The 65,062-nt window shown below is 47.8% G+C and overlaps 1 protein-coding gene across 1 annotated transcript; it reads right to left on the minus strand.

Annotated features, from left to right (window-relative positions):
- Positions 1-1,478: 1,478 nt before the first annotated feature.
- Positions 1,479-59,714, minus strand: PPP1R16B (protein phosphatase 1 regulatory subunit 16B). Its single transcript, XM_030463300.1, has 11 exons — positions 59,633-59,714; positions 41,344-41,746; positions 12,889-12,959; positions 10,797-10,942; positions 8,530-8,633; positions 7,759-7,883; positions 5,707-5,832; positions 5,248-5,323; positions 4,050-4,179; positions 3,171-3,339; positions 1,479-2,549 (listed from the first exon to the last, which is right to left on the minus strand). Exons 2-11 carry the CDS (start codon positions 41,588-41,590, stop codon positions 2,028-2,030), a joined length of 1,716 nt encoding a protein of 571 aa, XP_030319160.1. The 5' UTR covers positions 41,591-41,746; positions 59,633-59,714; the 3' UTR covers positions 1,479-2,027.
- Positions 59,715-65,062: the final 5,348 nt, after the last annotated feature.

Consider the following 65,062-nt stretch of genomic DNA (forward strand, 5'->3'; position numbering starts at 1 on the left):
AAAATCAGATCAATTGCTATAGTTTTCTAATTTGTTCCTAAAACTGGTGATGGAAACGAATTGTTTCTTCAGAGGTCAAGAGAGTAAATCTTCAGCCTGGTAGTAACCTCACAGGTCCAAAAGTGTTCCCTGCACAGCATGGTTGTGGTGGTGACACAGCCACCTCTGACACCCCAAGGAGGTGAGAATGAGAAGCCCAGTGCCCTGTACTATAATATATCCAGCCCCAGTCATGGGCTAGATTTGATGGGGAGCAGAGGGTAGCACTTAACAGTCAGTGGCAGCCTAAGTCAGTTTTTTATATCCTAGAAAAGAAGGCTGTGAGGATTCCCACAGGGGTACTTGCCAAGTGTCATGTTGTCTAACAGCCACCAGCTGAAAGGAAGATGGGTGGAAGCCGCACTTGCAGTTTTGTGGCTGAAGCCCAACTACATGAGCTGGATTTTATCCACTGGTGGTTCACAGAGACCCAACAGGTTTATGTTGTCAGTGCTTGGAATTTCAACTGCTCAAGAAGACACATGTTCATGCAGGCAAATAGTTACAGGTGCAGTAGCTCCTATATGCAGAGAAAGGGCTGAGGGTTTAGAGTTACTCCTGTAGCTATAACTTTTTAACACAGCTGTGTACAGTTCCTCAGAGCTGTCTCCCACTTTCACTTCCTCCAGGTACACAAAGCTTTAACTTGAAGAGCCAGTGCCAACCCCCCAGGTTCCACCATTTCTCAGGTAGCCTCTCATCCCTGCTCTGCTACAGAGAGACTTTGCTATTTACTGCACAGCCACAGAAGCATTTAAGTCTTCTAACAGCTCCTATGATGACTGACAGCTGATGATTTTAGCATGGGAGCTGAAAAAAAAGAGACACCCCTCCTCCCCCAAAATCTCTTGCCCTGCTGCAATGTTCAAGTAGCAAAGCCATGATTTAACAGTTATTTGTCAGCCAAAAACTCCAGGTTAATGCACGTGTCATAACATCTAGGGAGATTAAGAAACACTTGGATGATGTTTCTAGATTAGTGTTGGCAAGCCTTCCCTTCTCATCCCTCCTGAGTCCTGTGGTTCTGGAAATCCAGAAAAATCGGAATGCAAAGCACACTGCCCGTAGTATCTGTGTTTAGTGTACAGAGTAAACGAACAGAATCAATAGGAAAGTGAGATCAGCAAAAGTCTCTTCAGTTTTAACAAATTAAGACTCTAAACAGTACAAATAAGGTTTTTAAATTACTTATCCCAATATAGACCTTTGTCAGTATTTTATTGCAGGAAAAATTCTATTGCCAGGGCCCCTTATTGCAACATCAGTTTTAAAGCCTACTGAGTGAAGCCTGTTCCAGGAAAAGTTCTGCTTCGAACCTGATGGCAGTCTGTAGTGATGAGTTTACATGAGCAGAACAGGACCCAGCCAGTGCAGTTTTTGAGGATGAGCTGTCACTGCAAGGAGATACCACCTTGCAAACCTCCTAAATCAAGTGCTGCACCTATGCTTGCTTGTTGCTCAGACCCTCTAAGTGCTGGATCCAGCCGAATGGAGGACAGCTCTGCTCACTCTTGCAAATCTCAAGAGGGGGTTGAACTCCTCTCCAGGATATATGCATCACCCACAAGTGAAAATTCAGGTGTGAACTGTCACCTTCCAGAAGCTTGGTGACTTACACCAAGAGGCTCAGATGCAAAGATTTTAATTCAGATCCTTTCTCCGTTGCAAGGCATCTCATGACTTCCCAAAGATGGGGAAGCAGTGCACCATACCTTCTTCCCCAGGGAGCAAGACTAGGGTGACTCTTTTTACATCACACTGATGTGCATCCCTTCCTCTCCCAAGAGCCTTGCTCCACCTGCATTACTCGTTCAGCTGCAATGGAAGTAATTGGCAGGGTAAAGGACAATTCAAGATGAACAAGGCTGCTGCAGTCAAGGATGTCCATGACCAGATTCTCCCTTTGGAATGCAACCAACCTGGCCCCTGCGATGGATCCAACCAGCCCACCCATGTCTTGTTCCCTCTGAGGTGAGAAAGAGATGAGACTAGGAAATTCTGCAGCACCCATGCACCTTCTCTTCCATTTCCTCCATGGGAGCTTTGAATTTCAAGAGGGGTGGATCACCACTGGACACTGTGTAATACACTGAGGTCCCATTGGAGCTGTAAGGAGAAGTCCTGGATGCTATAAGGTGTGACTTGGCCTCACCCTCGTTCTCAGCAGCTCCTCCCACGCTGCTGCCAAAGTGGGTGCTGAGGAAGGGGTGGTTGAGGAGTTTGGCTGCAGCTCGCTGCCGCTTCAGTTCGGAGAGTGTTTGGTGGTTGTGCTCCTTGTAGGTACCCCAGAACTGCTGGGGGTCAGGGAGCCCGGGGTTGTTGTAGGGCAGCATGTGGCCTGGATTACTGTCGGGCTCAGGGTGCATGCTCCAAATGTCCCCGTTGGAAAAGGTGTATGGGTAAGTGCTGGCAGATGCCGTGAGTCCATTCTGGAGGGGGATTTCCGAGTCACACTGGGTGCTCTTGTTTGCTAAGTCTGGAAGGAGGGAAGAGTTCTCCAGCACTGAATTCTGTAACAAGAAGAGATGAAAAAAGAGCATCTTCCCCTGTCCCCCATTACATGGTTCATCCCTGTGACAACTTCCTAAGCTTGCTCAGCCCTTCTGGCAGACAGGTGCTGCAGCACAAGCACTGAACTCACCCACTAAAAGGACCCTATGATGCTGTAAGCCCCAGCCAGGAACATGGAATGGCTCACTTAAAACAAATAAATAAATGAATGAATAAATAAATAAAATAAATACAAAGATAGATAAGCATATTAATATAACATGACAGCAACTGAATTAAAAAAAAGTAACAGCAAACCAAGATTACAATACTTTTGTGTGTACTTTTTACCAGCTTGACAGCTGTAAAGAGAAATGCATCTGCTATTTTTTTTCTGAACTTCCTGGCTCACTAGGGCCTTATCTCAGAACTACTTATGCATCTGTAAATTCAAAACTGTCTTTCCACTTGAGTGAGAAATCCCAATTATGCCAAATGCAAATTAAGTCTTTTGCTTGCATCCGCTGGATGAAGCTTATGAATTTTTCAACCACTTTTCATCCCAGAGCACCTATTGCTATCAAACCTGTGCTACACCAGCCCTCCTTGGTGACTCCCAGAATACAGGAAAGGGTCCTTACGGGGTCTGTATTCTCCTGGTCAGACCGAGTCTCCCCAATTTCTCCAATGAGAGCTGAGTTTCTTCCTTCTTCTGCAGCCCCCAGCTGCTGCCAGACCATGGCTTCTTTCTCACACTCTTTCCTGTAGAGGTTTGTCCTGTCCGAGAGGCTGGCCCTCCTCACCACCTTCCTGTGGGACAAGGAGAAGGGGCATTGAAGCTGTGAGCAGGACACAACATTTCCTCTTACCCTGCAGTTCTTCCCACCTCCTCCTCACACCTGACAGCCTCTCCCACTCGAATGGAAAGTGAACTGAGCTTCCTGGCACCCACGCATAGCAAAGGCACTCGTGTGGGTATTAAAGGTGGGAGGAATTTGAAAGAGTTTTTAAGTGGTACTGCAAATCTGCATTACATCTCCTACAGCTCATCTAAGGAACCTACGCTGCAACCAGTGGGGGAAATGTGGAGGGACAGAGCCCACGGGCTGTTGAGGAAGCTTTGTGGTCTGCAGGACTGCTTTGGTGTCTGCTAAATATCTTCTAAAGACCTGTGCAAATGGCCATCAGACATATTGCTGAGAAGCTCAAGTTAATCCATTTGAAACACTGATTCTCAGACACCATCATCAGTGTTTAACAGGGCAAATTCTCACCACTTGGTCCTCTGTTCTGAGCAGTTCTTAAACCACAACAGTGCAAAGCCACTTGATCCCTAAGAAACAGCACCTCTTGCTAGTGAATGAACCACTCCTGCATCAGAAACTCAGCTTTTCCCTGTCAGAGTTCATTCAGAAAGGACAGAAGGGTTGTTTTCCACATGCCAACCTCAGGGTGCTCTGCAACCACATCTGGGTGACCAAGCTATTGCCCTGATGACCTTCAGAGAACCAGGAACTTACCCCCTGCTGCCAGTGCTGGAGGTCCTTCGACTCAGGGAGGATTTATGCCTCATCTGAGACTTCATGATCACATCGTGTTTGTGTTTCAGCTCCAGAAGTAACACCTTGAACTCCTCCTCTTCACACAGATCTGTGGCACACACAAACCAACACGTTAACCAGATGGTTCCCTGTGGTACCATCAACACCAGGTTACTAACTGTGCCTCCCCTGTGTATACAACTACAAACACTAGGAGGAAGAGAAAATTCAAGCAGAGAAATTTAAGCAGAATATATGCTTTGGAGTATTAATCTCTAAACAAATGAGGGGAGGCAGAATGATCTGGACACCTGAAGAGGGGCAGAAGACAAGCTGCTGACTCCTACAGGGGCTCAACTTTGTGACAATCCAGCTATTCAGCTAGATTCTGTCTCACCTCTGCAGAATGTTGTGCCTTCACCCATGAAAAGGGGAGAGATAAACTGACCCCTGTTTTATCTATGCTTCTGACCCCTGTTGTCTGTTTCAAGATGGGAAGAAAAGAAATTTCTGTAACTATCAGACTGCAGCTCCCCTGAATACAGCATTTTCACTTCAGCCTTCAAAATGAAAAAGAATCTAGACAAAAGCAAAGCAGATCAGGGTAGAAGACAAGAACTTTTCAACCTTCAAAGCAACGATGCACAGATTTTTCAATTAAGACTCAGAAAACCTTTTGCCAAAAGCAAATGTGGCACAAGGTTAAAATACACACAGTCAGTTGCTAGGACTCTGGCATTTTTACTTCTAGGCTGTTCCAGGACTCATGTTTGCTTTTTCTTTCCTCTCTATCCCCTCATAGCTCACCACACTTCATGGCATCAAAGCCCAGTGAGACACCCAAAAGTTAGGGCTGCACTCAACAGCCACTCAGGTCCAAGGCTACGGTGGAAGAGCCCAGAGGTACAGAGGTAAAATATGAGTGGAAACACAAAGAAGAAAGACTTGGTCCTTGAGAAATTTTTTCTCCCTTGTTTTTATGAGCAGGAAGAAGTGTTTTCAGAAGTAACAAAGCAGGCACTTTAGTCACAGTTAAATTTACTGTAACCTTGATTATAAAGACACCTGGAAAATGAAGTTAATGCTTCTGAAAGCTCCATGTGAAGACTCCAGAATACTTAGGGAGAAAAGCTTTCCTTGGGGATTTTTTTTTTTTTTTTAAGCTTAGTAAACTCACCTATTGGCATCTCATCCAAAGATGTCCTGGCACTCAAACTAGCCCCATGGGACACAAGCAACTCAGCCATCTGCATCTAAATAAAATCAAAGAAAGCCAAGCTGATAGAGGTATTTTAAGCAATTGGTTTCCTCCTCAAAGCTAGGCAATTGGTTTCCTCCTCAAAGCTCAAAAGCTGGAATAAGATAAGAAGCAATGGCATGCCTGCTCAATGCATTTCAGATTATTCTGGTACACACACAACGTTCAACATTGTTCCAGCCACTCAACTTCACGGACATACTCTCCCCAAATTTCTCAGCAACAGGTTCTTTTTTTGGAGCCCCAAGGACCTCATCTGACACTGTCCATGGAGTCCAGCCCTAGTACAGATTCCTTCTATTTGCACAGGACTGAATAATTTGCCCAGGCAGAAAGAAATGTCACTCTGATCCATGACATCCAGAACAAAATCATTACCTGTCCCCAGAAAGCTGCAGCATGAAGAGGTTCCCAGCCGTCCCAGTCCTTAACATCCAGGCTTGCCCCCTGGTCAAGAAGGACTTCAGCTGCATGCAGATAACCATTGGCTGCAGCTATATGCAGCTAGGAGACAAGGAACAGAGCATGAACCACCTGCAAAGACCCTGAATGTGTTTTTTACACCAAGTTTTAGTGGAATTTCTTGGATAATGTCTGAATCTAGACCTGGACAGGCAGCACAATTCACCTCCGACAGATCCATTTCCATCAGGTCACAAGCAGCTTGTTCCTCTTACTAAAACTCATTACATTGCATGTAATTCTGTTTGGAGAGGAAACTGCTCTTAAAATAGGTTAAAAAGGGTTAGGGTTAGAAGAAACAGTCTTTTCAAGTTTTAAATCAAGGATTCTTAAGCGGTTCCTGATCTGCAGGGAAACAGCACCCTCAGAATGTAAGCCTGCAGCAGAGAATATTATCCACTGTGAACAGTGTTCCTCATGCCAGAAGAATGCATGGTTGTGATTTTTTTCCATCAAATTTTCAGCTTGCATTATTCAGGACTCTCTTTATGCAAGTGCACTTCTCCTCAGACTATAATTGTTTTCATCATTTGAGAAGCAGAAGTATTTAAACTGTTGGCTCCTTCTGGTTAAAACTATCTGATTTTTCAGAGATTGGCTTCCAACTGCAACTATCCCTTCAGAGCCATCAATAATAATCTCCTTTACAACCCCATGACACTATCTGTGTCTCTGAAGATGTTCATAACTGGGGTCTGCTGTTGCACCTCTGAGCCAAACATTGACCTAAGCACTGCTCAGAAGGCACGAACTCCTCTTGGAACTCCTCCTACTGCAACTGTGCTGAAGAGCAGAATTAAAGCTTCTTGTCAACAATTTCCATGTGGAATCCGTCACATGAAGCTAAACATTCCTCTGGAAATAAGTTCTGATGCTTTCTGGCAATTCAATTAATTTCTACATAAATTTTATGGCACGGGGTCATAACCTAGAGAGGGCACATGAATTAACAAGGAATCACTGGAGGTGACTTAAAATTGAAAGCCAAGAGGTCTGCTTAAATTTTTGAATATAAACCTTGTTAAAGGGGAAAGCACATAAAATAAAAATGAGCTGCAATAAATGCTTCAGTCATCCAAGTTTATCTTGCATGGAGAATGTCCTCCCTTTATGCTTCTGGTATATGCTACAGGTGACAATTTAGGATAGGAAACCTGAATGCACTGCTGTGGTCTGCCCATCAAACAAATGACACAAAATGTCCCATACACCAATTGCGCCTGGACCCAAGCATCAAGTGGTCGAAGTTGTATGGAAGGCTCAACACATATGACAGCACTACTGAACTTTTAGAACTGCTTTAAGTGAGGGCTTGAAACACACATTTGTGTGTGAAACAAAAGAAGGGAGCAGGATGAGGACTGTTCCACCTTCTTGGTTCCTGTCCAGTCAAATCAGCTGCCAGCTTGCATTTCTCCTGGTGCTCTCCTCTGCCCAGGGGCAAATGCCACCCTCCATAACTAAACACAGCTCTCCATGAACTCCGTAGGAGCCAGACACTATGCAAAGCAGAAAGAAGAGGAGGCAGAAAGTCTCCAGAATGTCCAGCACCAGATCCTGCTCCCACGAAATGCAGAGGACTGTCACGTCTCCTCTGTGGGAGTCAGGTCAGACAACAAAACTTGAAAAAAGCAAGACATGACTTTTAGGTCTTTCAATCTCACTTCCCCAGAGGTCAGCACAAGCTCTCATTGCAGGATTTCTTGAATCTTTGGTAGCAGCCAAGGACCAAGGAGCTCAGCAGGATATCTGACAGAGCTCTACCACCTGACACCAAGTTATGTCAGCATGGATGGAGTACCTCTTCCATCTTGACAATAAACTAAATCAGGAGAAAAGATCAAAATAGCTTCCTCGCTCCTCTCAGGGACTTGTAGGTGTTGATTTTGTGTAACTCCTGCCACCAGGCAGGTTTCATACCCTGCAGCTGAAGGAAGGCAGAAGTGAAGCTGCAGCAGTTTCACTCACCAGTGTAGCACCCTGGGCATCAGTCCTGTTCAGGTCCTGTCCAGTGGCAAGTATGTCATGAATGTCACAGATCATGACCTGCTCTGGAGCAGCCCGCATCTCATTGATCCTCTCCTGTGTAATTCCTGTTAAAATTCCAGTTACAGAGAGAAGAGTTGGAAATGGTCTTTGTCTCCACTGGTTGAATGAAATTAGATTTAGTAATTCCTGGTTGATATGACCTCACAGCCTCCTGAGAGGCCATGCAGCTGAAGGGACTGACAGATGACTTTCACCCTCATCATTCATAGAATCATAGAATCATAGAATCATAGAATTGGCTGGGTTGGAAGGGACCTCAGAGATCATCGAGTCCAACCCTTGAACCACCGTTGCGGTTGCTAGACCATGGCACTGAGTGCCACATCCAGTCTTTTTTTAAATATCTCCAGGGATGGAGAATCCACCACTTCAGTGGGCAGCCCATTCCAATGACGGATCACTCTTTCCGTAAAGAAATTCTTTCTAATATCTAACCTAAACTTCCCCTGGCACAACTTAAGTCCATGCCCTCTTGTCTTGTTGAAAGTCGTTTGGTAAAAGAGCCCAACCCCTGATTCCAATCATTATTTAGGAATCAGAGAAACTTGACAGACTCAGATTCTGAGAAATTGTGCCAGGCATAATTTGCCTCTGCCTTTCTCCAGAGGCAAATGAAGAGCTGAGAAACGAGGCAGTTTTCAGTACTACATTGACCCATTTTTGTATTTTACCTGAACTTAGACTCCTTACCTTGATAGGCCATGCAAGTCTCAATGACATCCAGAGTTGGTTCATCTTCACAGAGGTCATAGGGCATGTTGCCATCTGCATTTACTGCCAGCAAGTCTGCCCCACTGCAAGGGGAAAGCAGAGTTACACCAGAAAGGACCATGGGCAGGGCAAATGCTGGGATAGATGTTTAGCAAAATCTAACTGGTGTTTAATTGTTGCCCAAATGTCACCGAGAGTTGTGTGAGATCAGAAAGCTTTGGAGCAAAGCCACGGTCAGGGGAGATAAATTCCAGAAGTGGAGGAAAAGCAGCTTCCTACACCTCCTTCAAGGGCTGAGGGGCACGTGAGCCACTGAGCTCCTGTTCTCTCCTGGTCCTGGCACTGGCCAGACTGGCAGCTTCTCAATGACAAAAGTAATTTAGTTGCTGAATTTCTGGGTATTAATGCCAAGCAGCTACCAGGTACTTGTTATTTGGGCATGGCAGTCCTTCAGTGAAAAGTTTCAAGGACCAGAAAAATAATGGAAGATACAGGCTGAATGGTGGAGGGAGCCTTCCATCTCGCCCAGGGCACATTGCCAAAAAATAGTAATTAAAAAATATCTTGTCAACTGTGGACTTTTTCTTCCTGATTGTCAAAAAGTACTTCTCCAAGTCAGCTCTGTATCAACTCCAGCAGGTCACTATTTGGAAGCAAAATTGCCAGCTGCATTGGTCACTGTCTCCATATCCCCACAAAACAGAAAATTTACAGCACCTCCTGTACCATGCCATTTTTTTCCATCTATTAAATAGTCCTCAGCTGAACTGTCATCTACTTTGGAGTTAGCAACCTTGGAAGAAGAGCAGACAGCATCCACTTGCAGTAAGATTCCTGGCCCTCTATTTACTTTTCACCCCTCTGCCTGTGCAGAGCAAACTACACTGAGATTCACATTTGCAAAGTAGCAGCATCAGTTTAATCAGCAAACAAAAAAGCAACTGGACATCTTTTTTGGCTAATTCCTCTGAGGGGCTTCATGGGCTCCACTACCCATAACATTGCCTTCAGTGGCAGTGTTTAACCAGTCATTTGATATGTGAGATCTCCTGTAAAGGACAACTTTGACTAGCAAACAAATAAAATCAATCCCATTCCTCAGAAGCCCAGGGGAAAACTGTTTCCAAGCATGGGATGATGACATTAGGCTACTAGAATCCAGATTTGTTGGCAACTACTCAGTACAGGGCAGCTTTCAACAAGTAGGGCCTCAGAACCTCCTGTTCCTCACCTTGTCACCCATCCTCATGCCACTCCCTTATATTCAACTAAGAATCATTCCACATTTGTTTGCTCTATTTTCTCCAGACCCAAGTGTAAACATCCTGCATAGGATAATTGTATCCTGTACTCCACTTCCTCCAGAGAAGGAAGGAGACAAAGAAGGGATTTTCAGTGCTAATCTCTCAGATGACCACAGCACAGGGAGAAGTCTCCCTGCCCAAGGGAGAGGCAGGAGGCACTGCTGTGTGTGGCACCACATCCACACTTCCCAAGCACCTTCTGCCCTCTACACCATTGCTCCAGGGAATGCAGGAGAGGCTCCACACTCTGTCTGCTCCCGATGCCCATTAAATGCTGCACATGGAACAGCTCAAAACACACCTGCCTTCCTCCTCCTTGCAGGTGAGTCTAGGAAAGACTTGATCTTTATGACTTTGGCAAAGTCAAGTGGAAGGTCCAGCACAAGCACCCTGTGTCACCCCACTGGAGCACAGACACACTGCAAGAAGCCAACTGGTCACTAATTGAGAGCCAGTAAGAAAGGTCACAAAGTTGACCCAAGTATTTGGGTCAACAAATACTATACAAGCTATACAAACATCCTGCTGTCCTCCTACATTTCCTGCTGTGGCTGGAAGACCTGAAGTGATGTTTAAAAGCTTGGGGGTGGATTCCTGCTGGTTCCTCCCATTTCTACCCATTGAGTGAGTGTGGTTCAACCTGCACAAAACCAGACAGGTCCACACCAGAGAATAGGCAAAATGTGGCAAATTTTAGCCTGGTCTCCAGGAAGCTTCAAGAGACCAAGTCAAGTCACCTAGGATTTTAATGTGCCTCCTTAGCCTTTCTCCTCCACTCCCTTTTGCCCCCACACAGGAGGGAATCCCATGTATAGCCTGAAAGCAGGGAATAATCACCACTGCTGCAGTTTCCCAAGGTACTAAGTAGTCTTGGTTTCCATCCACAGAAGCTATGGATTGAATCAGAGCTGCAGAAAGGGACAGCCACCAAGAGCCACCTACTGTTGGATGAGGATCTTCACCAGGTTGATGTGCCCACACGTAGCTGCTGCATGCAAGGGAGTCCACAGCTCGTTGTCCTTTGCATTGACATTGGCCCCATGGCTGAGGAGGAGCTTGACTATCTCTTCATAGTTGTCTATGCAGCACTGGTGAGGGAGGGATGGAAACAGATTAGTTTTTTTTTAAAAGTTTGGGAAGATAAAGGCTCATACCTGCTCAACTGCATCTGGATGTAGAGACCTGCTTTATCCTGCAGTTTTTGGCAATGAGCATCTCCAACAGAATTAAACATTAAGCTGAACACAAGCAGGTCAGAAAGGCACCATGCAGGATGACATTGGAAGGACTGAAGGTCACTGGTGTTTTACAGGGCCTTCTGGTTTGGGGGCAGAAGCAGTAAGAGAACAATAGCAAATATGCAACACAGCTTCTGTTCCACTGGGTCTTCCATATTCAAAAGCAAACACAACAGAAATTCACCCTAACCAGTATAACCACATACCAAGGGATGAGCTGACAAGCTGACATTCCCTTTTCTTAAAGAAAATCCCACACACTGGCATGTGATGAGTAAAAGGGTAAAAGCTCAGGCTACCTACCACAGTTATCTGAGGAGATGCAAACTGCATTCCCAGAATTATGAGGTGCTTCAGAGGGCACCTTTCATTTCCTGAAAAAACTCAGCATCCTCCATGCCAGGGGCAGCCTCAGCCACCTTCCTCTGAGGGAGGTGGAATTTGCTCTTTGATCCACCTTGTGCTCGCTTCTTGACATGTATGATATAGGCACTAAAATAAAAATTCTTTTTCAGGAAGCCTGTTAGTGGTCTTACACATTACTGCAGACCCACACAGGAGACTCTGCTCAGCTCTGCAGTATGGGCTTGGAATGGGGCTGAATTACACCCCACAACCACATTTTAGCAGCTGAGTGATAAGGACTTCATATGCATTTCTATTTCTGTTTACTGTTTGTTCTGGAAGTGAGGTTAAAGCCATGCTTGTCACCCAGCCAAGTTATCACAGCAGGGTAACTGCAGCCTTCACTGCCAGCAGGCAACACTCAGGAGCTTCTTTCTGTTCAGAGATTCAATTCATTTCAGTGGATGCAAAGTTCCCACCTCAGCTCCCAAATGCACCTTTACAATAACTGACCCTGCGGTGGGCAAGGTGGGATTCTCCCTCCACCTCTCAGGTAAAACTATGAGGCTGACAACATTTCCATTTGTGCAGAATGACATCTCTTGGGAGGTGGTGGTGGGGACCTTTTATTCTCCTGGAAGCCAGTTTGCCTTTTTAAGCAAACATCTTAAAAAACCCAACAGCTTTGAAGAGACCTGCTAGAGGCTTGCAGAAGAATGCAAAATCCCAGCTCAATGGGAGCATTGACAGCAGGGACTGATGGCAAGAAGACCACAAGTCCCCATTCCGCCCTCGGAGCCGTGTGACAACCACACCACTGTTGTTTGGGGCGGGGGAGGCAGCAGCTGCTGGGCACAGACCCATGGGGCCACACACTGCCTCTCCTGATGCTTTCACGCTTAAAATCAGGACTCGTGAGGAGGGGTGGGGATGGAGGCCTCAGGAAGAATAGAAAAACCCTTATGGAATCAGTGCAGAGGCTCCGAGGAGGGACACAGATGTACACATCACTATGGCAAGGCTGCTGCCACCTCATACAGACTTTTGGAGGTTTCTGGGCCTCCAGAGAGCAATGTCTGCTCTCCAAGCATCCTGTGCATCATTTATCTAGTTCAAAACTCATGGGTTGGCAAAGTCTCTAAAATTAACTTTATCTTCTTTAAGGCCCACAAAGATTAAAGGATGGGAGAAATGTTCACATCTGAAACCCAGCCCCAGCTCCTGAGCTCTAAATGAAGTCTGGGGTACAGTAAGAGAAGGGGTTTAGATTTTCATTTGTTCTTCAGGAAATGGAATCATCAGGACAACATGGTGAAGTTTCATTGCTTTAACCAAGCAAACAAATGCTCTCTCAGGAGCTCTCTCTCCATTTACCCCAACTCTGTCCAGAGGGCAGCAGGAAGATAGGACCATGCAGAACAGGGAGCTGTGACCTCCTCCTAACCCCTCACCTGATGCAGTGCAGTTAATCCATCTTCATTGCAGAGGTCTGGGCTGACGTTGCTCTTCAGCAAGTAGCACACTGCAAGGGAAGGAGGTAGGAGGGAAGGAGTCAGATCAGGAATCCCAACACACTTCTTGCTCTCAGCTAGCCCTGGCCAGTTCAAGCCAAAGGCAACCCACACCATCAGTGTCCCAGCACAGGCAGAGCTGCAGGAAACCTCAGAGCCAGCTGAGGCTGTACTCCAGTACCAGCACCAACCCACAGCCATGGCAGGGCTGGTGAGAAACAGACCTTCTTGGGTTTATCCAGCAGAGAGCACCAGCATACAATTTTACCCCAGCTTCCTTTCAAAGGAGACACAGCTATCACAGCTATCATCTTCATATGGCTGTGCTGGAACAATCTACATTTTTATCTTGACCTTTGCAACCTCTGCACTTTGCAGCCCAGGAGAGCTCAAAGACACTCAGGGAGTTTGGGGGCCTTAGTTACAACTACAAGGGAGATCTCAGTGCAGGAGGGGATGAGGTTTTGTGTCAAGAAGTGACCAGTCTGAGACAAAAGGACAAATATGTTCAGGGGCCTGGCACATCTAAAATACAGTGGGGTTGCTTTGGACACTTCACATAAACTTTTGAGTACTTGAAGAAAGCTTTCCAGAGGCTTTAATTTTCTTATTGTTGCTTTGGAGGGAAAGGGTAAGATTTATTCCATTAAAATGCAAATTTCTGAAACACATGAAAATCCATTAGCCTCTAAGTCAAACAAAGTTTGCTCAGAGATACGGATCTTGCAAGGGGTAATAGAAATAAGGCTGGCAGAGGAAGTAATGAATAGCAACACCAGAAACTCTTCAAATTCAGTGCAGCTGACAGATCTCAAGCTATACCCATCTTCTGTTGTTTACTTGCTCATTCCCCACACTAGATTTCTTCCCTATCTAATGTTTTTTCCCAACTCAAATGTCATTGACAGCACAGGCACAAACCAGAGGTTCATCACCACCTCCCTGGGGCCAGGGTAGCAATGGATATTCAAGTCCCATTTTATTTGTTGGCAAGGATGCAACCACTATGCATAACCACAGCTGCAAAATAAGGAACACAAACAAAGCTCAAAGGGCATTAACCATCCTCAGAGCTGGCAATCCATGAGCCTGCAAGGCTGCTCTCTCCCAAAGCATCCTGCAGCCTCTGCTCTCCTCTCCCACTGTCAGGAGGAGCAATTTTCCCAGCACACCATGGCTGTCCCTGGGGACAGAGCTCTTCTGGCATCCAAAGCAGAGCACGGAAAACATGTCCACAACAACATCCATGTTGATTTATGAAGCTTTGTTTAAAGGACCTGGAAAATGCACCCGTAAGAAAGGCAAATTGAAGCCAAAGTGAAATTTTGTTTGGAAGCCACTGGGCTGATGTTATCAGAACGGAAGCCAAAACAGGACAGAAGTAAAATAAAACACTTTGTCACAGGATTGTTTCACCCAACCCAAAATGAAAGCTGGAATTTACGTTTGCTGGAAACAATTTCAAGGCACTGACACCTGCTCGATGAAACTGATAGGAAAAAGCAGAATACAGCAAAGAACAAAACTCATCCCCCACCATGGCGAGTCCAAAGAGTCTGAGCTTTTTCCAGCTCAAAGAGCAGGGCAGGAAGCCCTCGCCTACACTCACTGCACACCCCCCAACACTTGCATGCTTGACAGTAATAAGAGTGCTGAACTCCAGCCAGTACATCCAATTTAATGACTGTGCTTCTACTGTTTCTGGGCAGCCCCAAGCTCCTGGCTCTTCTAATCCAAGCTGAGTGCTAGGCGAGTCAGTCACCAGTGGATCTGATTGTCTCTTATTTACTTTGGATGCTCTGCCATTAGGGTTTTAATTCAATCTCAGTCATTTAAAAGCCATTGTGTACTAATGACATGCAGCTCTGTAATCATGTTTTGCCTGATTATGGAGATTTGGACAAGTAGATGCTGGCAGATTAATTTTAGGAGTGCTGTTCCTCTATGGGAAGAAGCAACAGCATAAATCCCAGCTTGTTAGGGAGCATCAGGTTTTGTGTTGAAGGTTCTGTGACCATGACTTGACTGAGCTTGTAAGAGTTCATGAAGGGTTAAGATTTAGAGGACAATTTATCTTACCCAAAAGCAGCTTTGAATTCTCCACGAACCCCTGCAGCAGCCCCCATGTCTGCAGTGCACCCCCCTTGGCTTCCATCTGCCCCTGGGACCAGCTCACCACAGCCCTCAAAACGTTTCCCACTCTCTCCCAACACATCAAAGACCGAGGAGCACAAGACGCCAGAAAAGGGCACAGAAAATACAGGTAATGAAGCCAGGCATGGATGTGGTTCCAATGGCTCCAGACAAGCATAGATTGAAGAAGAGCTCAAACTCCCTTCCAACCAGTCCTAAGCTGAAGGTTTTACCTTGGGGTTGGGCAGTGGAGCCCCAGGCTGGGCAGCAACAAGTCCTGGCTCTTTTCTCTAAAGTCAGGGATGTTACCTTCAGCATTGCTCATGCTCCAGACGAGAAACCTCAACAGCTAGGCAGAAACCTCCAAGAACTGCAATCTTCTAGTGCATATGGCCCCTTTCACAAGCCAGGGATTTACCCAGTGTCCCACCAAGCAGAACACAGCCCCAATTCCTACCCACCACCCAAACAGTTTCATCACCTCCTATTCCCTGCAGGCAGACCTGGAGGGATAACATGTCCATCCTCACCATGCCCAAACCCAGGAACAGCCTCTCCCACGTGGCCAGGAAGAACAAGCCCTCCTTTCTGATAAACTTCAGCAGCATTTTGTGGGTTTTCCAATGCCTTTAGAATAGGAAAGGGGTGGTGGTGGTGAAAACTGTGACTGATCTGCTCCTTTGCTTAATGCTCAACATTAGGGACAGACCTGAGCAAGCAAAATGCTTCCTGTCAAGCCTGTTGGTGCCAGATGCCTCACTGCAAAGTCCAAGACCTTCAACTCCCAACCCAGGCATGACCCATGTCCATACTGATGGGAATCATAGAATGGTTTGGACTGGAAGGGATTTTAAAGATCACCTAGTTCCAACCCCCTGCCATGGGCAGGGACACCTCCCACCAGCCCAGGTTGCTCCAAGCCCCATCCAACCTGACCCTGGACACTTCTCCAGGGATGAAGCAGCCACAGCTTCTCCAGGACACCTGGGTCAGGGGCTCAGCACCCTCCCAGCAAAGAATTTCTTCCTAATGTCTGACCTGAATCTCTCCCAGTTTAAAGCCATTCCCCCTTGTCCTATCACTCCATGCCCTTGCAAGAAGTCCCTCCCTTCAGCTCAGAAGGCAGCAGATCAACTGCTCAGCACAAGCTGATCACCTTCTGCTGGCTAAAACCTCAGCACAGCCCATGGGAAAGGAAGATCCCCCCCTACACACCAAGAACATCATGGAAACAGCTCCTCTGTGAGGGAAGGTCACTCCAAGCCCAACAGAAAGGGCTTTTCTGGGTGACACCAGGAGGGTCAGCAGCAGCAGTAGCCTCCACTTTAACACTTATGATTAAGTTCTTAAGGAGAGCTCAGTACCTGCAGTGCTGAGCTCTTTAAATCCCATCCTCTGTGTGTAGGTGGGGGGGAGGTGGGGAGAAGGGGCTGGATGCGTGGATATGCTTCATTACATGTCAAGCCCAGGTTGTGGGAGGCAGTTTCAAAGGCAGAGCAAATGGAGGGATGAAAATGATGACAATAAGAGCTGGGTGAACAAACTGTTGTGAATAATTCATTGCAAATTATATTAACCGAACACTCACTCAAATGCATTTCCCATTATTCTGCTTGCTCTGCCTATAATTGAACCTCTCACACACCAAGATGGTGTATGTTAATCTTCAATTTCTATTTTATCATTCACATCTGTGCTGTGTTAAATGGAAAAAGCTCCCAAACAGCTGTGAAAACACACACTAGGTTTTAAGTCACCCTCCACCACATGTCCTGGGGCAGCCTCAGACAGATTCTCCTCCCTGAACACAACAAACCTGCTTCTCAGGAGTTCTCTCTCCTCTCAAGCATGTCCAAGACTCACTTAATCTCCCCAAACTCCATAAATCAGGAGGAAGGCAAAGAAGTCACTGCAAAGGGAATATTTGGTGTGGGGAAACCCACTCTCACAGCTGAAGAGATATTACAGCACTATCACTTTTCATCAATGTTACCTCCAACTGGGTGTACACTAGAAACTTTTAGTTTTTAGTATAACTTTTCCAGAAAAGTTTGTAAACCAGATGAATACTTTTCCATGGAAAAAAAGGCCTTTGCCAGGGCATTTTTCCTAAATCAACAACATACATCATAAAATTCTAGATGCTATTACACTCTACTCAGCTTTTGCATACATCAAGTATCATTAACTCATATGAGGAAAAGACAACTGAAATTGATATGGTTACCAGGGAGACAAAAAAAAGGCCAAACAACTTTGAGGTCCTGATTCCTCCCAAAAATAGATAACAGCAAACTGTCCACTTTGGCAAGCAGGCTTATCTGGGTGCTCTGAGTTTCCATACACACACAAGAGGCCATTAGTTTTTAAGAAGTCCAGGTTTATCATTGATCCTTTGCACTCAATGATTTCTTTCTGAAAACATTTCAGCCCTTCTAGTTTGCTTTTTGTGACAGTAGTGGATTTCTTGTATGTTTATACTGGATTTCACTGAATAAAATGAAGAGAAATTTCACTTGGCTTAAGATGTACATTTTACACATTGCTAAGTGTCACTTCCACCCAAGTGTAGCTTTAGACAAAACCCCAGCATAGTGGAAGAAACTCATCCCAGCACTGCTCGTAGTGAGATGCTGGGGGTGTCTGAGCCACACTGGAGTGTTGGCAGATGTCCCCAGCCTGCCAGGCATGGTCCTGCCAATGGGCTCAGCTATTTCAAACATGCATTTTTACTGCTAGGGTTTTGCAGAGGTATTTATTACACAGGAGAAATGCCAGGAAAACAGCACTAAAGCCATGAGCACTCTTCCAGTAAATCATCCAGAACACAGAGTACAATATTCACATTTAAGAGTGTGTCTGAACTCTGAGCAGTGACAGGATGAACATACTCATCCTCCACTCCCTGCCACACAAACCTGAGAGCCTGTGCTGGCCCATTGATAAACTCTACAGCTCCCCAAAGCTTTTTGAAAGACAAAAAAACCCAAAAACAAAACAAAAAAACCACCAAAAAACCCAAAACAACCCAGAAAACAAAAACCCACACTCAGACAGTTTCAAACATTTAGCAGACCTAAAAATAACCATGGCCCAGTTTGCCTGCTGAGCTAGCAACTGAACCATCCCATCATGGTTGATCACCAAGCTGTCTCAGGAAGACTCAGAGTCTGTTATGACACTTCCCACCTAAGTTTATAGCTGGGCACACACATACCCACAAAATCTGGGAAGTTTGGGAAGGGGCCAGCAGAGCCCCATCTGCTCTGTGCTGTATTCACACAGGCAGGGACATTTCATGCAGCTACACTCAGCTCAGGTGCTGCTTCTCTCAAGGAAAATCTATTTCTGATTTTGATGTTTCTGGCTTGGCATGGGACACCCTTCCTTAGCCTCAGAGCACCTGCTTTGCCTGGCAGAGGCTTCCCATAGAGCTTGGAGGTGCTTGCACTCCTATACAGGCTTTATCCTGACAGTGAGTAAGAGCTGTCAACAACTCACAAGTGTATTTAATGCACAGAGTCCACTTCTTCCTCCCCAGCTTCATGTCTACTTCCATCAATTTTTGCTTCATGCTTTGACCCCTATCCATTTTATCACTGTAGTACCAGAGCCCCAAAACCACTATTGTAAGGTGACAGCCATCTACAGCTGCATCTTGGGTGAGCAGGCCACAGCCAGGCACCCAAACCCTCCTGCATCCCAGGTTTTTCTTGTTCTGAATCTGCCTCTTCAAGCTCTGATAATCTGCTTAGTGCTTGAGATGCTAAAGCATCTTTATTTAATGCCATCCACCTGGGATTACTCCGGTAAGTGACAGTGTACAAGTTATCCATCTGCATCCAGTGATGCTCCAAGGATGCAGCAGAAACAAAGCCAAACTCATTCCATAATAGAAAAAATAATAATTAGAGGATGCTGCCAGCTGAGAAGCTTTTCTAAGGATTTAGTGTCAGGTTCCAAAGCAGGTTCCTCATCCTCTTCTGCTCAGACTAAGAATGAAATTGGTCCACACAGGAGATATCAAATACATACAGGAAAACTGAAGTCAGATTATTTGCTTGGCTTCCCATTCCTCATCTGGTATTGGAAGAATAAATAAATCATTTTGTTCTGTTTTTTAAACAGATGATGGGCTTTAAGAGGGACGAGTGTTTTATATAACCTTCAGGCTCAGCTGCCCTGAGCAGGATTTCTGTGGGCAGGAAGCCAGGGAAGCAGATTCCCTGGTATCACTGTGACAGTGACACCTGGGCTGCCACAGAGCCTCTTCTCTTGTTAAGAGGCATTTTGGAGCAGGTATTATCTATGAATGGTGCTTATTTAAGGAGCACTAAAAAAAAAATATTTAAGTCAGACTTATAGAGCTCTTGACCAAGGAGACCAAGGCCAAGTTTCCCTAGGGTGACTCAGAAGCTGCAATGAAGAGCAGAGCAATGCTAGCTTTTAGGGTGTGATGGGTGCTCAGGAGAAAGAAGTGGTAATGTGCAGGAATCATTTCATAGTGGCTGGAGCCACACAAGGCAAGGGCCTGAGCCCAGCAGAAAACCAGGGATAAGGAAAGCCACATCCCCAAACAGCAGCTCAATAGGAACCCACATCCCCATCTCTTGAAGGAAACACTGAAACATTGGGTTTGATGGGTGCAAGAAGGGGGGAAAAACACATCTTGTTTCCTTTGTGTTTCAGGCCAGGTTAAATGAAGGGCACACCTTTAGATTCAGTAAATGCTTGACCGGGACCTCCTGTTCTCTTAATCTTCTGGCTACTTGCAGCTTCTTTCCTACAAAAGCTCCTCTTGGAAGTCATGATAACACATGCAAATCCATTCAGACACAATATCAAAGCCTTTTATCTGAGTAGCACAGAGGATCCCACTCACCTACCTGATCAAAACCTACTTCTGATGTATTGGACTAAAACCTATCTGCTGAGACATGCATCTCATCATCTATGATGTCCATACCAAACCTACTAGAAAATACATCTTTCATGGGAACCAAAAAGAAAATGCATCAATAAATAAAATAAATAAATAGCTTTAACAGGAATTACAGCTGAATGAGTGCTTAGTCAAAAGGGAGCAATGGTGGTGGGAGGTAAACATCTGCAGCTACTTGAGAACATGTCAAGCTTTCCCAGTTCCCTTGACACAATGACAAACCAGGTGATCAGTGCCCGAGGAGCAGAATTGCAATACCCCCCCCTCAAGCTCCACGCAGAGCCAGCCTGGCTGTATTTGCAAGAGGATGTTCTAATATGCTCTGTCAAGCAGGAAATAGTTCATATTGCCATTTGAAAGTGTTATTAGGTTCCAGAGTCAACAGTCTCTGCCCCAGCTCATATTTCAGTCATCCTCTGACCCCAGATAAGCAGCTGTACACTGACCTGAACCACATCAAGGTTTTTGAGTCTCAATTATAGAACAGGAAACTTTCTATTTAGAGTAACGGGAAAGAGGTTTTGGTGGAGGGGTGGGGAAACACATCTCTGCTTTTCAAGCTGCCCTGAGTTAATAGCAAGTGACTCCCCACAGAGACAGCCTGGTGACCACAGCCAGGAGCTCACCAGCAGACCAGGGCTCTCCCATTTCTGCTTCTCAACCTTCTTTTCTCTGCTGTGCATCTCTAACCTTGCCCTGGTCTTCAGAGAAGCTCCAGCTGTGGTACCTTCTCCACCCTCAGCATGTTTTGTTTTGGGTTTTCCCCTCTGGCTTTGTCTCCCTTTAGTTCAAGATGAAAACACTGGGAAAGAAAATCTTTAGAAGATAGAGGACTGAGCCAGATACTGAGGGATGCTCCCAGGGATGGCTGCATCCATGGCACAGGCTGCCACCTACCCAGGGTCAGCAGCAGCAGAGTGTGCTGGGACAGGCTCTGCCCTCTAAAAGCCAGCTCTGTGTGACACAGGAGTGGCAGGTGCCAGCCCCCAGGGGACACCCAGACACGTAGCCCAGATGTGTCTCACCCCAAGACCCTGCAAAGGACATGCCAGGAGCTCAAGAGGAATCTGTTGAACCATCACTCCCACCTCAACCACACCACTTCTGACTGCAAACACTGCACTGCTGGGCTGAAAGGAAAACAGCTACAGAAGCAGAAAGTGTCACCTCACCACCACCACCCCCTACTTTTTCTTTTTTTTTTTTTTCCAAATTAAAAAGTGTGGTTTCCTTTCTCAAAGCAATTGCTATGCAAAGAAAATTTCCATGCCAGTTTAGCAACAACTCAAACCTCACCAGAGAAGCATCAGCTGATCCATAGCAGCCCTTCTGTTCTTGCCCAAACCTTTACAAATTCTACATGAGTCAAAGATTTGAATTTTAACAGAGCCTTTTACCCAGAGCTCTGAAAGCTCTGCTGCTGAGCTCCAGGCTCTCTCCAGGATTGCACAATCAGCATTTGCCTCCTCTTGGGGATGCCACATCTCAGCCCAAGTTAGACCAAGACTCTGGAGGCTCAGGTTTCTTTACCAAGGTCACAGAGACAGTCCATGGCACAGCTGTGACAGTGCCCTCGAGTCCCAGTTCCTATCTCTGTCCTTTAAAGCATGAGAAAAACTCTCCTCTCCTTCTTCTCCATCCTCTCAGATGTTCAGCCAAGAGGAGCCAGGCAAAGCAGCTGAATTCTTGATACTAAAAGTTTTGAGGGCAACCAGACCCCAGGGTGAACCCTGTCTGCACGTGGGTGTTTTCAAAAAGGAAACTGAGGCCATTGCTCAGCAGCAGCTCTCACTGGTCTTGCTCCCTCAGGAAGGTCCCCACTGCTCAGCTGGGACCTGTTTGCTGCCCATCTGGAGTACCTGGGCTGGGTGAGGAGAGGGGGTCAGGAGGTGGGCAGTGAGGTTATCCCTGGTTATCCCTGGTGCAGCACTGTGCTGCATTTAACTGCCAATCAGGAATGGTGCCAGTACCAAGGTGGAGCCCAAACCATATTTGCCTCCAAGCCTACATTTGAAAACCATTCCTTTTTTTTTTTTTTTTACTCCCCTCTTGCAAGCCCAAGCCCCAGAAGCTTGCAAATTTTTAGGGCTGCTTAAATCCCACTTTCAACCTTTGTGTAAGTGCCTGTCAGACACAGACTCCTCACATCGTCTAGAGCTTCTTTTTCTATTATCAAAAAACCCACATTTCAGTTACCATCCAGGTCAGACCCCACCTGCTTTGGGGCACTGCAACCCCAAAGCAATGCCCAATGTTGAGCATCACCCCAGAGCAGCTGCTGCCTCACAGCCCCCACAACAGCCCAATGCTGGGTCAGGCACAGGGACAGTGTCACTGGCCACCAAACAACTGCACTAAGTCCCAAAGTGCTACCGCCCCGTGGTGGGACCTAGCTTGGAGGTGTGGGTGATCCTTGCACCTGAGCAGGGGCATTTCCAACCCCCCTGCACCCAGGTTCTCCCTGATGCAAAAATGTTGTCAGCATCACCAAGGTGATCAGACAGCCACAGGGATTTCTCTCCTCAGCCTTGGCAACCAACAGCTTCTTGTCAGAGAAGTCAAGAGAGTTTATCCATGAGCATCCTTGTCAGAGGTACTCACAGCTGCATGGAAAGTAGCTCAGATATTTAAGAGTTGAACCAGGAGGTAGCACCTGAGCCTGGCAGAAATGCAGGGTTTTTCCACAGTTACAGTAAGACTTATAATTGATGAGAAAGGCCTGACAGAAGGTAAGAAATCTTTGTGACAGCTGCCACACCATTCCTAGTCTACCCATCCAGGAGCTGCAGCTGGAGACCATCTACCTCATAGGCTTTGGGCTTGAGCCAGTTGAGCAAAGTCAATAAAGTTCTACAGCTCTATAAAGATCATGGCATAAACTTGCTGCAGGCTGTTAGTAGTGCAATTTCAATTTAAGACCCATTATTCTGAGCATGCAAGGTAAGAAAAAACAAACAAGCAACAACAAAAAAAGCCCAACAACAACAAAAAAACCCCACCACTATCAAGAAAAGTGGACAACCAGTTGATTTCCTTAACATTTCCTATTTCCTTGCAGGAGGTTTGAAATCCCCTCCCAGGAATCCTCAGTGAGTGCACACAATGCCTTTCAATTAAGTCAAAACAAATCATGCAATGATACAACCTGGACTGATCTGCAACCTGACAGTCAAACACTTTGCATAATATTTCTTTCACTTGCCCCATCACACGAAGTTGACAACTCCCTCCAAAACTTCTTTCCTCCCAAGTCCTATGTGGTTTCTGCTTCCCACCCCCTCCAGCAGAGGCTGATGCACTGGAGCTGCCTGGGTGCTGGGAGCTTTGCCCATGGGGGAGCAGCTCCAGAGCTTGCCAGGTCACTTAGACTTCAAAAAGACAAAAAGTCCAACAAATTTCCCTCATCCACCCTTTCCCATTCTCAGCCAAACACAAGCCCAGCAGCTTTGCTTCCAGCTCTCCTCTGCCCAGCTGCCTGAGCTCTGAGAAAGAACCAGTGCACAGGGTCAGCAGAACTTTTCTTTTTTTTTTTGCAAGTGGCTCCTTTGCTTTCAGAAGCCATCTCAGTCACCTGGAATGCTTTCATCTACAGAATGGGATATGAATTGAGATAAAAAAGCCCTTTATAGCAGGGAGGAGAGAGCAAACCCTCCCCCAGGCTGCAGGGGAGTTGTGCTGATGGCAGAAGGGGACCAGGGATGCTCCTTGGCCAGAGGGGAAGGCTGGGATCCAACCCCAGGGCACAGCTCAGATCTCCCAACACATCCACACAACTGCTCTAACAGCCTTCGGGGGCAACCTCTGCCCATGAGTGAGCACTTAATGTAAAGTAAAAAAGAGCTGCAATCCTCCCCCAGAATACGTGTTGTCTTAGGACTTGAGGCCAGGTCACTGATGTTTCACCCTGTTTCAGAGATAAGCACTTTGGTTTCAGTACATACAGTGATTTTATTATTATTTTGCTTTATTTACATGCTGGGCTTATCAATACTAACCAAATAAATACTTTACAAATTACTACCATATTAAAACCACCTAATTCCTACACCTCTTAGGCATCCCACTTATGACAGCAGTGTCTCTGAGTCTTGAAGACATAAACCCCTAATACTGGACACAAGGAGCTGCAGGAACATAAGGCAGTAGAGGGAAAGCAATATACCCCACTCCAGTCCTGGGATGAAAGACCCTGGCCTACTCTCCACGTTAGTATTGCAAGTCAAATGCCTCCCACATCCTCTTGTGCAAGTGTCAGCTCAGAGGAACTGTAGATTTCTGCATCAGTGGAAAAAAGCTGCAGTTTGCCAAAATCTATTGCATTTCCCAAGAAAAACACAGTTTTCAAAATAATTAAGTCATTAAAATTCCCCATTAAGTTTTGCCATTAGCAATGGCAGAACTATTCTCCTCTCCATGGCAGTGAAAACTCTGCTCGTTGCTATATTAAGCCCAGTTTTATTAATGAACCATTTTATTCCACCCTGTTTGCTTACCAGAGAGCTCCCTCACCAGCAGATCCCTCACATCAGGGAGCTTTTCAATACATATTTAATACTACAAGAGCCCAAGCATCTTGGACCACCTTTTAGCTGTCATAATGCCAGAAAGGTGACACTCTTTTCTGGTCCTGAGTGACAGATCTCCTTCCCTGTCCTCACTGCAGCCCTTCCACCAACATATGAGCAAACTGGGAGAGAAGCACTTCAGGCTCTGCTGCCCCTGACAGCTCCTGTGCAGTGGAGGAGAACATACTGCAACAGGAGATTCCCTAAGAAAACCCCACACTTTGAACATTAAGACAAAAAGAAAGCCAAGCTCAAGCTTTGCATCATCACCCACTGATTCATAGAATCATAGAATTGTCAGGGTTGGAAGGGACCTTTAAGATCATCCAGTTCCAACCCCTCTGCCATGGGCAGGGACAGATCAGGCTGCTCAGAGTCCTGTCCAGCCTGGCCTTAAAAAATTCCAGGAATGGGGCTTCCGCCACCCCTCCGGGCAACCTGTTCCACAGTCTAATATTTTGACTTAAAAATTTATTGCAACAACAAAATGCTTTAGGAGCTCAAGCCACTTTAGTAAGTTCATTAAAGTAATTAATGCTTGAAGGGCTGCTCTGCTGACAGCACTAATTACAGTTGCAGAGTGGATCCCAGAGGCAGTGCAGGGGACCAGGAGCCAGTCCAGGGCTGGTGCATGGCCCCGGGATGATGTCCAGTCCCCTGCAATCACTGAGCTCTGTGCTGCCCAACCTCTTCCTGCTGCTAGAACATTCAGTACCTTCAGCATGAGTACAACTCAGCAACCCTGGCAGTTTCTGGTTAAAGAACATGTATTTTTCTGCTGACCAACATCCATCAGAGCTCCATAGCATCTTACTCAACACATTTTTTGAGAGCAGGTCCTTCAAGAACAGGAGCTGGCTGAGGAGTGGAGCTGGCTCCCTGCAAGGACAGGGCCCTTACAGATCTTTGTCAGGGCAGGAACAAAGGTGGTCTGGGTCCTGGAGACACCATGGACCATTTTATCCCATGTGAAGTGAAATGGGGGGTTGCACACTCCCTCACTGACCAGGGGTACAACTTTCCTGACAAGTCCTGTCCTTCACACATGGGCAGACATCCATATTTTCAGTGGGATTTGTGCCAAGAGAACTGGTACCTGTTTTGGGAGATGCAGGAGATCTGATCCTCACTGCTAGATCTGTGATCAATTAAAAGAACCTTACTCAATTGTTTTTGGTCCTACCTTGATCAAAAATAGTCTTGAAAAAAAATTATTACTTTCCAGCCAATGATTTTTAACAATTTCTTCTGAGATGTTTCCCACATTTCACATACTGAAGACAATCCCACTCCAAGCCTCCGATACCATCCCAGTTAGAGCTATGACAGAGAAGTCCTGTTTGTTTCTGTACATCTCATCATAAAAAAAAATTCCCTGGGAAAGGACCCCACCAGGCCAGGAGCATCCAATGAGGTTGGGATCTCACAGGAGCAGCTGCAACCAGTACAGTTGTATAATGGAAACATGACCTACAAACCTTGAACCAATTTTTAGCTGTATTCCCCTTTGAAAAATGAGTGGCTGAAGGCTGCACATGTCATCTGCCCTGGCTGCTGCCACCCTTTGCAGCTGTGACCTAAGGCTTTTACCTTTCCACCATCCAGCACAACTGGAAAGAAGGGGATCACCAGCAAAAAGTGAATTAAAACATGTTCTGGTTGTGTAAATTGCATAATGTGTACAACATGGACATCGAGAATATTTTGCTGTCCAAAAGCTCCAGGCACCACCCCTCGTTTTTGGTTGAAGGACACAGGAAGGAGCAGAAGGAACCATGGTGCTGCCTCTTCCACCCAACAGAGCACCCAGAGCACTGAAGCAAGGGAGTTTCCCAACACCCCTCGTAGGTCAAATGGCCACACACAGGGGACAGCACAACTGCAGGGCCTAAAAGGAGCAAGATGACAATCAGGCTTGGCATGAGGCACAGAGAGTTTTCAGGACAGACCACATTAACCTCTTCACTGCTGAAGCTTTGCTGCATGGTGGGGCTGTTCTCAGGAGGGTTGTTTCTCTAGACAGACCTAAGAAACCAAGTAAGTTTGAGATGTTTTGTGCTTGTAACACACAACAGCATCAAAGAGATTTAAGAGGAGAAGATGTGCACCAGGGATATTGGAATAATCTCCCTATGGAAGCAGTGGATTCCCCAACACTGGATAGTTTTAAGACTCGGTCTGACAAAGTGCTGGGAGATCTCATCTAAACTACGTCCCTACCTAGAAAGGTTGGACCAGATGATCCTTGATGTCCCTTCCAACCTGGCATTCTGTGATTCTATGGTTTCTGGAAACAGAACACTCATAAAAGCAGAGATGAACACTCAACACATGCACGTGAGGTTCAGGCGAGGCCATCTCCATTGCAGACAGAAAGGTACAAATCATGGCAGCTGTGATCTGCAGAGTCACTGGGGAAAGGGGACAAGATGTAAGGCAAAGCCATCTCCTCCACCCCAGCACCAGTCAGAGCCTGGGTCAGATGGGATTTCAGACAGACCTGAGCCCTAAAGCAGCTGGCCAAGATGTGCAAAGCTTCCCTCAGGTTCTGTTTTGCAGTAAAATTCTAAGAACATTAGGAAAAGGTACTTCAAGGAACCATGGGAGGAGCAGGAACTGTTATAAGTAAATCCTTACACGGTCAGCAGTTTTGGGATGCTTTGCAACTGTCTGGTCACTCTTTCCTCCACACAAAGTGTTTAAATCAAGAGGTTTTCAGATAGTGGACTACATGTGAATGACAAGGTTTCCCCAGATTCTTAGCTGTCAATCCTTTTATTTCCACTACTCCTGCTGGAAACAAGGAAACATTTGATGTTGCTGAAGCACATCGCCCAGGACCAAACCAGCAGGGAGAGACAGGGCCAGGATACACTGACCCACTGATGGGTCCTATTTGGCCACATTTCTGCATCAGCTCCCACGTGTCCACAGCATACCAGGTACCATATCTCCCTCACAATTAACACTTCCCGTTTCACCATAAAAATGGCTCAGCAGAACCCACTGACCCCTGCTCATCTCATCACAAGAGGAAACCAAACCCAGGCTGGAGCTGGGAAGAGGCTACAGAAGCCCCTTGGGAAGATGCTCCTGGGAAGATGTTCCTTGCCAGGCAGCCACTATCGAGCTGGTGCAGAGCCAGATTTTAGACATCCCACCCAACTGCAGCAGAGAATACCTCCCAAAAACCCCCGATTCCCTTGCCGAGGGTGCCAGCAGCTTTGCAGCAGGCGGGTGCCCGGCTGCGCCCCGGGACATGGGGAGCTCCACGGCCCCGGCTCACATTTCCCCAGCTATTCTTATCTGGACTCGCAGGAACTCCAAGCTGGTTTGCAAACCCGGAGCCTATTCAGGGCAACCAAACAATTCCCCGCATTCACTGAGCGCTGCTGAACTCGGGCAGGTGCTGGAAATCCCGGGCACGGAGAGGGTTTGTGTGCAGGAGAGACAAGGGATGAGCATCTGCAAGGATTTTGCAGCACACCAGCAGAGATAACTTATTTATGCTCCCCAAACCAAGTGATTTAAATTCCAGGGTGCTAGAGATTTTAATCCTGTGCTAATTTATCCTCTCGTCTATGCTCTAGCATACATCACTATTATTGAGAGTGATACTCACAAAAAAAAAAAAAAAACCAAAACAAAAAACCAAAACCAAAAAAACCCCAACAGATTTCCTGAGCAGAGTACAGGAAAATGTTTTCTGAAGCAAATCAGTTCAACAGAGGCTCAATAAAATATGATTGATAATTAGTGTTTTCTTTCTGACAGGTAGTAGCAACTGTCTTCCCCTTAAATCCAGCGTATTTGCCAATTTAAAATGAATCTGTCCCAAAACGAAACAAAACAGCTGGTAAAAACATCCTTGGTGAATATTGGCTAAAGATTTACAGAGTTACAGACCAGAGTTCCACCTGCTTCAGCATCAGCCAACTCAACTGTAATTAGGGTAGAGCTGAGATGGCCTTGTGGAAAAAGCCATCAGGCCAATGGAAAATGGATGGGAACAGCTAAATCAGTTTAGGTTTCCATAACAGGGGTGGATCAAAAGAAAATTAACCTGATTAGGAGGGAGAGAGACACTGATCCAGATTCATGAAGCAAAGCAGAACAGTTCTAAGTGACATTTACGGGTGCTTTCCTTACTAGGGTTGCACAAAGCAGCCAGCACGTACCAGTGGGTCTGGCCCAGATTTAGGGGCTAAGGGTAAACCCTTGGTAAAACAAGGACACCTTCCCTCCCCCCAGCTCACTTTCCCAGTTAAGCAGCAATGCAGAACAAAAAAAAAAAATAAAAATAGGCCATTAAAAGAAAAAAAAAAAGCCCCCCCAATATTATAAAGCAGAGTCAGTGATGCTGACTGCCTGCTGGAAGGGCCATTCCCTGCACCAAGCAGCTTGTCCTGACTACAGGCAGGTGGAAGCCAAATTGCCAGACCAAGGCTCCTGGCTCAGCCCAGTTCAGCCAGTGGGAAGGGCCAGGCAGGAGGGCTTTGGTTCCAGCAGTGGCTGTGCCCATGCACAGGTCCCTAACATACCACTCCGAGGGATGCACACTGGTGTATTTATGTGCTCTTTGATCCAAGCTGCCCTTCAGGCTGAGGCAGGGCAGGCTGGAGCTTCCCCCAGGGATGCTGGCAGGGCTGAAATGATGCATGCACACTGTGTCTGCTTTCCTAAGGGAAGTCTGATATGGATACTGGAGCCTGGCACCAGCACCAGTCAGCGCATCTGGTATCTGTCACCTCCTCCAGTAAATCCTCTCCTCAAAAAGATCAGCTCACTCTTATGCACAGCTGCCTCCACCCCTTAACAAGGGGCTAATTTTAGTGAAATGCAGCCACTCAGTGACTTGTTGGGCACCTGGGCTCCTGCTTCACCCACTGTTCACTTATTGAGAGCTCCCTGAAAACCCCTCTGCCATGGGAAGCACAGCTGCAGGGCTTCTGACTAACATCAGGACCAGCCAGTGCCAGCACCTTCCCCTTATGATGCACCCATGCTGGCAAGGCAAAAAGCCTCCTCTTCGTACACCTGCTGTCCCCAACTCCCATAGGAATGACCTCAGGGCTGAATGGCAGCACAAAAAGCTCCCCAGTGGTTTAGGAGAAGGCTCCCCTGGCCTGCCAGTCCTGCTTCTTCCTGGGGCTGGGCTCATCCCAGGGGACGCACAAGCACAGCTGCACATCTTCTTTGCAAAGTAAATCCCCCCCTGACAGCCCGTGACACTTCTGCTCGGGTTAAATGCCAGAAATCAGCATTTTGCACCATCACCCCATACACCATAAACTGCCAAACCTAACAAGGTTTTTTTTGCTGCAGGAGGCTGTCCCAGAGCTTCTCCTGCATCACAGGCATCCTGCCCTGGCAAGGAGACCTCCAGCCCTCCCTTTGCTTTCCCCACAAGCCTTTCCACTAGCAAATCCCCTCCCAGCTCAGCTCTGTCACCCTGCTTGCAATTGCTCCCCTGCAGAACTGAGACCCTCTTGTACATGAGGAGGATGCAGAAGCTCAGGAAGCTCCCACGGGAGACACTCCTGGTTCTCCTGCTCCAAAACAATCTGCCCCATTGGGAAGGCAGCTTCCCACACTGCAGGCTTCTGCTGTAGCTGTGGAGAAGGCAGCTGTCCCAACAAGAGCAAAGGGATGTCCCCAAAAACCAGACAGTGCCCACAGTCCTCTCATACTTTAGTGAGAAATAATAAATGTAGGCAGAGCTCTGCATGGGTCTCACCAAGCCTCTGTGTTCCAAGACAGGTCAGACATGAGCTGTCATCTCCCAGGGAGCTGATACTGAGTCAGATGTTATTAGGATCTAAGACAGAAATTGCTTTGGGACATGGCAAGGCTGCAAAACCAATTTTGCCCATGGCAGCATGAATAAATATCCTTCTCCTGCCCTCAGTGCCAACCCCCCTGCTCAGTGGGTGCCAAGGCTGCTGTTTTCACCTCTCACACAGCAACCAGTACTGGTGTCTCAACTCCTGGAATCAGCCCTCTGCACCACCCCACCTCAGGACCTCCATGGAGGAGCTCTTTGAGGGCACAGCAAAAACAGGACAGCTGCAAAAACAAGGTGCCAGCAGGACTAGCAGCATGTTGTGAGGAGGAGCTTTAAACAGATGTGAACAACTTTATGGGCAGGTAAACAGGATCCTCCATTTCTTTCCTGTTCCATAGCTGGAAAACCCACAGGCCCTTCCTCTAGGAAGGGAAAGAGGAGGGTGGGGAGCAGAAGCATCAGGGGTGGTTTCCAGAATTGGGTAGTACTGACTGCCCCAGGGAACTCCCCTCCCCACATCACGGAGATGTTTCCACTGCTGCTGGGAACTTCTGGTGCTGCTGGGGGCAGCTCCCAAGAGGGACAAAAGGCCATGTCAGCTCTGTTTCAATACTGTAGGGTAGGGGTGCTTAACTGGGTGCTCTTTTTACCAGCACCCAATGGGGAAGAGCTGAGCATTTTTCAGATGGACTCTCTACTCCTAAAGGAGCACAAACGCATGAAGTGACCAAACCAAACTGATTTCAGTAGCAGTTAAAATGTCCAAATATCTTTAGAGATCTGTGCCAAAATCTTTAGAGACTCACAAGATGCGCCCAGTTAACAGTGACTGAATATGCTTCTATCAGAGCTTGGTCCAGGAAGGCTGAATGAGCATGGAGTTTCTGGAAGCTTTCAAACCCAAGTGACTAATTGAAGGATCAAGCCAAGCCAGATGGCCAGAACTCTGTCTCGTCACCCCTGCCCTGCTCTGGGCATGGCTCCTTCCACCTCTAGCTGCAATTCATGCCGTCAATCCTACTTCATAGGAGGTAATCAGACTACGTGGATTGCCCTTCGGCTAGAAGACAAGTCTTTGAATGTAAATGAAGCAAGAAATAATTCCCGTTCTCTTGTTCCCCTTAGGGTAACCAACCAGATCAATGCTGCAAATATTCCTGCTGCTCAACAAGGGAAACCTCAGAGCACCAGGTGACACAATGCAATGATGACCCAAATCTCAAATCCAGGCTACAGACTCAGTGCTGACCAGCACTCAAATGACAGTCTGCCTTGCTCGGAAGAGTGATGGAAAATTGCCACAGATGAGAATAATCTGGGTCACGGGGCAGAGCAGCAGCTTGTTCCTAGCTGTTCCACAGCCACATGATTAACGTTATGGAAGAATAAACTGACTATGAAAGTGCACAGGGAATCCTGCTTAGATGCCCTTTAAGATGAAATTTAAAACTCACTGGCCCTTCTAATAAAAACAAAAGAGACTCCCAGCATTTGTCCGTGACCCTCTGTCACCTACCAACCCATATATGCCATGGCTTTGGCACAGCATCCAGCAGCAGGTTGGAAGCTGACCAGTTACAGCCCAGACTGGAGCTTTGTCTCCCATTCAGGGCTTGCATCATTATTTTGACAGCAGCATCTTAAGGAGGAAAGAAAACCCTACCATCAACTCCCTGACAGCCAGGAGGATGTCACTGCAGAGCCACAGGGACTGTCCTCCTTCACCAGAGCTCTGGCTCTTTCTAACACCTGCTATTTCAGGCTGCCAAACTAAAATTTTAATTAAAGAGTCCCATTTAAGATCCCAAAAAGCCCCGTTCTGGCCTTGCTAATTAAAGACAAACTGACAGGATCTGAAGTAAAAAATAAACCAGGTCTGAAAAGTTGGAGAGTCACAGAAAGTTGTCTGAGCTCTAAGTAGGTTGGAAGTCACTCCCTGTGGGAATGGCAAGTGTTGTCCAGCCCCTGGTTCCTAAGTTAGAACTTGGTCTTGGAAGAGGTGACAGGCTCTCCAGAGGGTTAATTACAGTAGTTGAGATCTCATCTGTCTCCACTGACAACACATGAGAATTGAACCCAGAAGTGGCAGACAGATGCAGAAAGTGCTCTTCTTGCCACATCCTTGAGGTGAGTGAGATAGCTGCTCCTTCTCCTCTCCAAAAGGCTGAGAGTTGGTTGGGATTTCCAGATGATTTCCATATCCCAAGCTGCTGAGCAGACCATACATCTCCTGCAGAAACAAAACCTGGGTGCAGCAGAGCCACACAAGGACTGCAGCTGCCCTTCCAGCAAGTTCCATGGGGAAAACTTTGCTTCAATTGAAATAGATGGTTTGCTTCGTTTTTACATTAAGGATCCTTCAGATTGGGTCATTTGAAGGACTTTGTTGAGCACACCAAGCCATAACGTCTCACTACATTCAAACCTTACCATTTCAACCAGAATCGTGTCAGTATCAGCACTTCATCACTAACCTTTGCTGCTATGAATCAGACCAGAGGGGAAATACTTTGAAGGTGCCAGAATCTTTCCCCACCCACTCAAAATATGGATGTTTCCAGACAGATGTAAGTGTAGCACAGGACAAAACACAAGCTGTGTGCAGGTAACACTCCCCTGCTATGGAAACCATCGGCTGCCAACAGGGTCAAAACAATGCAAGAGAGACTTTTGGGTTGATTCCTGCTCCAGTCTCCTCTTTTTAGAAGTGGACACTAAAGCAGTAGCCTTTAGGAGAAAAAAGGTGGGTGGTTTTCTTGTTTGTTTGCTTGCTTTTTGTTCATGGATTTAGGCTTGTTTGGGTTTGTTTTTTTTTAAACTAACATGGTCTTTCTCATCAGCCCAGGTGAAGGCACACAAATTGACTTAATACTCTGGAAGTTTCCCATTGCATTTCAGAGCTTGGTGCTCTCACACTCAGGACAGGGACCACTCTTTGCCACCTTGAGAGCAAAGACAGGCAGAGCAGCCAAGACCATCAGAAAAGAGAGAACTGAGAAATCTTGGGGAAAAAAAATCAAGTGAAGCCAGGAAGAGATCAGCCCACCAGGAAAAAAGTGGATTGAGATCTAGCTTGAAATCCTCAGCCAAACCCAGAGATGATGCAAACTGTTATTAAACGTACCCAGAGCCTGGGAAACACAACTGAGCACCTAAAGCCAGTTCCCTACATCTGCAGCCAGCTTGCCTCATGCTGTCTAAGGAATCCAGAGGCCAAAGTCAGCAACAAGGAGCTGCAATTGCAGGGACCTCAATGGAAACTGCATCTGCCTGCTTGGTGCTGCACATGGGCTCTTGTTCCCCGAATTACCAGGAGTGCTGGGTGCTTGATTGCATCTTGGCTCTTGATTACAACTGCATCAGCAGACAGAATTAAACAGTTTGCTTCCTGGCCTATTTAGCATCCTCTAGGTGATGGGTTAGAGGGTAGGCAAGGCTTAGGAAATATTTTAACAGTTGTACCAGGCATCTGATTATTTTTGTTTTAGTTTTTAGCACCACATTTGCAGCTGGTGATAAGGTTTCCCAAAGATCTGGCCAGGCTCCAGAGGAAAAAACAGGCAGTGAAAGTGTATGTAAAAGCAGCTCAGCACTAGGTTATAAAGCACTGCCTGAACCAGCTGCCATAGCAACTGCTATTAGAGAAAGAATTAGAGCATTCTTCAGGGAAGCAGGAAAACTCACAGTCAATAAGTGCAAGAATGGGATGCAAAGTGAAACAAAGGGGGATAAATATAAGCAAGGGGGAAAAATTCACAGAAATGAATGAGAAGCAGGGCTGCCTGCACAGGTACCTGCTCTCGTGTTGCAAAGATGCCTATAAATACACCAAGACACCTAACTCCAACCTCATTAGCAAGCATTTTAGATACAGATGATCCTGCCTGGGGGCAGGAGGTGGATTACATGACCTCCTAAGGCCCTCTCAACCTCTATTTTCCACGATTCTAGGAGGAAGAAATCTACACCAGCTGAGCTGACCTGAATCCAGAAAGGCAGGAATTTAAATCTAGGGAAAAAAAAAAAAAAAAAAAAAAAAAAAAGATTTAATCCACTTTTCAAGTTTTCCTTGACCAGAAGAAGCTGCAGAAATCACAATCTGGACCTGCAGCTTACAGCCAAGTTGTTCCTGTCTGGAAACTATACCCAAGCACTGTGTTTTCTACTGCATCAAGGTAAAGCAGCCACTTGAGGTTCAGCCCTACAATGCAACTTCACCTCCAGTAATACTCATTTCCCCACCAATATTTAATTGCAAAGAATAGGGGGGGATGAGGATGATGACTTGGGGGGTGTTGTTTTCAAAATACATTTGAAAACACAATGAAGCTGCAAAACTCCAGGTACCAGCAAGCTCTGGAGAGTGATGAGGCCAGCATCTCACATCCTTTTGGCAGCATTAGATTCGATATCAGAGGCAGAGCCGTGGCTATCGGAGGTCACAGCCCAGAAGGACAGACAGAGGGGATTTCATTCCAGGTTGCTGCTGCTCATCATGCAGAAGATACCAGAGGCCCCCACAGAGCTGCTATTTACTGTTTTCTCTTTATTGGAGTGGGACAAACCACGCAGTTCATTGGAGCATAGGAAATAGCACAGGCCTGGAAGGCAGCCAGGCAGGCAAGAAACACGTTGTCTGAAAGAATCCTGGAGAGAGGAGCTGGTGGGGCTGTGGTATCAGCTCTTTCACACTGTTATCCCACCCAGCAGGCCACCAGGCCCGGTATTTTCTATGCCCCATCTGACCCATATCCATGGCCATCATCCTTGGTCAGCAAAAGTATCATCAGACTCCGACTGGGAAGTTCTGGCTTTCACATTTGGCAGCCTGGAGATATCAGAAGATAAGCATCCATCCCAAGCTGCCCTCCACATTGTTGGAGGCAGAGAAGGCAGGATGGGGAAGGGAAAGGTTAAACACCATCGATTTAGCACTTCTTTGCATGCAGGAACATCCCTGGGCACCTGTTTGAACTAAGATCCCATCAATAATCCACCTTGGGCTGACATAAATCCTGACGTTCCCGGGGAAGGCGGCTCTTGCGCCCCGAGCTCTCCCTGCTGGGATTTGGCCAGGCAGGGTTTGCAGAGCAGATGGTGACCTTACATATCCTACCTACTGCACCTTGCATGGACAGCCCCAAGAGCTTCAGCCTTCACTCCCCATTGCCCAAATCTCCTTTGGAAAGGGAATACTCATGGCTGCATTAAGCAGCAACCATCACCAGCACTAATAAACCAAAGAAATGCCCAGGGTTCATCTAGGGGTACCTGGGACAAAGGGGACACTGGCTTTGAGTTTCCCCTCCAAAAGATTTTGTAGTCAAATTTTAGAAGCCAATTAGGTGATTCAAGCCACTTCAAGCAAGAAATAAAATCTGGCATTGGCAACAGCCACTGGCCAGTCCCTGTTTGATTAGAACACTTTCAATCCAAACAGACCCTCCTGACTGGAAGGCCAAGTAGTTTGAATCCAATGTTTCTTCATTAGTGCTATGATGAGTTACACAAGAATTCTTTTCAGTGGTACCAGAAGTAATGGAAGATGGCACACACATAAAAGCCAGCAACCAAAATTATGTGAAACCCACCCATTTCCATCTCACAAACCAAGAGGTTTTGGTGTGCTCTCCTGAAACAAAGTACAAGAGGAAAGATTTGCCCTCCAAGCTAGGGGTGGGCAGCTGCGCCTGCAAGGGCTTTTTGGGGAAGGGAGGCAGGGTGTGTTTAAGCTTTTATCCAAAAAATTCCAGCCAGGATCCCTCCATCACCATTTCCCAGTGAATTCAGTCAGAGAGCATTTGTGTGCACGTTTTCAGTTCTTGTTTTAGTCAAGCAAAGCAATTGCTCCCTGTGCGGGGTGCAGGAGGGAGACTGCTCGTGCTGGGAATCCTGAAACTCAAAAGATGTAGAATTTCTGGTCTGTAGCTATGCAAGGGGCCCATTTCCCAGCTCTCATGTCTTGAAAAAGCAAACAGCAATGTTCAGTGCATGCAACAGCAGCACCCTGAGAGCAGACACCCCAGTCCCTCTGAATAGCTTGACCCAAGAGGCTTGACCCACTGAAACCAAAGATGTTCTACAACAGCCAGTGCCACATTTTATAGAACACATTCTGAAGTCAAGGAAATCTCTCGTTTTGTTATTTAAAAGATAATTTAAAAGAAAAAAAAAGTATTTCTGATCAAACATTTTTTGTTTAAAGAACAGGCTTGAAACAAAATGTTTAAGTGGACTCTAGATCTGGGGAGGGAGGTGTCATCCCAGGAAAACCTGAAATGGACTTTAAACATTAATTACCAAGAAGGAAAGTTGATATTTCAAGCTTTTATGGAAATTCTTCCACTTGATTAAAATACCAGAGTCAGGGGGGAAAAAAAAAAACAACAAAGTTGTACATATTCAATATTGCTTGTGCTCCCAGTTGCTATCCAGTTAACTGCCATATGCAAACCACCCTGCACTGGCCTATCATCCAGATTGCAGGAAAAAGCCAAGTTAAATGTGGCCAAATCTGTGAATCTGCTTTTGGAAGACATATCAACCCCCATTAACAAATTTCACAAAATCCATCATTGCCAAGAGCTCCCACACACAGCTTTCCAAAGAGAATGGCTTTCATTTCCACACCTATGGAGTTTCAAACTCATGAAACACCTTTCCAGCTAAATAGAAACTTTACATTCCTAACTTGAGATGTTCTCCAAATACCCAGATATACACTCAGACTACTGATGACAAGAGGGGTTTTTTTGCCAGAGCCCTTCAAAGGGCACAAAACCCAAGAGAAAAATCTTTTCCAGCAAATGAATGCACTTTCTCACAGACACAGGAACCCCAAGTAAAAAGCTTCAGGAGAATAATAGTGTGGGTGGAAAATTAAGGCACCTCATAAAAGTTTTTTAGTAACAAGGGAACAGATCACATCAACTTGGAAAGGTTAAGGAAAGCAATTTATAGACGCTAATTAGGGCCTCTTTTTAAAATGCCTTTGCTAGTGACAAGGTTGGGTTTATTCCAGCAAGGTGCAAAGGGAGCACAGCAGGAGCTGCCTGGGGGTGGCTCCTGAAAGGCTTCACCGTGTTGGGTCACAGGAGATTTAAGGGTCAGCACAAAGGGAAACGTGGGGGATGTATTTATACAAATAAGCTGTGCAATAACTTAAACCCTCCCCTGGGAAATCTCCCCCAGGATGGTGCAGGACCCAGAGAGCCCCTAGCTCGTGCCCTCTGCTCAGCTCATGGGAGATTTTTTGCTGGATGCCAAGTCCAAGGTCGTCAAACCTGAGCTTTCATTCACTTTCTGGCACACCAGCCACCAGGATCTGCATGGTTTAGCTTCTGCACAAGTGCTGTTTTATGCAACACTCTGGCTCTGCCCAAGTTTTGCTCGCGGGATGCAGTGCCTGAAGGTGGAAGCTGAAGGACGTTACAGCGATGCTGCCCAGAAACAGGGCTGGGGTGGGGGCCAGTGGGCACCCACTCATCCCAGAGCAGAAGAAACCAGGACACCTGCAGCACCACTGGAAGGTGAGCCAGTCCTTTGGAGACTTTTTTTCTCCATTGGTTCACTGAAGGGAACGTGGTGGGAGCCCCCCCTGCAAAGGGAACGGGTGTGCAAAGGGACTTGCAGGCAGCAAATGCCACACATCTGCACAGACAGCCACTTAACCCACCTCTGGGATCTCTTCTTCAGATTTACAGAACACCAGCTCCTCTCCTCACACTCAGGGGCTGCTTTTCGAGGAGCTCAACCATGTAGAAAGACCTGGACATGACAGCCCTGCAGCAGCCCGGGCTGCTCCAGGGGAGGAGGTGCTGCACCAGGAATGGTGGGACCAGCATCCTCCCCACCATTTCAGTCCATCTCCTTGTAGAATGGCCTCACAGGACCCCAGCCTTCAGCAGCCCTAGCATTTTTTTTTCTAATTAGTACATTAGCATGAAAACCCTTGCTTTATTGCATCATAAAGCAACTCACCTTGGCAGCCACCAGCCCAGCCCAGAGGTCACTCAACACTCAAGCACTCACCAGTGCTGCTCACCAGGATCCCTGCGTGGATCAAGTGTCCTCCCCTTTGCACCAACCCCTTGCAAACACCTTAGCTTGTGAGAGCTTGAACATATTTCCACTTAAAGCAGTGGTTGTGGGTTATGCCCCCCCCCCCAGCACATCCTTCCCAGTTCCTCTTGGGGGGAGAGTGGAGCAAGCCCAGTGTGGCAACTAGGAGTACTCCGCTCCTACCTCAGAGCTCACCCAGATTCACTCTAGCAGATATTTCAGCTTCCCAAACAAAAGGTCCTGGCCAGCACGCTGCAGCCCAGGGGACCACTGCCCTCCATCTGGGGTCACTGCCCATCACCTGCCTCTCCCCAGTGTGACTGTCTACTCACATCTGCCACCAGCGTGTTTGCAGTGTGCTCCCTACCCTGGTTCTGTCAGCAGAGATCCAAGGGAGCTTTTAATAGCAGCTTGTTTGTTAAACCCGGGATATTTTGACAGATCTGTTGCAGAAGATGGGAGGAACGAGCCCTCAGGAGCTGTCACCCCTTCACAGCTCCTGCCCACGCTGGGGCTGATGCTCCCCAGGAGCTGTTGCCTTCAGTCCTGCTCCACCACCACACTGAGATACAGAGATTCTGCATCACACCCAGGGACTCATGGACTCATCAGCCTTAACAAATCCGGATTTTTTTGCACAGGGAAGAAGCCCTCTTCTCTGAGGCTGTCACATTTGCAGAGCCAGAGAACCCACCAGCTAGGTGGGAAGCCAGAGTGTCTCTGCCCATGGCCATGTCACCGATGGCAGAAGGCAAAGGGGACAAGGGATGATGCTGCAGATACCTGCAGGCAAAGGGGAGCTGAGCAGGATGAGCTCTGCTCTTTCCATAGCACCTAGGCAAGGAGCAAGCAGAGGACAGGGAAGTCAGCAGGCCCAGGTACTCAGGGCTTCTCCCTGGGGTGCAGGGCAGGGATTTGCACCCACCAACTCCATCCTACAGGGCTCAACCTACCACCTCCATCAGGAGGTGACACCATGGCACAAGACACCTTCCAGACCACGGGCCAACTCGCTGGCCAACTCCACTTTCCCTTCCCAGTACCTGCCACCAGCCCCACTCCTGCTTCAGGAGGGAGAATGTTAAAAAATAAAGACAAAAGTACAGAAAAGTAACCAAGAATGGACGGGGTACAGCCACCCAGAGGCAGCTCAGGGGTGACACGTGCCAGCTACACCCCCAGCTCTCAACCCTCCCTCACCAGAGCATCTCAGCATCTAAAATCATTTACATATCACCTCCCCCTCCACTTCCCACATGGAAACAAAAGGTGATTCATACACCAAAATAATCCCCCAGGACCTCCTAAAGCCCATGAATTCCCTCACTTTGGGGCCGATGGCACCTGGTGAGGAATTTTCCCAGCTTGGCATGAGGGTTTGACTCTGTCCTCTTCCTGCCTTTGTACCTGGTCCCATAGCACAGAGGGGGCAGAGCAGGGCCAGAATCTGCCCAAAAACTATTTTTAGGACCACAAAACAAACTGAATTAAAAAACCTGAGGGATCTGAAAAAATCCAGCAACCCCAAAGAAGCACCTGTGGGGTCCTATCCTCCCCAGTGGGTGCAGGAGTTGATCTGCCCAAAGTCCACCAGCAGAGACAGGAGTGGCACAAGTCACACATCTGTCACCTCAGGCATAGGCAGCAGACACAGTTTGGCAGCAGGGCTCCAGTTGGCCTCACTGTTGGGGCTCTCCTAGAAGACTGCAACAGCTCAGAGTGAGACACACAGGCTCACTGCAGCACAGAGCTGGAAGCAGCTGTTGAAGCTTTAAAGCAAGGAAGAAACAAGTAAAAGCCTTGCAGTTTCCAGGCATTATCACAGAGAGAGGCAAAGCCACAGACACATAGCAGGGCTTGGGAAAGGCTTTTGACACCAGACAGGTGACACTGCCCACCACAGGAGTGCTCCAGTTCCAAACAGGTGCAAAATGTGTACACAGGGACAAGTTCTGGTGCACCAAAATCCTTCTCAAGAACACAGACAGGACTTTGGGGAGATTCCTCATATGACAAGGTCCCCACCTTCTACCCACATACCAGGCAGGTTGTACTGCTTCTTGAAAAAGATGCTGGAAACTAGAGCAGCCCTCACTGGGAGAGACACAACTCCGCTGGCCAGGTCTCAGCATCCCCCTTGTCTCTGCCAAGGGATCAAGACAATCACATTGCTAGCTGGCAGAGCAGCAAGCCCCAAAGCTGGTCCAGGTCACCTTCCAGAAGACTTCTCTGCAGAGAAGTCAGCTCTGGCTTCCCAGAGCTCACAGGTTTCCATCTCCCAAGCTGTGCTGAGGCTAATGGAGATTGACTTTGAGACATATTTTTTTCCCCTCCTTTCAGATTTTGAAGCAAAAGCAAAGCACTTTGGCCCACTTTGAAATGGTGCAATTAAACCCATTTCTGAAGAATTTGCATTTCTCTTGCATAGGAAGCATGAAGCAAAGCCATGCTTTTTCTGTACTTTGAATAGATAAAAATCATACATCCATGTAGCCTTCAATCCATTCCCCCAGGCATGGAAGCTGAAGAGATTCACACTGACATGAAAATCCCTGTGACAGACTTCTGTAAAGCCACTAAAAGAGGCACACCCAGAAGGCAAAGAAGTGTTTCACACCTTCTGGAAGTAGGAAGTGTGAAAAGGAAAGAGACAAAAGCCGCCTCCCTTTCCCCAGATCTCCATAACTCCTAGCCTATCCTAGCATTGATGTGCCCACTCCTGATGTCAATTTTGGGAGCATTGGGGTCACACAGTGCTTTGAGGACCCCATAGCTTATTGGAGATGGCAACACCCTAGAGATTAACACCAAATCAAGGTCAGTCCAGCCCCTGGACGTCACCACAGATGCCTCTGCACACCACAGACCTCACACGTAGACACAGAAGTTACCAGACACAAGCACTCTACCTTCCTCCAAGTCGTTCCTCAGAGAAGCCTCCAGCAGAGCAACGCTGGCTTCAAAAGACACTTTCTTTCTGTTAAGAGCATTTCTCTTCTTCTCGTGCTTGCGTTTCTTGTGCTGCATCTCCTTCTCATACTGTGCCCATTTCTTCAGCTGCTGAGCTCTCCTCTTCTGGGCTGCCCGCAGCCTCTCCAGCGTGGGCACCTTATCCAGCAGCTGCAGCTCTGTCAGGAGGTCCACATGAGCATCCATTGCTTCTGCTGAGAGGAGGGGGGTGAAGGATGTCCCAGTGGGAAACAATGTCCCACCACAGGTCCTCAAGGTTGGAGCCACCTGATGCTATACCAGCATCTTGAGGCTGAGCTGGGAAGGGCCCATCTCAGCGGCTGATGAGAAAATGGTGGAAACCTGTAACGAGGAGGAAATTGTCAGGGATCAAATCTCATCATCCCATGCCAAGAAGCCACTAAGACCATCCCATTGGCAAACACAGCAAGCAACAACTACCACCTCAGAAGGCAGCTCATTTAATTGCACTTTAACTGCTTGGCTGTTCTTGCTGGGATTTGTGATCCCACCCTTCATCCACTCAAAACACCCAAGCAAAATCTTCTTGATTAAGCAATAGTTTTACTGTCCAATTCATTCATGGCTACAATTCTGGGCAGCCCTCCCTTCTGAGCAGAAGTAAATCTTAGTGAGCTAAGATCTTCCATAGTACTTGGTATCACTCCTCAGGAAACCCAAGAGAGATTTAAGTGCTGAGACACATCCTTCCCTCCAGCTGGCCCTTTCCAGCACGTCCACGGTCCCTCAATACTAATATACCAGGGTGTCCCCAGGCAGGACCATGCTGATGCACACCAGCAGCCACCTCCCTGCAGCATTTGGGTCTGGGCAGCAGGGACCAGGACTGCAGGAGCAGAGCCCAGGGAAGCCACAGACACCAGGCAAGGCCATCCCAGCACAACTAACCCAGAAGGCAGAGGCTGGAGGTATCTGTCCGAGTCCAGGCAGGTTTTCCCAGTGGAGATCTACCTACCAGGAGCAGCATCCACATCCTTCAGCTCCATCCATTGGCCCCTTCTCTCCTCAGCCACAGACAAACAGCTCAGGGCACCCAGGGGGGGGTGTTACTGACACTTAAACCACCCCAGCTACTGGAAAACATGGGGTGTTGTGTTCATTTCTCTCTGCCTTCAGGTTTTTTCCTCCACCACTCACTAGCTCATTCTGGCTTTGCTGTATGGGGCTCCACCAGCACCAGCAAACAGAGCAGTTAAATCACAGCCCCAGACTCCCAGTGTCATCAGAGACCTCGGGGCACCCAGGTGCACCCACCCCATTATCTGCTGCCCAGACCAAGGAAATAGGTCCCAGATATAAGGAGGGGACCAGCAGGGGAAGGTGCATTTGCAATAAAGCCAATGGCAAGAGCAAACTGTATGAGACCTTTCCAAACAGAGCCATGCAAGGACACTGAATGCTGAGTGTGCCAAATTGAGATGAACTGCACCCAGGAAATGGGAGCACTTATGCATCAGCCAGGGTGGGTGAGGGAAACAACACAAAAATTAAAAGTAGTTGATGGGAAAGGGAGACTGGGGAGCTTCAGTATTCACAAGCACCTGGGAAAGCCCCAGCAGGGCAGCTGAAGCCATTCCTTGCTCAAGTCTCCTGCTCCAGGGGAGAAGCAGCAAATGCCTCATAAGCAATGGATGCAAAGCATCTACAGGAAAAAAAAACAGCAGAAGAGAGGGAGCTTGACCGAGCTGAGAGAGGTGGCTAGGACAGCAAACCTCATCCCCCCCAGTCATGCCAGAGAAAGCCACCATCCACCCCTCTTCAGAGGGTAAAGCAGCCCCACTGGGGAGGCATCACCCCCGGGAGCTGCATCCGTGCATCACATCCTCCCCAGCCCCACCAATTTCCCAAGGTGGAGGCAGCCACTCCTTCCAAACATTGCTACAGACCTTCCGCAGGGGTTTGACCTTACCTATAAATATCTCGGCAGACTGACAGCCAGGCAGGCCATTTCCTCCCCCAGATAATTGGTCTGAGAACTGAAAACAAACAAACTCAGGCAGAGCACAGAGGCGGGTCCTGGGCTGCATCAGTAAATGGCCAACAGAAAGCCAGGGACAGCTTCAGCACCACCTGCAAACCTGATTTTGAGGGTTGCAAGGCAAACCCAAACAAAACAAAACAACCAAACAAACCCCTGTTCCATCCCCTAAGAACTTAAGACTTAAAAAAAAAAAAAAATGCTTTGGTTCTGCATAGGGACAACCAAAACAAAACAGCAAAATTTTTCAGGAGACACTGCCTAAAATTCAAAACACTTGTCCGAGATGGAAAATACCAACTTATAGCTTCAGCACATCACCCAAAAGCCAGGGAAGGCTGCAGTGGAAGTGCCACCAGCCTTCCAAACAACTTCTGTTTCCATTTATCTTATCCAGAGATATTTTCCAAGCCCAGGTACTCGGCTGGAAAACTCCTCACCACCTCTGGTGAACTCGAAGAGCCCTTTGCTTGCCCCGGGCAGGCATTCCTGGCCAGGTATCTTTTTTGGCCATCTCCACTGCAGTAACCCGGGCTGCAGATCTGAAGCCCCGGTCACAATACCTCGAAGGAGGGGAGAGCAGGGCAGGAAATGCCTCTCGGCACTCCCACCCCTGCTCCTTTTGCCAGCCCACTTCTGCCATTGTTTGCTGCAAGATGAACAAACATTTTCCAAAACACACCTGAAGTAGAAAAGAGGGCCTAATTCTGCAGGTTTATTCAAGCAAAAAACCCCTTATTTCAGCCTTTCCCTGTTTACTTCCCCTCGTCCCCCCCCAAAAAAAAAAAAAAGAAAAAAGCTGGAAGCTTTCTTGGTGGTATTATGGCTGCACCTCAGAATGAGCAAGAGGACATTGATTTACAAGGAGAGAAGTATAGCTTGCTTTGCTTGGCTGTGTTTCAGCCTTCCTCCATGCACCTCAAACTCCAGCAGCTCCACAACAGAACAAAAGGGAGATTAAGTGTTCTACAGCTGGGAATGGGGAGGGGAGATCCACAGACACCAAGATAGGTCTTCTGGAGGCACCAGAACTCTGGTACCAGTGTCTCCTCAAATCAACCAGCAAATGAACCCTCAAAGATCTCCCCAAGAGGTCTCCCTGAGCAGACACAGCTCAGCTTCTCCCAGATATAGGTACAAGTCCCCTTGCATCCCCCAGGGACTCCCAGGCCTTGCAAAGACTTTGCCTCCATCATTCCAGCTGCCTGTTTTTCAAGGACTTTGTTTCTCCCTGCACCAGAACAGTGGCACATTGACTTTTCCTTGCAGAGTGGTCAGTCTAACTATAGCACAGCTTCATGCCCCAGCACTTGTTTACCTGCAAAGTGACACAGAAGGTGGCTGTGTGGGTGTCTGTGGTTTGCAAGGCATCACATTTTTGGTTTCTGTTTTATTTAAAGAAGATTTAAAAAAAAAACAACAACACAACAAAAGTCCTCATGTTTGACCGAGCTGAGTTTCCATGAGCTCAGCAGATCTGCTGCCACCATGCCCAGAGCATCCTGCCAGCCTCATGGGGACAACAGGTGACTGTTTCAGGGACCAAAAAGACAGCAAGATGCTCATACCACCACTGCCCTCTTGGTGCTGTGGCCAAAAGAGACCCAGTCCAACCATGCCAAAGACAGTCCCACAGAAGGCCTGCAGGTGTTGGCAACCTCAAGTGCTTTTTGGGAAGAAACGTTTGCATTTCCTGTAATTCTGCTGCACCTTGGTATGAGATCTGACTCACCAAGCTCAAAGGACTGTTTCAGGGCACTGGTTACTCACTTGCAAGACAAGAAGTCACAGTGATTCTGTGAAGGGAAGGGTTCACTGACTCACCAGTTGCAAGAAGCTGACTGCCCCCTGCCACCAGCCCTGCCTGGAAGGGTCCTTGGTCTTCTGTACGCACCCCTCTTCCCCTTTCCCATCTGGAGGCTGGCACTTCCATCCCACAAAGGGAAAAACTGAGTCCACTCATTTTCCTGTTGACGCTCAGAGCTGTGCCCACATCCTCCTACAAAGCCTTTCACTTGTAGACATTTTGCTGTAATATTGATGAGGCTGGAGCCATCAGAACAGGCACATTGCTGAGTGATGCTGGAGAACGTCCTTGTCTCCCTGCCAGACAGTGGAGCTGGAGCTAAGACCTGCAAATCCTCTGTCACATCTCCCCAAGGCACCACTTAAAGCACAGCAGGACACGACAGCGGAACACAAACACTTCCAAGAGCCCTTCACTTAAGTGTCATCAATCAGCTTTGGGTTTATTCCACTTAATAAAAATAAGCACAAATCCTGGAAGAGCAACCCTTGAATGGGACACCTTGAAATGAACCAGTTCAGCAACTAGAGAATTCCTCTAAGCTGTGCATCTTTCAAGCAAAGGTAAAATTCCTGGCCCAGGTCCGTGAGCAACTGCTTCTGAAATCAAGGGGATCATTGTCCTTCTCTGGACTGCTTGTGGAGAGATACCTGCAGGGCTTGGCCCAGCTGATAGGGTGAAGTATTTGTGTTTGCAACATCAAGACAAGTAAGGAGCATGAAGGGGGACAGAAATAGCCCTCTCCTCTCCACCCCAAGCTAATCTTCTCTCAGCTGGAATTGGAAACCAAGCACAAAAGCAGGGAGCTGAGCACATAAGCAGCAGAGGAGGTGGTGCCTGATTTATTTCATTAAGAGTCAATTCCTGTCCAATGGCAAGGTGAGGAATTGTCAGATTTACCCTTTGTGCTTCCTGTAAGGGCCAAGGCCAACCTGTGCTTCTCCTGTGCCAAGGAAAGCTGGGTGACCTTTCTACTGCAGTCCTTCTGCTGAACCCATCCTCTGGCAACAAACATCAATGAAGGGTTTCACAGTCCCCTTGCCCATGGGCATGGAAGTAGATGACCTCTACAGGCCCTCTGTCCCAATCCAACCCAGCCTGTGATTTGGAGATTCTCTTTCAGACATCCCCTCAGAACTGTCCCAGCTTGGTGATACACAGACACAGGTCCTGTACAGCTGTTGGCCAGCATCTCCCCAAGGTCTGGAGAAAGCAGCAGAGCACCCCCCAATGCAAGAAGACCTTGCTGTCAGCCCAGCAGCCAAAACACCATCCCCAGACAGCCAGAAAGCTACTGAGAGGAGGAGGTGACAGACTGAGGGACAGGCAGGAGCAGCAGGGAAAGCAAAGCACTCAACTGTCCCCACAGAAGAACAAGGTGGGAGACATGGGGGAGCTGCCCAAAGCATGGATGTGCTGGGGGGCTGACCATACCCACAGAGCCCAGGTCCACTCCCTCCCACCCTGCCTGGGGGAACCTGCTCCAAGTCATTTCCTAAACTATGTCATCAGAGCATCCTCAACAAGGACACTGCACTGGTCAACACCACCCAAACTGTGACAGCCCCACACACCGACTACAGGGGACACAGCCCCTGGGCCTTCCAAACACAGACAGAGGGTCAAATCCCAGCTGTGACCATATGGCAAACTGGGGAGCTGAAATCACAAGAGGCATGCCTTCCTCTCCAGGGAATTGTGGCAAAGCTACAGGATGGTCAAATTTCCTACAAAGCCCCAGGGAGGGGGAGGAGGAAACACCCTCAGTGAAAGGCTGCCATGGTGAGCAGTTTAAAATGAAGCACTTCCATGCTCCTGGAGGGTTCCCTTTCTTTTCCTACACTGACATTTTCTTTTTTCTGCTATCACACCAGAGAGGTTGCCCCTTCTCCTTTGTCTGGATCCCTGCACAGCACCAACGATGCAGGTAGGCACTGACCACCATCTCCCCTGGGATGCCAGGATGGGAGCAAAGCTGGAAAGAACCCAGTGCTGGGAACACAATCAGTACCGACACAGCCCTGGGCAGCACGTTAGACATCAGCCTGACATACACCTAAGCTGGTGCTTTCAAAATGTTATGCAACAAGCCCTTCTCCAGAGGTCAAGAGCATCCACTGCTGAACAGGCAAACACAGAACAAGGTCCCTCACCTGACTTCAGGCAGCAAACTCATTGTGAGAGCTGCACCACCACCTCAGGATGATGATTTCCAGCCCTGTGACCCAGCCAGGGGGGGACTGGTGAAATCCTACTTGTCCCTCAGTGCTGTTCTACTCTGGCTCTGGCTACTGCTGCTGGTGGCAAATTCTTCTTGAACGCACCATCTGATTCTCCCTGCACCCAGCTGCCAGCCCCACAGCACCCGCAAGTTAACCACACCAAGGAGTGAAAAAATATGGAAATTGTTGCTGCATGATTTAATTTCACTGGTATCTCAGAAGCAAACAGCTCCTTTCCTCGCTCAGGGCTTCTGCAGCATTTTAAGCAGCAGATGCTCAGTGCTACCAAGTGAAGGGTTCCTCCAGAAGGGGAAAGTGGCAGGAAACATCACTTGAAGAAAAAAAAAAATTAAAAATAAAAGAAGATATATAAAAGTCAAGAATCCTTAGGGAACACAACTCCTACAGTCTGCCCTGAAGTGCTGCTGGGGAAGAGCAGGTACAGAAGTCTTCTGGGTGAGAGATCTCATCAGAAATCAGGAGTTTCGGGAGAGATTCTTGGCTTTCCCACAGGTTTCTTGTATGCAAAATAAGTAACTTAATCTGTGCCCTAATTAACTTCTTAAAGTGAAGATGCTGTTTTGCCCGTCTGCAAAGAAAGTTCTCATTGCTGCTCGATGCAAAGCAAAGTTTGGAGATGAAGGTGCATCAAGACAAGTTATTTTTCCAGCTTCATGGAGAGGTCAAATTTTAAAGCTAAATTCTTCCCAGGAGATTTAGAACCAATTTGGTTTAGTTGCTTTATCTCTAGTTCTAGATAATCTCACCTTCAAAGAGCTCCTTCCTAGCAGTGGGAGCGAAATATCAGCAGGAAGAAAAAGGCAAAACAGCAAGTTCCAAAAATCTCTTTGGAGTCAATGGTGGTAACAGAAAATTTTAAGTGCCTCTTTTCACCTCCCAACTGCTCCATCCCTGACAACATCAGCAGTTGTTTGAGGAAAGCCCCTCAGTATTTTCACTATATATTTCCTGTAAACACATGACACAGCACAATATTCATTCTTTTTCCTACCAGTATTTCAATGAAGTTTCCTTGAAAAGCTATTCTGTGCCAAGCCATCCTCCCCCACATCAGCACACTTGGAACCACACTGCTCTGTCCAGGGACAGCCCAGTGACAAGAAAATCAAACCTGATGGTGCTCCCCAGATGTTCACACACCAGTCCTTAAGCTCCTATCAGCACCTGGGGCTGGGGACATAAATGCAGCCAGGGAGAGCTTTGCTTTAGCAGGACCCAAACCCAACTTACATCCAGAATTCCTGAGCAAGCCCGAGCATTAAAGCTCAACCAGCTCCATCTTGCTCCTCTCGATGTGGTTCTCGTGCAAAGCTGCCCCTTAATCCAAATTCCCAGGGCAAGGCAGCAGGACTTGCAGGCATTTTAGGAAACCTCAGTCGAGAAGCTCTGTAGAGCAAATGCTCTTTTCTATGTCTGCTCCACACAGCTCACTCCAGACTGCCACTTTTCTGCATTAAATTGTCCTTGTCTGGGTAGCTTTTCAAACCCAGAACTTTTATGTGGATAGCTTTTATATTCAATAGGAGTTTGGGGTTTTTCCTCCCCTCTCCACTCTCATTCCCGAGCATCCCACTCACCAAGCAGGCTCCTGAGCTCTGCTCTCCTCTCTGCCTCTCCCACTCCCAGGCTCTGCCAGCCTCTGGGTTGAGGTGTAGCTCTGGGATGGGTGCTGGGTCCACCTCCCAGGGTGCCTCTGAGCTGCAGAAACTGTTCAGCTCCCTGTTGGCTTTCTAAGGGTGAAAGCTCAAATTTGCCTCCTGCTTTCAGGTCGATGGGGACATTGTAGAAACAGAGCCCCTGGGGTCTTGGCCATGGGCTCCTACCCAGCAGGGCACAGCAATCCCTTTGAACTTGGAGTCTGGATGGAGGGGGAAAAAAAAAAATCAGAAACTGAGTTTGGGGCTGAGTTTCAAATACAAGCCATCCCCTTTTAACCTAGCACGAAAGAGAAGAGTCTTCAGCAGGCTGTGAACCTGCAGAGAGCACAAGTGAACTGATTCATTTGGATTTTTTTCCTTAGGTGAGGACTGTGAAGCAAAACACAAGCAAAGCTCTGCCCTCTGCTCCCATGCTTGATACAGCACAGACACAGCCAGCATACAAGATCCTGGAAAAGATGATGCTTGAAGACAAGGAAATTGTATTCCTTCCAGAATTCATTACACACCTCTCCCCTTTGCTCTCCCAAAGAAAAGTATCTGCTAACAAAATTTATCTCTGGCATCAGAGGAGCAGCAGGATCCCTGCCCTTAGGCAAAGAAAGAAAGATCAGAACAGGATTTCTGTGCAAACATGAGCTGAATCCCAACTTCCCTCACATGAGAGCCCCATCTTCTGAGCTGGGCCGTTAAATACTGGAGGAAAGGCATGAAGCAGCTCTGATTAGGTGGAACAAAAATTAATTGAGGGCATAAGTGTCCAATTTGGTTCTCCATTTATTTTTTCCACAGCACATTATATTTGAGTGTGGATTGCAATGCAGGCACCTGCAGGGAAAGCAGCCTGACCCATCTGTGGCAGGGATATTACCTCTTTCCATTTGTTGGGGGATTTTTTGGTTGTTTTTGGGTTGGTTTGGTTTTGGGTTGGTTTTTCTTTTTTTTTGGGGGGGGGGTGTTAAAGCTTCAGCTTTTTATCAGCCCCGCAACAGGGAGATGTGTAGAGCCTTCCAAGATTGCATCCCCTTTCCTGACATTTTAAACTACAGATTTAGAGCTCTACAATTTGAAATGTTTTTTTCCCTGAAAACAGACTTTAAAATAAAACATGGGAAAAGACCAAAGCTAATTTCCAACAGAATCTCAAAAACACCACTACAGGAGCCCACACCCTTCCCTTAAGATACAAATTCAAGTCCTATTCACCCCCACTCCAGCCTTTTTTAGCAGAAATCCTTTCATTGTTCAAAGCCACTTCACACGCTTTTCGGCCCATGAAAAAAAAATAAATTCCTGGGAACTGCCCTATTTTGGCCCAGCAAGAAGCAAGATAAGTGCCTGGATTTTCCATTTCCACTCCTGGCAGCTCCAGCTGTGCCAGCATGGGGTGTTGCAGCAGCAGGGCTGTTCCAGGAGCTCAGCCATGGGCAGGGCTGTGCCTCTCCCAGGGGACACCACCTGCCCCTGTCACCCCTGTGCCACACAGCACAGCACCCTCCCAGGCAGACACCCTCTGACAGGGCAACATTCCTCTGTTTTTAATTTTTCCTGGTTTCTTGGCCAGCAGAAGAGGTCCTGCCTTGCTCTTCTCTTCCCAAGGCATCATTCTGCCAGCTTTATAGCACCACAGGGACAGTGCCAGATGCCAACAAAGCCACCACACCAAGCAGATGGGAGGAGGGGACGACGTGTGTTGGGTTCACTCTGTGAGATGCTGCTGATGTGTTAGAGCAGCCTTGTGCCTCCAAGCCTGCCCTGGACTTTGCTATACTCATATTGATGTCAAGAGATAGGAACCACTTCCAAGCTGGACACCAAGACCATAGTGATCCATGCTGAGGTCCAGCAGGAAGCACCATCTTGTGCAGAAGGTAGGAGAGGTTCTTCAGACTGCCAGACCATGGGAGCAACCACAATGGAGCTCCTTAGCACCAAGGATTTGCCCTCAGCCATGGCATGAATGTCACCAGCTGGGTACAACCACCCAGAGCCAACCATGGCATGAAAAGGGCTTTTGGGAGACAAGTTGGTAAGAAGTGCTGCTGTCAGGATGCTGAGGGGCTCTGTGGTGGGCTAGGATATGACTGGAAGGATTCAGAAGTGTCTGCTACACACCTGAGAAGAGGAATATTGATTTTTGTGGGAGATTTCAAGAGAGGATGCTCTTTCCAACATTCCGATTCATCCTTTTTAAATAGCAGTTGTACTTAATTATTGCTAACAAAAAACTTTCAACCCTACTGCTTACAGGCACCATTGAGCATATCTATGACCGTTCCAAGAATCCTCAGAGGATCTTCACCAAACAACACAAAAAGGTGGCCCCTGACCCATCATGCATCCATCAGGGATGGATGTATATGTATATGTAACTCAGGATGGTTTTGCCCACCTGCCTCTGCTATGCAGGGACCAGCAGGGTGCCCATAGGCTCTGCTGGGAGAGTAAAGAGGTGAGACTTTGGGAAAAATCAATTATCCATGCTACACTGTGGGATGCAGCTTGAACATCTGGATTTGTTATATAAGGCACAGCCCTCATACCTTGGTGATCTCCTCAATGACTCACTTATTCTACTGCTACACCACGCACACATCACCTCCCTCCACTCCAAATAAATTCATCCTCCTGTCCACCTACACTGTGCAGGTCAAGGACAGCCACCAGCATGCATGAAGAAGGTCCTGAGGCTGCTGATGTGACACTAACAGACCCACAGCCCAGTGGGTCAGGCTTCCTTGCAACACCCTGACATGCAGCATCATACCATTCCTGCCAGGTACCACTTCTGGCCCATTCACAGCAAGGGCAGTAAGGAGCAGCACCTCCAGGCACTGTCACCCCAGGGCAAGGAAGATGGGTCAACCTTGGAGCCTGCAGGAATATTATCAGACAATCACAGAATTGTTTAAGAAGAGACCTTAAAGCTCATCCAGTCCCAATCCCCTGCCATGGGCAGGGACATCTCCCACCAGCCCAGGTTGCTTCGAGTCCCATCCAACCTGGCCTGGAAAACTTCCAGGGATGGGGCAGCCACAGCTTCTCTGGCCAACCTGTTCCAATGTCTCACCACCCTCACAATGAAGAATTTCTTCCTAACACTGAAGAATTTCTTCCTTTTAGAAAGTTAAACCATAACACTTCAAGAGGACAAAGGCTCCTTAAAATGCAGCTCAGCAGAAACCCAGCACAGGAAGCAGACTGGTGCCAGTGGGCTGGGCTGAGGAAAAGCATCCCCACCACCAGCCCCACCACTGCCTCTCACTTCCACCCCTGCCCAGACACAGCTCCAGAGCAACTGGCCTTATCTTAGATGCAAACCATCAGATTGAAACACAATGTTTTGCTAGCAAAACGCTGGCACAGCTTTCTGTGGAGCCAACATCACCATTTCAGCCTTAAATCAGACACTCGGAGCAGTTTGCCACTGCCTTGCTTGCAAGGCAGATTTTCTGTTTCTAAAGCACCTTATTTTTAGGCTCAGTTATCAACCCGCACGTCACCATCCCTGCCCTACTTTCTGTGTTTTCTGCATCTACTGTTGGCCACAGTCAGTGATGGTGCCAGTGATGGTACCTTGGCTTGACTTGCTGCTCTTTCATCAAGTATTTACCACGTCTTACCTTCAAAATCTGATTTTGGATATTTTACATTAATGTGTCTATGTACGTGGTACCAAAATTGCTGGTACTGCTCTCCTCACCATCAGTGGAGTTCTTATTTTGCTTCTGCCACTTCTGGGATTACAAGCACTAGGGCTCTACTGCCACAGGCTAAGAACCACCTTGTCCACCCATGAGACAAGGTTTAGCCACCCTGCTCTGCTCTCTCCATGTGCAGCCATGCCTGGGTGTACAAAACTCTTCCCAAAGACATGGAGATTGAAGGGCCAGAACTCAGCTGGGAAGAATGGATACTCTTAAGGCAGATTTTCTGGAGGGCTTCCCAGGCACAGGTACCCACCCTGCCATAAGGCATGTTCCCCAGCTGAATATCTGTTCTGAGAAGCACTTTTATTTGGATAGGAGAAAAATCAGTGTTCTGGTGGCGAAAATCAAATTCCTGCAGTTGAGGCATCTTTAAGCCAGAAGTCTGATTCAGCAGATAGTGAAGGTCCTTCTGCATCTCACAGATCCCACCAGCTGCTAGCAAAGCCCACCCAGTACAAAGCCCCTCTTAATTTCACGTACCAGATGAACTGTTGCACAAGACCTGTCAGTAATAACAAGTCAAGTCCTAAACAAATCCCCAAATCTCAGTTTAGCACCACAAAGGCGGGAACCCAATGATGGGCATTAGTGAACACTCCACAGCCAGTAATGGGCTCTCACCTTCCCTGGTCCTTCCATGGATATTTGACCTCTGAGCTGCTGAGCTCAGCAGAATTTGCTCCTGTGAAAAGCTGCCAACATCCCATAGTGCCACACTCTAGAACAATGCCTCAGACTTGAGGTTTTTCCACAAAGACCATTAGAGGTACCATAATGTCACATGGAGCAGTTGGGACAGAATTGGTACTGGCACTCCTGAGCAAAGCTGTGAACCCCCAGCCTTCCCCTCTCAGGCTCTCCCCTCTCCTCTCTTCCATGAATACCCAACCAACACCTCCTGCCCCTTCCACCTGAAGGGCAAAGCATCAAGATGAAGGGTGCCAAGGAGCCCCTCACCTATAGGGTGGAGGCAAGAGCTAAGGAGCACACTCCCAAGGAAAGTCTCCTGGCAACGCAGGGGGAGAGAAAAGGAGGGGAAAATTGCTGCCAGCTTGTTTGTGTGCACTTAGGGTGGCATTTCCAACCCTGTAATTGTTGCATAATGAATTTAGCAATGGAGTTCAAGGGCTATGATTCACTCGGGCCAAAAAAGCCATGACTCAGCCCCCAAAGAATCATGAGATGTTAAAATGATATACATTTAACTGGAGCCTGACAAATCCCCAGGAGCAGGGTAGCAGCAGCAGCGTCTCAAGCACAACTCCAAGCATCATGCAAACAAATATCCCCACTCCTCCTCCGAGCCCAGGCAAGCTGAGAGCAGCACCAGAGCAGTGCCTGGGTCGGCTGTTGCAAATAATTTACACCTGCCACCCATGCCCAGCTCAGGTTATCAGTCCTGGCTCAGAAGAAAAAAAAAAAAAAGGCACCTGATGCTGCTTCTTCCCTCGGGCTCACACTGACTCAAGCAGAAAGCTGGGATGGTCCCACCCAGCCTAAGAAAAAGTCTTCATGGAAATCTTGCCCTGGACCTCTGGGGTGAGGAGTACTTAGGGATGCTGCTGGTGTCACAGCAGAGGAGAGGGGAAGTAGTGGGATGCTGGCAGTCAGGGTGCTACAGCAAATACTGGGGTGGGGGTAGGAAAGGAGTGCAGATCTCTGCAGGGAATGGGGCAGATTTATTCCCCTAAGTTAAGGAGCATGTTATCATCACCAGGAAGTGATGCAGAGAAGAACTTGGGGAAAAGCAAGATGTTTTCCTAGCTCTTTTGGGTGAAGTCATGCCCTGTGTTCTGTGCTTATGGAGCTTGCTTCCATGGAAATGAAAGTTATCTTGAAGTGAGACAGGGTGAGAATTCAAAGCAGAACAGCTGTTCTGGGTTAACTCCCCAGGTGGCTGCTTATTCTAGAGTTGCAGTACCTTTTTCCAGTTTAATTCACTTTAAAAATAGATTAGGCCAATGGTTCTGATCTGCAAGGCCATGGCAGCTGGCCTGCTGCTATTAGAGCATCCTTAAATGGAGCCTGGATATGGGGACATGGGGGGCTCCAGGATGCAGAGGTGATCATCCAGATTTGGAAACATGATATTAACCCAAACCAAGAAAGAACCATCAGCCTGCAGGAGGGTCTGCAAGAGCCAGGGTTGGGGCAGCAGGCACACACCTCACATGGGGGACATCCCAAGCAGGGCACTCTGCCAACCATAAACCAAACAACACCACACCAAACCCACAAGTCACACTTTGCAGCAACCAAAAGTCTTCTTACAAAGCCATTTTTATTTGAGGTTCATTTGAATTTAGTGTTTATCAAGCTTCCATTTAGCCTCATTAATCACAGCCTTTCAAGCTCTTTCAAATGCAAACACAGAAAAGGACCCAGCAACTGCATTTCTGGGTTTACCCTTCTCCTGCTGGAATTATGGAAGGCTAAGAAGCAGTAGTGCCAACCCACCTGTCTCATGCTTTTCAATCGCTTCCCATGGGATGAAATCAGCTGACTATTCTGGGGAAAGAAAAAAAAAAAAAGGCACCCTGATCTCTTTCCCTGCCTGGTAGCAACACTGCAGGGTAGCAAGAAGCAAGGTGCTGAGCTGGGGAAGGTGCATCCCTATGAAAGCCATGGGGGGAAGCAGCCTGGCAGCTCCAGAAGCAGCACAGGGATGCTCTCCCTGGAAGCAGGGGTGGCCAAGCCACCTTCCCCAAAGCCTTTGCATTCCCACCAGGGGCCTCTAGAGCTCTGGCAGCTCACCTGATCCAAGTCAAACGATATACCTTTTGTTTGCTTTGTATGGGGATTGAGGCTTAGCCTTTATCAAGCTTTTTTTTAAGCCCAGTACTGACTCACTCCCCTGAGAGCTGCAAGGAAAAGCTCCATCAGACAGAACCACATTACCTTGAAAGTAGCATTAGCCCCAGTTAGCAGAGGTGCTGCTGAGCTCAGACACAGTTCAGCAGCACCAGTTGTCACTGATCATAGAATTCCAGGTTGGAAGGGACCTCAAGGATCATTTGGTCCAACCTTTCTAGATAACAATATAGTTTAAATGAGATGGCCCAGCAACCTACCAAGAGGAGTCCTTAAAACTGTGCAACGTGAGCCCTTCACACTCTGCTATGAGGCTCGGGATGCTGCATTCACCCCTCTCACCTCCCAGAGTTTGCCTTTCTTTCTGCTGCTCTTTGTGCTCTTTACTAAAGCCAAGTACAGGGCCACCCCCTGCAGTGGGGACTCCTCTGATTTCACAGGGGAAGGTGTGGGAGCTGGGGGTTCCCACCTGCAATTCCATTCCCACTTCCCAGTCCCTCATGCTGCTGCCAACCACACTGCGCAGGACCTGCAGTGGGACAGGGCTTTGGCTTACTCAGAGCTGGAGTCTGCTTGCTCCTGGGTACCATAATCCTCCTGCACCTCCACCCCAACTAGCAAAGCACTCAGGCTCTGCTGTCTTTAAAAACAAACAAACAAAAAAACCCAATAATACAGTATCTATAAAGGAACCCCGTGCTGGACAGCAAAAGTAATAGTCTATAGATGAAAATGCTCTCAACAAGAGTTTGGCAAACAGCAGAACCACTGTGGACCAGCAGCTGTGCAGGCAGAACGGTGCTGTCGAGATGAATGAGCAAGGGAGCACGTGGAAAGGAGACAAGGAGAGACAAGCAGATGAATAGAAGATGACAGGTTTCTAGTAAGATTGTGATAAGCCTCTTTAAACTTCCCTAAAAGATGAGCCAGCTGGCAAGGCCATCCTAGGAGGTGGTGTAACTCGACTAACAGCCTTGCAAAAAGCCAGCAGCTGACCCCTTTCACACATCCCAGCTCACTCCTGCAGCTCTTTAAGTAGGGAGGGATGAACAAGCTGTGCCTGGATGCTTCTACACCAGCACTCTCCTGCAATGACCACCCACCCTCCTTGCAGAGAAGCCAACAGCCCTACCCGCTTCCCAAGAAGCAAACAAGGTCAGACTGCTCAGCAGACACACACAGCCCTGCTCTCCCTGACCCCACCAGCCCCAGAGCACCTTTGGTTGCCCAGGCCAGGGCTAATCCTGACCTGTGCTCCCAGCATCGGAGCACAGAGCTGCCAGGCACATCTAGGGAGAGGCACATGGCTCCTGAAAAGGGCTTTGGGGAAGGCAAGGGGATGAGGGGGAGCCCTGCACTATGCTTTTGTCTCCTTCCTAAATGCAGCTCTGCTGTGAGTCATGGCACAGCCAAGTCCTCCAAAAATATTACACCTGGGTGACCGGTTTTACCCTTTGAGGAGGGAGAGGGCTACCCACAAGGGAAATCAAGCTTGAAATATTAAGAATTTTATACTTTAAGGGATGATACCTTTAAAATCTGCAGGAGGTGGAAGGGATACCAAGCACAGGCATAGCTAACAAAGAGTTTACCAGGTTCCCTTTCCAGCACCACAGCTGAACTAGAGAAGTATTTGAAACTGGAGGTATCACCTGGGGCAGTTGAGGGTTTTGAGATGTAGAACAGCAGCACCCAGTTTGTTTGATAACAGGCAACTTTTCTCTTCTTAGGCCAATTAGCTGGTGATATAATTCACCCACTGAGGTCACTGAATCATCATCTAGCAGTTTCAAAGGAGACAAGATAAACTGCAGGCCAATTTTTCCCCTCCAGCTCAAAGAGTGATTCAAAATACAGTTAATGATAGTGCTTCTTAAGTATCTGGCAGAGGATTTAAGAGGGCAATATATTACCCAAAAAGAGATTGACCTCTTTCACGCCAAAGAAATGAAGCCTGTTAAGATACAGGACCAGATTTTGCTATCTTAATTCACAACCATTAAATAGCCAAGAGCTGCCAAACTTGAGCCAGACACAGGTAACAGCAAAAAGGAGAAGCAGACCCAAAAACAGGTTAAGGAAGGTCACAGTTAAATCCCACTTTGTCACCAGCACACAGGAAACTTTAAGGATAAGAAAGGAGTAACATTGCCAAAAGACTTTTAGCACAAACCCTGCATTTTCATGAGTTTATATAAGATAAAAGTGAGACATCCCCTCATCCACAAAAGCTTCATTATTTGTCAACCTCAGGCTCCATAACCAGTAAACACTGGTTGATGTTTTTCTTCTTACTGGATGAAATGTGCCTAGAGGCAACAGGCATTTTATAAATTATTAAACCAAGGGAAAATAAGGTTCAAACAAAGTGGCTGCAGAAGTGCTGCAGGAGCACCAAGGAGCTGGTACAGTTGGTACCAGCACACTCACACAGAGTCATTTTTCCTGCAACGATGGACTCAACAACAAGACATTGTTAGAAATGGGCAGCCTGGACACGTGGTCTTGATGGCAAAAAGAAGATGCAGTATCTCAACATTTCATCACATCCACCACAGATATCTGAAGTTCAATGCTTTCAGTCTTATTTTTCTTATGAACTACTCATGTTTTCCAGGCAGAAGAAAAATAAGTAACTTTTTTAAACCTCGTAAGAGATTTCAAGTAATAAAGCAAATCCCATAAAAATAATGTAGCAAATGTATTTTCAATATCATACACAGTTTTTAGTCCAGCCCATACCAGAGATTAAACAAGGAAGGGAAAAATAGAAATGAAAAAGTATTCTTCGTATTCAGGATTTAGTATGTTATGGCTTTCACAACAAACAGAATTCCCCACCAAATTAAATTCAGTGCCAGCCTGGAAAAAAACCAAACCCTTCTGTTTTCTATCATCATTTTTTCATCATCATTCAATCACACTTGACTCTTCCATCTGTGAAAAAGCACCTACCCGTAATGGTAGGACTTGGGACAGGGTCAAGGTGAAAGTTAGGGCAGTCCAGGCAGCTGCTCCTTCCAAGGTTTCCTGGCAGGGAACACAGTGGGCCAGAACCCAGAGGTTTGGTTTTTCTGCTCCCCAGGTTTGTAAGCCCTCTACTTTCCTTGACAATTTGTCAGAAGCCACTTCCTCAGCTACTCCATTGCAGCTGGAAGCATCCTCCTTCTCCTCCTCGAGCAGTTACCCCAGCGCAGAAAAGACCTTTGCGTGGTAAGTAACCGAGGATACCAACTTGTTGGTTTGTCAACAGTCAGCTGAAAGCATCCCTACCACCCCTGCCACCTCAGACCCTGGAGCTGGAGAACGGACTGAAGTTGAGGCTGAAGTTCCTCTGGTCTGCCAGAGTATGGAGAAGACTCTCCAAGAAAGACCTTCATCTCACACCGAAACCAGCACTTGCAATCCTGATGCCATTTCAGGCAATACAGCTGCTTATATTCAGGCTACCTCCAGGGTATTTCTTCTACACCCGAATCATGCCAAAAGGGAGAAGACTTCTAAACACAACAAGCAAAACCTTTTCAGGAACAAACACAAGGAATTGGTATCTTCAGCCTCCTGGGTTTCACATGATGACCCACGGTAAAAACGTCTATTTAAACACTAACGCCAAGGGTTCAATGGAGTAAAAACTGCCTCGAGGGAGTAACTGGGTCCTCCCCATGAGATGCACCCAGGAAAGGGGTGAGCCCGGCGTACCGAGGGAGCACCCGGGTGCCCGGTGCCGCCCGGGGAAGGGAGCGGACTGCATTCCCGAAGTGCCTCTCTCCAGCCGGGGTTAGGATTGCACCGGGATGAGTTACCGAAACTCCGCGCCGTGATTGCAGCCGCTGCCCTGGCCGCGCCGGAGGGACACAGACAGACGGACACACAGCCACACACCGGAGGAACGAGCGGGTAAGTCCCCGCCGCTCCGCCCGCAACACCCCGCTGGGCCGCTGCCCCGCCGGGCCGGCTCCGCTCCGCTCCCTCCCCGCTCCCCCGGCCCCGCACTCACCTCCGCGGCTCCCGCAGCGCAGCCGGCCCGGCCCCGCGCTCCCGCCGCCCGCCAAGAAGCAGGCAGGGAGCAAGCAGGGAGCAGGGAGAGAGCAGGGAGCAACGAGAAGGCAGCGGCGCCTCGCAGCCCCGGCCCCCGCCCGCCTCCGGCTGCGGCCGCAGCTCCGCCCCGAGGAGGAGCCGCGGAGGGGGCGCGGCGCGGAGAGGGCGCGGAGCAGTCCGGCCCCGGCAGGTGGAAGGCGCGGGGAGGAGAAGCATCCCCCGAGGATGGGGCGAGAGCGGCTGGTGGGGAGGGACTTTGGAGAAAGGGAGCTGGTCCGCATGCGTTTTGGGGAAGGGGGGGTAAGGGAGGGAAGAGTGAGGGGAGGGCTGTCTGTGTGGCTGCGGGCGGGTGTGCGTGTGGTTTAAATAAATAAATAAATATTAAAATAAAGGTCTTCAAGTTGCCTCGGCCTTCCTGAAGCTGCCGAGTGCGGCTGTAGATAAGATTTGCCCTGGCTGCCGGCTGGGTGCGGGACGCTACTGCTGCCTGCGCTGGAAGGTCTGGGGAGGATATCCGGGTTAGGAACGCTCTTCCTTTTTTTTTTTTTTTTTTTTTTTCCAGCTTAAATAGCCGAGCCCGGCGGCATGTTCCTGTTTGCTACAGAGCAACTTGGTGCTAAGGATGGGGTCCTAGAGTTGTTTTGGGTTTTTTTGGGTTTGATTTGTTTTTTTAGGCGAAACTGAAAGCCACCGCCAGTGCAATGTGACATTCACATCAGGCTTTCAAAGCAGAGCGACTGATGCCGAAAACAAATGCCATTCCTGAAGTGTGCCTCATGCCCATTTTATAGACAGACAAAGGGAGGCAGATAAGAGCCTTTGCCCGGAGTCAGAGCCACTCACAGGCGCTGGGAGAGGAGCCAAGAAGCCTCCTGGGCCAGGGAGCGGCACCGAGGAGCCCACACTCACCCCTGGATGGGCTGGGAGCCGAGCAGAGAGGATTCCTCATGCTGCTGTCAGATACTGTCTCTGGGATCGGCTGCCTTTTCCGGGATGAAATAGGTTTCGGGAGGTTTGGAGGATTAATCACCATCAGCCCTATTTCTCCTTGGGAAAGGGCCTCCGCCCAGACCGAGATCAACATCAACCCGGAGACAGCTCTGCCCATCCAGCTGTGGGGTTTTGTTAAAATGTTGTAGCTCAACAAATGCCTTTTGGTTTGAAATGTGTCTCCCTCCTTAGAAGAGGACAATGTGTGGGTAAGTGCTTACAAGTAATAAACCTGCAGTTTTGCAACTGTACCTGAGTGAGAGCAGCCACAGTGTGAGTCTGGTCAAGGTGGGGGTTTATTCTGATCAGTGTCAGGGAGCTCTGTCCAGAATTCACATTTTACTTCTGCAACATGGCAGAACTGTGTTTAAGAGTCACAGGTGACCCATGAAGATGTGCTGTAACTTTGTGAACTTTTCCTGTTGCTGCATTTGTACGTGAAAAAAACCTGGAAAGCAAAGATGATGTCCGTGTCCTCCTCCTCACTGGATCCAGAGAGGTGTAGGTGCAAAATGGGTGGAATGGGGGAGTACTCAGCCAAATTAAATGTCTGTTACAGGTCTGGGACCAGACTTGGATCCTCACTCACCAGAGTCCTTGGCAGCCCTGGGCTGTGCAGGGAGGAGGCACGAGCCTGGCAGCCGGAGCCTTTGCCCGGGGTGCTGGAGAGCAGAACAACTTTGGACCAGTCTCTGAAGTCCATAATTCAGTTGCCTGTTTATTTGAAAAGTGTTGTAAGCACAGCTGCTTTCTGAGGCACAAATGGTAATGTGGGGGAGGCACATACATGTACTGGCTCTAGGCCAGACCAGTGAGTCAGCATAAAGAGCTGAAATGCATCTTAACAGCTAGAGGATTAGAAAAAAAAAACCAAAAAACCCAAACACCAAACACAACTCATTTTCTGCTCAAATTTGGGTATAAGCATTGCAGTTGGGAAGATAAGGACAGCTACCATGTCAGAAGACTCTTGCAGTGCCAGAGCCCAGGAAAGGAGAAGGTGGAGGGGTGCAGCCATCAGCAAGAGCCTGCAGGCACCCACATCATCCTCATTTTTGTCAGCAAATCAAAGTTCTTGCTCCAGTTGCCAATACAAAGGTTTGGAGCAAGAACAGAAGTACACTTTGTTTGTTTTGTAGTACAGTCAAAATTTACTGCACCAAAGATCCAGGTTAAGAAACAAGATATTTCCAAAGTCAGATTTCATAAAAAGCACCACTGAAGCATTCAGAGTTTTTAAAGAACCCTGTTCCTAGTGTCTCCTTCCTCATCCAGTGTGCAATCCAATTTCACAGCTGGTTTTGGTCCTTCAAATTCCTTTCTTTATCAAATTCACTATTTGCTGGGAAGTTAATACCCAGGTCTAAGAAAAATATTTTTTGCTTGTGCTTTTATAATACAAAAGTTACTCAGCAGTCAAACTAGATGTTGACAAAAAACTGAGTCTTCTGGATGAATAAATAGGAAGCTGCAGTGATTGAAGGCTGCTGAGCAGACCCTGTAACTCAGACACACAGGAGGAGCTGCCAGCCTTGGGCTGTGCTGGGAGTTGAAGTGAAGGGACAGCAAAAATCAGGTCCTTGTTCTGCAGGCACTCAGAGCATGTGTGCCTGTGATGGCTGCTTCAGTGTATGCTGCCCAGGGTGACAGCTTCTCAAAATCAACCAGCTGAGCCATGGGTAGGATGGAAAAGGAGCCGAGTGCCATGGGAGGAGCTGTGTCAGTGGCCCCATGCACAAACCATGCTGCCCTGTTTTCCCCCTCTCCTCTTTAATTCCTGCTTCCAGCTCTATGGTTTTAATTCCCTGGCAAAGTTTTGTTTTCATCATCTTTCAAGGTCACCTGATGTATTTAATTGCAGCTCAGAGCTGCTGTCACTAAGAAGCAAGGCTGATGGCAAGCAAGGAGACCATGTCCATGCTTCAGCCCCCCGTCAGCAAACACAAATCACTGCAAAGCAGAGGAGCAACCAGACCCCAGCACCTGCACAGCAGAGCAGGACAGTGCCCATGGGCAACATCTGGCAGGACAGGAAGGGTTGAGTAGAAGAAACAAGCCATGAGACAAGAAGTGAGGGCAGAAGCTTGTCACAAGCAGTGAACATGCACAGGGGCTTGCCCAGCAGAGGAGGTAAAGCCAAGTGGGCAGGGGAGACACTGGGAGGTGTCCGAGATGGAGATGGGGAAGCAGTGGTCTGAATGGTGAAGGTCAGTGAAGTCTGGTGAGGGCAAGAAGTTTCAAACAGAGATGGTGGAAGGAAATGAGGGGGGGGTGCAAGGGGAATCGTAGGGGGTAGCAGGGGAGGAGTGATTTATCTGTGGCATGTGGGTTATCGAGAAGGAAGTAACAAAGGACAAGCAAAAGAAATGATGTTGAAAGCAGGGAGTTGCCAGTGGGGACACTTGATCTTAGGGAAAGACACATGAAGAATAAAAACCTCTGGCATTGGTGGTTCTCTGTAAAAACCAAACAGCAATCAAACAAACAAACAGCAGATTCAAAGGCCTGGAAAGTGCTGAAGTCATGAGAAGGCTCTCATATGTCTTACAGAAGGGCACTTAGAATAAGCAGGGCTGACTGGAAAAGGAAAATTAAAGGAGGAAATTGGTGAGAGAGGATGGAGGAGGACACTGAGGGAAAGCTGAAAGTGACAATAGAAATGGAGGACTAATAAAGAGTTAGAGGGGTACATCTGGAATATTTATACTGATTTCAGTAAAAGGCCATGAGAGAAAATCAAATATTAGATAAAGAATAAACCAGGAGGCAAATAGAGAACGTGCACAGGTCTGGCTCCAAGGTGGAAGAGCAGAAAGAACAAATGCTGCAGCAGGAGAAGTCAAAAGCAATCTTCCATATTTGAGCATCAAATCAGTAAAAAACGGCTTTGCCAAGGCTGGCAGGAGAGGCCCCAGCCTTGGAGACCATTACTCCATCTGCACTAGGAAATCCTACCCCAAACTGGGCATGACCCCTTCAGTGGGCACCATGACTTCCCAACAGCCCAAGTTATCCAAGTGCAACCTCACTGCAGCAGAAAAATTAACCAATGACAGTTTGTACCTTGCAAATGTAACAGAAGAAATAAAAAACATTTGATCAACCTCCAGTATTTGGAAAACTCATCCTTCTCAAAGGCTGGCACTTGTTCCTCCTCTTTTCTGTAGGCACAAAACCCAATTGCCTACAAACAAAGCATTAGGGACCAGCTCCAGCAGTGGCTCTAACCTGAAGCAAAGCTGCAGCCTTGCATCCAGGACATCCCAGCAGAAGTGTCTTTTACAAACAGAAAAGCCAGGAACAGGTTTGGAAAGCAAACGTCTCCAAACACATAAAGAGCCAGGACCAGGCTGACTGACCCATGGGACATTTCCTGCCTTGACAGGAAAGAAATATCAGTCTGGTGAGCAAAGATCCATGCCTTGCATGGTTAGGAGTTTAAATCCCTGTGGTTAGGAGCTGGCTGCCTGCCCAGTGAGAAACCATGTTCCTGTTATTAACAGCATGCTTCTCCTCATCCTCCACCTTCAGCTGAAGGAATTGGCACCTCTAGCCCCACCTTGCCACCCACATCTGTACCAAGAGCTTTCATTAGAGGCACTTCCAGTGCCCTTGCATCAGGTCAGCATGCCTGGAAGATCACTTCGGTGCTAGCTTGGCATGACATCCCTTGGGGCTTCCTTTTGGGGTGACAGAGGGAAGGGGAGGTTTGCTTTTGGGGGAATAGAGGGAAGGGGTGGGGGTTGCTTTGGTGGTGGTTTCTTCCTTCCAACCTCTCCCAGATGCTGCAGGACAGCAGAGCCCCCCATGAGGTCCCCCCTCTGCCCTCCCTCCTGTTGCAGAGGAGCAGAGCCAGGCATGGGGCAGGTGCTATCTCCAGCAGTTTCTGGGGATAGACCACCTGGACAGTAAAGCATTTCTTTCTGTTTGGGGGCTGAAAAACCTTTGATGCTACCAGGGATTTGCATCTCATTTCTTCCCTCCAATCCCCAATCTGCAGGCAATGCCTGTTCCTTACCTTCACAGCAGGCTGGGAAGATAAATTACAAAGATTGTCTGAAGGTGCAAACCTTGCATCTGGCTGGAAATTTTGAAGGTCATAAATAAGCTGATGTAACCTGGTATCTCTGTGCCTGCAAGAACCTTTGAGGGGGGAGATGTTTTAAGGGCTAGGTGCAACTTAGAGCCAAGAACCAGAATCATGGCACACTCCTGGTACTGCACAGGCTCCTTGGACTGACACATCAGCAACAGAGGCTGTCTTAGGGAATTTAAAAGTGACAGCAACTCATGAGGAGGGAAACCTTATAAAACACTCCCCAAAAGGACTTTCAATCAGAAGCAAAACCCTCTTCAACTACCTGAAACCAGACATTACTCAACAGCCCTTGGGGCAATG

Source organism: Calypte anna, chromosome 20 (genome assembly GCF_003957555.1).
Source record: "Calypte anna isolate BGI_N300 chromosome 20, bCalAnn1_v1.p, whole genome shotgun sequence".
In the NCBI taxonomy this organism is placed as follows: domain Eukaryota; kingdom Metazoa; phylum Chordata; class Aves; order Apodiformes; family Trochilidae; genus Calypte; species Calypte anna.

Excerpts from the sequence above, each read along its gene's own strand:
- PPP1R16B (XM_030463300.1), bottom strand. The coding sequence starts at position 41,590 with ATGGATGCTCATGTGGACCTCCTGACAGAGCTGCAGCTGCTGGATAAG. Across the intron at positions 5,324-5,706 it reads CTGCAGCTTTCTGGGGACAG|ATGCAGATGGCTGAGTTGCT; the intron begins GTAATGATTTTG and ends GATTTTATTTAG. Across the intron at positions 3,340-4,049 it reads TCCAGCACTGGCAGCAGGGG|GAAGGTGGTGAGGAGGGCCA; the intron begins GTAAGTTCCTGG and ends CTTGTCCCACAG.